The sequence below is a fragment of the Bufo bufo genome, chromosome 9, assembly GCF_905171765.1.
Source record: "Bufo bufo chromosome 9, aBufBuf1.1, whole genome shotgun sequence".
NCBI classification, from domain to species: domain Eukaryota; kingdom Metazoa; phylum Chordata; class Amphibia; order Anura; family Bufonidae; genus Bufo; species Bufo bufo.
In genome coordinates this window covers 226,393,632-226,465,720 of record NC_053397.1, presented here as the reverse complement: position 1 = coordinate 226,465,720, position 72,089 = coordinate 226,393,632, and the positions used below count along the sequence as shown (strand labels likewise).

At 48.3% G+C, this 72,089-nt stretch overlaps 1 protein-coding gene across 2 annotated transcripts; it reads right to left on the bottom strand.

Annotated features, from left to right (window-relative positions):
• Window positions 1-23,945: 23,945 nt before the first annotated feature.
• Window positions 23,946-62,465, bottom strand: PTCH2 (patched 2). 2 transcript variants are annotated; one of them, XM_040408166.1, is made up of 25 exons: window positions 62,437-62,465; window positions 55,809-55,912; window positions 50,586-50,778; window positions 40,576-40,765; window positions 40,372-40,441; window positions 40,190-40,281; window positions 34,381-34,576; window positions 32,437-32,558; window positions 32,204-32,351; window positions 31,754-31,885; window positions 31,519-31,674; window positions 31,329-31,421; window positions 31,108-31,233; window positions 30,581-30,699; window positions 29,953-30,358; window positions 29,561-29,873; window positions 29,223-29,365; window positions 28,953-29,133; window positions 28,540-28,820; window positions 28,313-28,450; window positions 28,080-28,222; window positions 26,767-26,866; window positions 26,404-26,679; window positions 25,448-25,894; window positions 23,946-25,324 (listed from the first exon to the last, which is right to left on the bottom strand). In XM_040408166.1, exons 4-24 carry the CDS (start codon window positions 40,719-40,721, stop codon window positions 25,448-25,450), a joined length of 3,828 nt encoding a protein of 1,275 aa, XP_040264100.1. In that variant the 5' UTR covers window positions 40,722-40,765; window positions 50,586-50,778; window positions 55,809-55,912; window positions 62,437-62,465; the 3' UTR covers window positions 23,946-25,324. The 2 variants fall into 2 exon arrangements, with proteins under 2 accessions (XP_040264100.1, XP_040264099.1); XM_040408165.1 differs by lacking the exons at window positions 55,809-55,912; window positions 62,437-62,465 and adding an exon at window positions 54,015-54,506.
• Between the last annotated feature and the right edge of the window lie 9,624 nt (window positions 62,466-72,089).

Below are 72,089 nucleotides of genomic sequence, written 5' to 3'. Positions count from 1 at the left end.
GGAGAATACAGTCTATTGCCCCCTGTTATCAGCCATTTCAGGGGAGAGGATGACTGTAGGACAGGAGAATACAGTCTATTGCTCCCTGTTATCAGCCATTTCAGGGGAGAGGATGACTGTAGGACAGGAGAATACAGTCAATTGCCCCCTGTTATCAGCCATTTCAGGGGAGAGGATGACTGTAGGACAGGAGAATACAGTCTATTGCCCCCTGTTATCAGCCATTTTTAGGGAGAGGATGACTGTAGGACAGGAGAATACAGTCTATTGCCCCCTGTTATCAGCCATTTCAGGGGAGAGGATGACTGTAGGACAGGAGAATACAGTCTATTGCTCCCTGTTATCAGCCATTTCAGGGGAGAGGATGACTGTAGGACAGGAGAATACAGTCTATTGCTCCCTGTTATCAGCCATTTCAGGGGAGAGGATGACTGTAGGACAGGAGAATACAGTCTATTGCTCCCTGTTATCAGCCATTTCAGGGGGAGAGGATGACTGTAGGACAGGAGAATACAGTCAATTGCCCCCTGTTATCAGCCATTTCAGGGGAGAGGATGACTGTAGGACAGGAGAATACAGTCTATTGCCCCCTGTTATCAGCCATTTTAGGGAGAGGATGACTGTAGGACAGGAGAATACAGTCTATTGCCCCCTGTTATCAGCCATTTCAGGGGAGAGGATGACTGTAGGACAGGAGAATACAGTCTATTGCCCCCTGTTATCAGCCATTTCAGGGGAGAGGATGACTGTAGGACAGGAGAATACAGTCTATTGCCCCCTGTTATCAGTCATTTCAGGAGGGAGGATGACTGTACGACAGGAGAATACAGTCTATTTCCCCCTGTTATCAGCCATTTCAGGGGAGAGGATGACTGTAGGACAGGAGAATACAGTCTATTGCCCCCTGTTATCAGCCATTTCAGGGGAGAGGATGACTGTAGGACAGGAGAATACAGTCTATTGCCCCCTGTTATCAGCCATTTCAGGGGAGAGGATGACTGTAGGACAGGAGAATACAGTCTATTGCCCCCTGTTATCAGCCATTTCAGGGGAGAGGATGACTGTAGGACAGGAATACAGTCTATTGCCCCCTGTTATCAGCCATTTCAGGGGGAGGATGACTGTAGGACAGGAGAATACAATCTATTGCCCCTGTTATCAGCCATTTCAGGGGGAGGATGACTGTAGGACAGGAGAATACAGTCTATTGCCCCCTGTTATCAGCCATTTCAGGGGAGAGGATGACTGTAGGACAGGAGAATACAATCTATTGCCCCCTGTTATCAGCCATTTCAGGGGAGAGGATGACTGTAGGACAGGAGAATACAGTCTATTGCCCCCTGTTATCAGCCATTTCAGGGGAGAGGATGACTGTAGCACAGGAGAATACAATCTATTGCCCCCTGTTATCAGCCATTTCAGGGGGAGGATGACTGTAGGACAGGAGAATACAGTCTATTGCTCCCTGTTATCAGCCATTTCAGGAGAGAGGATGACTGTAGGACAGGAGAATACAGTCTATTGCCCCCTGTTATCAGCCATTTCAGGGGAGAGGATGACTGTAGGACAGGAGAATACAATCTATTGCCCCCTGTTATCAGCCATTTCAGGGGAGAGGATGACTGTAGCACAGGAGAATACAATCTATTGCCCCCTGTTATCAGCCATTTCAGGGGGAGGATGACTGTAGGACAGGAGAATACAGTCTATTGCTCCCTGTTATCAGCCATTTCAGGGGAGAGGATGACTGTAGGACAGGAGAATACAGTCTATTGCCCCCTGTTATCAGCCATTTCAGGGGAGAGGATGACTGTAGGACAGGAGAATACAATCTATTGCCGCCTGTTATCAGCCATTTCAGGGGAGAGGATGACTGTAGGACAGGAGAATACAGTCTATTGCCCCCTGTTATCAGCCATTTCAGGGGAGAGGATGACTGTAGGACAGGAGAATACAATCTATTGCCCCCTGTTATCAGCCATTTCAGGGGAGAGGATGACTGTAGGACAGGAGAATACAGTCTATTGCTCCCTGTTATCAGCCATTTCAGGGGAGAGGACGACTGTAGGACAGGAGAATACAATCTATTGCTCCCTGTTATCAGCCATTTCAGGGGAGAGGATGACTGTAGGACAGGAGAATACAGTCTATTGCCCCCTGTTATCAGCCATTTCAGGGGGGAGGATGACTGTAGGACAGGAGAATACAGTCTATTGCCTCCTGTTATCACCCATTTCAGGGGAGAGGATGACTGTAGGACAGGAGAATACAGTCTATTGCCCCCTGTTATCAGCCATTTCAGGGGAGAGGATGACTGTAGGACAGGAGAATACAATCTATTGCCCCCTGTTATCAGCCATTTCAGGGGAGAGGATGACTGTAGGACAGGAGAATACAATCTATTGCCCCTGTTATCAGCCATTTCAGGGGAGAGGATGACTGTAGGACAGGAGAATACAGTCTATTGCCCCCTGTTATCAGCCATGTCAGGGGAGAGGATGACTGTAGGACAGGAGAATACAGTCTATTGCCCCCTGTTATCAGCCATGTCAGGGGAGAGGATGACTGTAGGACAGGAGAATACAATCTATTGCCCCCTGTTATCAGCCATTTCAGGGGAGAGGATGACTGTAGGACAGGAGAATACAGTCTATTGCCCCCTGTTATCAGCCATTTCAGGGGAGAGGATGACTGTAGTACAGGAGAATACAGTCTATTGCCCCCTGTTATCAGCCATTTCAGGGGGGAGGATGACTGTAGGACAGGAGAATACAGTCTATTGCCCCCTGTTATCAGCCATTTCAGGGGAGAGGATGACTGTAGGACAGGAGAATACAGTCTATTGCTCCCTGTTATCAGCCATTTCAGGGGAGAGGATGACTGTAGGACAGGAGAATACAATTCCTGGTTGCCATCAGTGAATAGCAATAATTATTGTTTACATCCAGAGGTTGAGTACACAGTTAGGGTTTTGTTGCAGTGTATCAGTGAAGACAATCCTCCACGGGTTTAAAGAAACATCGCAAAGCACTATCCTATCCTGTCCTGGACACCAGACTAAAGTCTCATTCACACGTCAGTGTTCTCCGCGGACAGTACACGTCCCAATTCATTTGAATGTGTGTATTTACGCATCAGTGTTTTAGCACGGTCCGTGTTTTTAGTACGGATGCATGTCCTATCTTGGTCTGTGTTCCCGGATCCCTCACATACATTATAGTCTATGGGGTCTGTGAAATCCATGGATGCAACACGGATAATTAAGAAGAGATGTTTTTAAAATGATTATTTTTCAGCTGCTCAGTGTCAGTAAAATACGGATGCAACGCGGACTGCGAAAAACGGCCACACAGACCCGACACGGATCCTTCACGGACAGCTTCATGGATACATCACTGACCACCTGCTCACGGATTTGAGCACGGACGTGTGAATGAGGCTTCAATCCCACACGGATGCAATGTAACAAGTCTTAGGTCTGTATTAGGTATCACCTGCAGTTCTATGTAACTGTATATTATGATTACTATTTAACAGCATTTGTCGATGCAGCAAGGCCCGGCAGACGAGGGGTTAATGGCTCAGCCATTGCTTTGAGTCTAGGGCCTCTTGGGTGGGCTGTGACCAGCGTTGAGTTTCTGCCCCCTGACTGGACCCTGGAGATTGAAGCGTCACTTTTCCTGGGTGGCCCCCACCTGTTTACTGAGGATCACCTTGGTCCCCATAATTAGCCTGGGCCAAGGACCCACACGGAGCTGTACAGTGTTAGGGACTACAATGGATTAACCTTTCCCCTTCCCCATATCCCCTGAGTTTAGGACTGTCACTGCACTGAAACCAGTATCGTAGTGGGAGAAGTGGATGACAACCAATATGGCCACCAGTACCTCTTACACATTGGTTGTGACCCAGATTTCCCAAGAACCTGAATGGAAACTTTAGATAACGAGCTGATGAAAGTGTCCATTTTCATAGTAAGGGCTCCTGCACACGGCCGTAGTTATGGTCCGAATGCAATCTGCATTTTTGGTGGATCGGATGCGGACCCATTCACCTCAATGGGGCCACAAGAGATGCGAAGAGCTCACCCGTAAGTCCGTTCTGCAGCCCTGAAAAAAAAATAAAAAATAGAACAGCTCCTATTCTTGTCCCTTTTTGCGGAAAATGATTGGACATTTCTCCAGGAGCAAAAAATAAATAATGGTGGCATCCACTCAGCCGGTTTCCTAGTTTTGCGAGTCTGCAATTCGTGGACTGCAAAACACTTATGGCCGTGTTCATGAGCCCTAAGGCAGAGTTGTATCAGGAGTCTCAGATAGTTGGCTGTCACCCAGCTTTCCCAGAAACAGATATAGCTGAGGGCACTTTCACACTAGCGTTAGAAGAATCTGGAAATCCGTATGCAAGCGGATGTCATTTGTTTCCGGATCCAGATGCAGATCCGTCTGAAAAATGCATTGAAATACCGTATCCGTCTCTCCGGTGTCATCCAGAAAAACGGATCAGGTATATATATTTTTTCACATTTTAAAAGGTCTGCGCATGCGCGGACCGGAAAACCGGATCCGTCAATGCTGCAATTTCCTGAACACTTGGTACCGGATCCGGCATTAATACATTTCAATAGAAATTAATGCTGGATCCGGCAAGTGTTCCGGAATTTTGGCCGGAGAAAATACAGCAGCATACTGCGGTATTTTCTCTGACAAAATACCGTAAAAAGGACGGAACGGAAGACATCCTGATGCATACTGAATGGATTGCATTAGGACAAAACTGAAGTGTTTTTTTCCGGTACTGAGCCCCTTGGATGGAACTCAATACCGGGAAACTTTAACGCTAGTGTGAAAGGGGCCTTAGTTAGGCATGGGCCAGAATGGCGTATTGTCTGTGCGTGCCCTGTCCGTGTGCAGAGCTGAATGCACGTGGACCCATTCAAGTCTATCATTCAAGTCACATCTCCAGACTCATTCATTCAGAGTCCGTACACTCAGGCCTCATGCAGATTGCGTATATGTCGTCGTTTTTGGAGGTGAACCAGGCCCAGAACACAACGAGTCTATTACTTCACTTTTCTCCCTAGAGAATATATAAGACTACTGGTAGGATTTAATGTACGAACCTCACAGTGCTGGACCAAGAGCTTACAATCTAGTCATGACTGGAAAGAATAAGAGGAAAACCAAAGATAGAAAGACTATATAGATCCCTACAGATTGGGCCCTGAAAACCTCTGTGCTGCTCTTTGTAAATGCTCCTTTTTTGTTACATAGTATACTTAAAGGGGTTCTGCACTCCTCTGGATAGATCATCAGTTTCTGATCGGCGGGGGTCCCGGGTTTCGGACCCCCGCCGATCAGAAGCTGATGATCTATCCAGAGGATAGATCATCAGTTTAAACAAAGTACAGATCCCCTTTAATACTATGGGAGGGCTAAACATCGACCTCTAGTGTTCATATATGGTACTGTCACATCGCTGATTGTGAGAATGTTTTTTTGTGTTTGTGTTCGAAGAAGTTTAAGAATTGTTTATAAATAATTTCTGTTTTACATAAAAGAAACAATGTTTCAGTTTTATTTTATTTTAAATTGATAACAAGAAACAAAGGGGGAGATTTATCAAAACTGCTGTAATTGGAAATTGGCCTAGGGTACTTTCACACGTTTAAGTTTTCCGGTATTGAGTTCCATCATAGGGGCTCAGTGGCGTCGCCGGGGGGGGAAGGGGGGGGGGGGTATAGGGGGCCACAGCCCCCCCTACATCACACTGTGCCCCCCCAACTAAAATGCCCCCCCCTAAGTGAGCCGCTGCAGTCGGGCACAGGGAGATGAGCCCTTCCATTGCGCTCATCTCCATAGTCATCTGCCTGTGCTGCGGCAGGGGAGGGAGAGGCGTGTCCCTTCCCCTTCCTCTGATAGGCTGCAGGCACTAGGCCGGCAGCCTATCAGAGGCCGGCGCAGGCGGCGCGATGACGTCATCGCGCCGCCTGAGCCATACAGCGCGGGACATAGGCCGGAAGAGGCCTGTATCGCATCGCTGACATGGAGGTAAGTATAAGTGTTTTTTTTTTTTTTTTTTTTTTTACAATAGTTTTACAGGCACATTAGGGGGGTTTATTACTGGCACATGATGGGGGGCTTATTACTGGCACATTAGGGGGGTTTATTACTGGCACATGATGGGGGGCTTATTACTGGCACATTGGGGGGCCTTATTACTGGCACATTGGGGGGCTTATTACTGGCACATTGGGGGGGTTTATTACTGGCACATGATGGGGGGCTTATTACTGGCACATGATGGGGGGCTTATTACTGGCACATTGGGGGGGCTTATTACTGGCACATTGGGGGGGCTTATTACTGGCAAATTGGGGGGGGGTTATTACTGGCACATGATGGGGGGCTTATTACTGGCACATTGGGGGGCTTATTACTGGCACATTGGGGGGGTTTATTACTGGCACATGATGGGGGGCTTATTACTGGCACATTGGGGGGCTTATTACTGGCACATTGGGGGGGATTATTACTGGCACATGATGAGGGGCCTTATTACTGGCACATGATGGGGGGCTTATTACTGGCACATTGGGGGGGATTATTACTGGCACATGATGAGGGGCCTTATTACTGGCACATGATGGGGGGCTTATTACTGGCACATGATGGGGGGCTTATTACTGGCACATGATGGGGGGCTTATTACTGGCACATTGGGGGGGCTTATTACTGGCACATTTGGGGGGGCTTATTACTGGCCCATTGGGGGCTTATTACTGGCCCATTGGGGGGCTTATTACTGGCACATTGGGGGGGCTTATTACTGGCACATGATGGGGGGCTTATTACTGGCACATGATGGGGGGCTTATTACTGGCACGTGATGGGGGGTTTATTACTGGCACATTATTGGGGGCACTTTTTACTGGCACATTATTGGGGGCACTTTTTACTGGCACATTATTGGTGGGCACTATAGGGGCATCTACTGAGGCCACAAAGAAGTATTTTATATGGGGGGCTCTGTACAGTAGCATTTTATACTGGGACACATTATGGTGGGTACTATGGAGAAGGGGGGAGAGGAGTACTAAGGAGTCATCTACGGGGGGCACTAAGAAGGGGTATTTTATACTTGCAAATTATGGGGGACACTGAGGGCATCTACTGGGGCACGATATATGGGGCATTTTATACTGGTAAATTATGGGGGGGCACTAGAAGGAAGGGGGAGAGGAGAACTATGGGGGCATTTACTGGGGGCACTATATAGGGGTATTTTATACTGGCACATTCTGGGGACATTAGCTCAACTGGGGGCATTACAAGGGGGTATTTTTTGCATTGTCACATTATAAGGCCGAATGCACACGGCCGTGTTCCGTGGCCGAGAGTGGTCTGTGGTATGCCGGGCTGAATTTCTGTTCAGAGCAGGAGCGCACGGCGTCATAGCAACCAATGACGCCGTGCGCTCCTGCTCTGAACGGGAATCCAGCCCGGCATACCACGGACCGCTCTTGGCCATGGCACATGGCCGTGTGCATTCAGCCTAAGGATAATTATTTCTACTGGGGGGGGGGACATTATGGTGGGCTTCATTACTCCCCCATGGTATGACCCCCTAGTAGCAGCACCAGCCTCTCCCTGCTCTGCTATCCCTCTGCCCCTTCTCCAAATCCTTATTATGAAATCTTTCTCATTAGGATAAAGCACAACATCAGCTCCGCCGAGCCCCCGGCCAAAGTGTGGAAGTGGCGTCCGAGATCCCCAAGGGTCAAGCCAAGTAATTGTAAGTTTTCATGTGGAGTATGTTTGTTATACACATATAGCATCCACTGTGCCCCACAATATACAGTATACCGCTACACTGTGCCCCACAATATACAGTATACCGCTACACTGTGCCACACAATGTACAGTATACCTCTACACTGTGCCCCACAATATACAGTATACCGCTACACTGTGCCCCACAATATACAGTATACCTCTACACTGTGCCCCACAATATACAGTATACCGCTACACTGTGCCACACAATATACAGTATACCGCTACACTGTGCCACACAATATACAGTATACCTCTACACTGTGCCCCACAATATACAGTATACCTCTACACTGTGCCCCACAATGTACAGTATACCTCTACACTGTGCCCCACAATAAACAGTATACCGCTACACTGTGCCACACAATATACAGTATACCTCTACACTGTGCCCCACAATATACAGTATACCGCTACACTGTGCCCCACAATGTACAGTATACCTCTACACTGTGCCCCACAATATACAGTATACCGCTACACTGTGCCACACAATGTACAGTATACCTCTACACTGTGCCCCACAATATACAGTATACCGCTACACTGTGCCACACAATATACAGTATACCTCTACACTGTGCCCCACAATATACAGTATACCGCTACACTGTGCCCCACAATGTACAGTATACCTCTACACTGTGCCCCACAATATACAGTATACCGCTACACTGTGCCACACAATATACAGTATACCGCTACACTGTGCCCCACAATATACAGTATACCTCTACACTGTGCCCCACAATATACAGTATACCTCTACACTGTGCCCCACAATGTACAGTATACCTCTACACTGTGCCACACAATATACAGTATACCGCTACACTGTGCCACACCATATACAGTATACCTCTACACTGTGCCCCACAATGTACAGTATACCTCTACACTGTGCCACACAATATACAGTATACCTCTACACTGTGCACCACAATATACAGTATACTGCTACACTGTGCCCCACAATATACAGTATACCGCTACACTGTGCCACACAATATACAGTATACCTCTACACTGTGCCCCACAATATACAGTATACCGCTACACTGTGCCACACAATATACAGTATACCTCTACACTGTGCCACACAATATACAGCATACCTCTACACTGTGCCACACAATATACAGCATACCTCTACACTGTGCCCCACAATATACAGCATACCTCTACACTGTGCCACACAATATACAGTATACCTCTACACTGTGCCACGCAATATACAGTATACCGCTACACTGTGCCACGCAATATACAGTATACCGCTACACTGTGCCACGCAATATACAGTATACCGCTACACTGTGCCCCGCAATATACAGTATACCGCTACACTGTGCCCCGCAATATACAGTATACCTCTACACTGTGCCCCGCAATATACAGTATAACTCTACACTGTGCCCCGCAATATACAGTATACCTCTACACTGTGCCCCACAATATACAGTATACCTCTACACTGTGCCCCACAATATACAGTATACCTCTACACTGTGCCACACAGTATACAGTATACCTCTACACTTTGCCACACAGTATACAGTACACCTCTACACTGTGCCACACAGTATACAGTATACCTCTACACTGTGCCACACAATATACAGTATACCTCTACACTGTGCCACACAATATACAGTATACCTCTACACTGTGCCACACAATATACAGTATACCTCTACACTGTGCCACACAATATACAGTTTACCTCTACACTGTGCCCCACAATATACAGTATACCTCTACACTGTGCCACACAATATACAGTATACCTCTACACTGTGCCACACAATATACAGTATACCTCTACACTGTGCCCCACAATATACAGTATACCTCTACACTGTGCCACACAATATACAGTATACCTCTACACTGTGTAGTCTGTTCTATAAGCACCATTGTTCTGTGGCGGCGGACAGAAAATAATCTGGAAGTGCCCCTCCCGAGACCAGGCTCTGGATCCGCCACTGGTCTGGACCGCTCACAGGAGTGTACATTTCATCTAAACTGTAATCGGTAACCTCTGACCTGCAGAGATCAGCGCTCGCTCGGTAACAACAGGCAGTGCCTGTAGGCTGTACCCTGGCCCTGTTACCGAAGCTAGTCGAGTGGTGTAAGGTTAAGGTAGTATTAGAGATGAGCGGCCGCTGAATCCTGATTTAAAGTTAAAGTTACTGCAGGATATGGATTACAGTTTAGAAATGTCAAATATACACTCCTGTGAGAGGCGGGGAGGTAGATCTGTGGATGACACTGTTATAGGGAGGGGGGGTCTGTGGATGACACTGTTATAGGGAGGGGGATCTGTGGATGACATTGTTATAGGGAGGGGAATCTGTGGATGACACTGTTATAGGGTGGGGGGGATCTGTAGATGACACTGTTATAGGGAGGGGGGGTCTGTGGATGACACTGTTATAGGGAGTGGGATTTGTGGATGACACTGCTATAGGGAGGGGGATCTGTGGATGACACTGCTATAGGGAGGGGGATCTGTGGGTGACACTGCAATAGGGAGGGGAATCTGTGGATGACACTGCAATAGGGAGGGGAATCTGTGGATGACACTGCTATAGGGAGGAAGATCTGTGGATGACACTGTTATAGGGAGGGGGATTTGTGGATGACACTGCTATAGGGAGGGGAATCTGTGGATGACATTGTTATGGAGGGGGAGATCTGTGGGTGACACTGCAATAGGGAGGGGAATCTGTGGGTGACACTGCAATAGGGAGGGGGATCTGTGGGTGACACTGCAATAGGGAGGGGAATCTGTGGATGACACTGCTATAGGGAGGAAGATCTGTGGATGACACTGTTATAGGGAGGGGGATTTGTGGATGACACTGCTATAGGGAGGGGAATCTGTGGATGACATTGTTATGGAGGGGGAGATCTGTGGGTGACACTGCAATAGGGAGGGGAATCTGTGGGTGACACTGCAATAGGGAGGGGGATCTGTGGGTGACACTGCAATAGGGAGGGGAATCTGTGGATGACACTGTTATAGGGAGGGGGATCTGTGGATGACATTGTTTTAGGGAGGGGGATCTGTGGATGACACTGTTATAGGGAGGGGGATCTGTGGATGACATTGTTATAGGGAGGGGGATCTGTGGATGACACTGTTATAGGGAGGGGGATCTGTGGATGACACTGTTATAGGGAGGGGGATCTGTGGATGACACTGTTATAGGGAGGGGGATCTGTGGATGACACTGTTATAGGGAGGGGGATCTGTGGATGACACTGTTATAGGGAGGGGGATCTGTGGATGACACTGTTATAGGGAGGGGGATCTGTTGATGACACTGTTATAGGGAGGGGGATCTGTTGATGACACTGTTATAGGGAGGGGGATCTGTTGATGACACTGTTATAGGGAGGGGGATCTGTTGATGACACTGTTATAGGGAGGGGGAAATGGGGATGACACTGTCATGGGGTGGATCTGTGGATGACACATATAGCATAAGATGCTATATACGGTATGTGTCCTCCACAGATCCCCCCCATATCAGTGTCATCCACAGATCCCCCTCCCTATAAAAGTGTCATCCACAGGCAACTAGGACATTTTGAAATCTGAGTGATTTTTATTATTTTTTTTAAACCACAGACAGCAGGACTTTTCTTCCCTGTTGCGGTTTTAGGTATTGGGTAAAGTATCGCAGCATTTCTAAGAGTACTTGTGTAAATGTATTGTTGTTATAGCTGCCCCCCCCCTACTTTTGTCCTGGCCCCCAGTGTGCCCCCCCCCAAAAAAATTTAAAAGCTAGAGACGCCACTGTAGGGGCTCAATACCTGAAAAAAACGCTTCAGTTTTGTCCCCATTTATTGTCAATGGGGACAAAACTGAACAGAACAGAGCGCTCAAAAATGCATTCTGTTCCGTTTAGTTGCGTTCCCAGACCGGAGAGCGAACCGCAACATGCTGTATTTTGCTTCCCGTCCTGGGAAACTGATCAAGACGGATCCTTCATGACCCCCAATGCAAGTCAAAGGGGACGGATCCGTTTTCTCTGCCACAATAGAAAACAGATCCGTCCCCCATTGACTTTCAACGGAGTTCATAACGGATGCAGACGGTTGTATTATCAGTAACAGAAGCGTTTTTCCTGAACCCTGCCGGATCCAGCAAACACGCTAGTGTGAAAGTAGCCTTAGTTGTCCATATTACAGTCCAGGGAATCACAGCGGCACAAATCTGACACTGACACACTGTAACAAACCCTCACCTGTTAGGACATGTTTGGAGTCTTTGAATGTAAATGAGCTTCCACTCACTAGAGATCTGAAAAATTATTTGGAATTAAAGGAAAAAAAGACTATTACAAAGGATTCAGCATTATTTTTATGTGCGGCTGAGATTAAGGGCCCATTCACACAACCGTATTTTTCTGTCCGCATCCATTCTGCAATTTTGCAGATTGGATGCGGACCCATTTATTTCAATAGGGCCACAAGAGACGCGGCTGTCTGCATCGCCACCTCCATTCCATGACCCCTCATAACAGAAGATGTCCTAGTCTTGTCTGAATAGGCATTTCTATCATAGGGAAGGACTTTCAGATCCACAAAATGCGGAACACACATGGCCGGTATCCGTTTTACCTATATTAATATCCGATTATATCCATATTAATCTGAGTTTATTGATTTATTCATATAGTAGATGTTAGATCCACAGATGGACTTTTCCTGGGTAATAAACCCTGTAGATTCCTCTATTCACCACTGGGAGGCGCCAGAGACGACACAACTTTTGCCAAAGATGAGACAGGACAGAGATTGCACTGGGGCCACCAATTACACGAACACCTATGGAGGGAAGAGGGCGAGCGGCTGCCAGACACCTCAGATACACTCATCCCGGGAGATCGGGGCCAGCAGGGGCCACATACCTCACAGCGTCAGCAGATGTGATCAAAAACCACTCTGGAACTCAGAGTCCAAGAGAACGTTATGTACAAAAGAGACATAAAACATTCTGCAACTTTATAATAGACTTGTGATTCAAGTTTTCAAGATTTCTGCTTGCTGTCAGTGAATAAGTACACTGCTGTTTATAGTCAGGCAGTAAACCTGTACTCATCTGAGGCACTGTCACAGTTGCATCCCGTCTCGAGAATCCCGGCAGCCGCTCACCTCTCTCACAGCTTGTTATAATGCCTAGTACGGATGAGCAAGGTTCATAACTTATGGTCCATGGTAGCGGAATCCATAATGGAATTCTTAGATAACTCCAACCTTGTACGCCAAACTTGAAAACAGAAGTTCGCTCAGCACTAATGCCTAGGATTAACTTTTAATAAAATAAAACCAGAGCAACTGGTTTTATTATTGCAACTTTCTGAAACAATTTGTGGTTCAATTCATTACTATTTTCAGGATCTCTGCCTACTGTCAGTGAATAAGTCGTTTTGGTCTTTTGACACACACACTGCATATGCAATGGAAAAGCTCATGGGTCATATGTCAAATGGATCCGCAGCCCCCCCTATCTTTTCCTGGGACAACCCTGAAGATCTGACCCTGTGATACAATGTACAGTAGTCAGTGGACGGCTTGTATAACAGTGTAAATTGGGCGTGTCCTCAAAATAACAACACACCGCCATTAATGTCTAAACCGCTGTCAACAAAAGTGAGGACACCCTTAAGTGACAATGGCCAAATTGTGCCCAAAATTGTCAGTATTCTGTGTGGCCACCATTATTTACCAGCACGGCCTTATCTCTCTTGGGCATGGAGATCACTGGATCTTTACAGGTTCCACTGGAATCCTCTTCCTCCTCCATGATGATATCACAGAGCTGGTGGATGTTAGAGACCTGGCGCTCCTCCACCTTCCATTTGAGGAGGCCCCACAGATTCTCCATAGGGTTTAGGTCTGGAGACATTCTTGGCCGATCCAGCACATTTACCCTCAGGTTCTTTACAAGGCAGTGGTCGTCTTGGAGGTGTTTGGGGACGTTATCATGTTGGATACTGCCCTGTGGCCCAGAAGGGAGGGGATCATGCTCTGCTTCAGTCTGTCACAGGACATGGCGGCATTCATGGTTCCCTCACTGAACTGGAGCTCCCCACAGCCGGCAGCACTCATGTAACCCCAAACCATAATACTGCCTCCTATGTACAAGAATATAACTACTATAATACTGCCTCCTATGTACAAGAATACAACTACTATAATACTGCCTCCTATGTACAAGAATACAACTACTATAATACTGCTCCTATGTACAAGAATATAACTAGTATAATACTGCTCCTATGTACAAGGATATAACTAGTATAATACTGCTCCTATGTACAAGAATACAACTACTATAATACTGCCTCCTATGTACAAGAATATAACTACTATAATACTGCTCCTATGTACAAGAATATAACTACTATAATACTGCCTCCTATGTACAAGAATATAACTACTATAATACTGCCTCCTATGTACAAGAATATAACTACTATGATACTGCTCCTATGTACAAGAATATAACTACTATAATACTGCCTCCTATGTACAAGAATACAACTACTATAATACTGCCTCCTATGTACAAGAATACAACTACTATAATACTGCCTCCTATGTACAAGAATACAACTACTATGATACTGCCTCCTATGTACAAGAATACAACTACTATAATACTGCCTCCTATGTACAATAATACAACTACTATAATACTGCCTCCTATGTACAAGAATATAACTACTATAATACTGCTCCTATGTACAAGAATATAACTACTATAATACTGCCTCCTATGTACAAGAATACAACTACTATAATACTGCCTCCTATGTACAAGAATACAACTACTATAATACTGCTCCTATGTACAAGAATATAACTAGTATAATACTGCTCCTATGTACAAGGATATAACTACTATAATACTGCCTCCTATGTACAAGAATATAACTACTATAATACTGCTCCTATGTACAAGAATACAACTACTATAATACTGCCTCCTATGTACAAGAATATAACTACTATAATACTGCTCCTATGTACAAGAATATAACTACTATAATACTGCCTCCTATGTACAAGAATATAACTACTATAATACTGCCTCCTATGTACAAGAATATAACTACTATAATACTGCCTCCTATGTACAAGAATACAACTACTATAATACTGCTCCTGTATACAAGAATATAACTACTATAATACTGCCTCCTATGTACAGGAATATAACTACTATAATACTGCCTCCTATGTACAAGAATATATCTACTATAATACTGCCTCCTATGTACAAGAATATAACTACTATAATACTGCCTCCTATGTACAGGAATATAACTACTATAATACTGCCTCCTATGTACAAGAATATAACTACTATAATACTGCCTCCTATGTACAAGAATACAACTACTATAATACTGCCTCCTATGTACAAGAATATAACTACTATAATACTGCCTCCTATGTACAAGAATACAACTACTATAATACTGCCTCCTATGTACAAGAATACAACTACTATAATACTGCCTCCTATGTACAAGAATACAACTACTATAATACTGCCTCCTATGTACAAGAATATAACTACTATAATACTGCCTCCTATGTACAAGAATACAACTACTATAATACTGCCTCCTATGTACAAGAATACAACTACTATAATACTGCCTCCTATGTACAAGAATATAACTACTACAATACTGCTCCTATGTACAAGAATACAACTACTACAATACTGCCTCCTATGTGCAAGAATATAACTACTATAATACTGCTCCTATGTGCAAGAATATAACTACTATAATACTGCTCCTATGTACAAGAATATAACTACTATAATACTGCCTCCTATGTACAAGAATACAACTACTATAATACTGCTCCTATGTACAAGAATATAACTACTACAATACTGCTCCTATGTACAAGAATATAACTACTATAATACTGCTCCTATGTACAAGAATATAACTACTATAATACTGCCTCCTATGTACAAGAATATAACTACTATAATACTGCCACCTATGTACAAGAATATAACTACTATAATACTGCTCCTATGTACAAGAATATAACTACTATAATACTGCTGCTATGTACAAGAATATAACTACTATAATACTGCCTCCTATGTACAAGAATATAACTACTATAATACTGCCTCCTATGTACAAGAATATAACTACTATAATACTGCCTCCTATGTACAGGAATATAACTGCTATAATACTGCCTCCTATGTACAAGAATATAACTACTATAATACTGCCTCCTATGTACAGGAATATAACTACTATAATACTGCTCCTATGTACAAGAATATAACTACTATAATACTGCCTCCTATGTACAGGAATATAACTGCTATAATACTGCCTCCTATGTACAAGAATATAACTACTATAATACTGCTCCTATGTACAAGAATATAACTACTATAATACTGCTCCTATGTACAAGAATATAACTACTATAATACTGCTCCTATGTACAAGAATACAACTACTATAATACTGCTCCTATGTACAAGGATACAACTGCTATAATACTGCTCCTATGTACAGGAATATAACTGCTATAATACTGCTCCTATGTACAGGAATATAACTGCTATAATACTGCCTCCTATGTACAAGAATATAACTGCTATAATACTGCCTCCTATGTACAAGAATATAACTACTATAATACTACCTCCTATGTACATGAATATAACTACTATAATACTGCTCCTATGTACAAGAATATAACTACTATAATACTGCCTCCTACGTACAAGAATATAACTACAATAATACTGCTCCTACGTACAAGAATATAACTACTATAATTCTGCTCCTACGTACAAGAATATAACTACTATAATACTGCCTCCTACGTACAGGAATATAACTGCTATAATACTGCCTCCTACGTACAGGAATATAACTGCTATAATACTGCCTCCTATGTACAAGAATATAACTACTATAATACTGCCTCCTATGTACAGGAATATAACTACTATAATACTGCTCCTATGTACAAGAATATAACTACTATAATACTGCCTCCTATGTACAGTAATATAACTGCTATAATACTGCCTCCTATGTACAAGAATATAACTACTATAATACTGCTCCTATGTACAAGAATATAACTACTATGGGGGGCGGAGTCTGACTGCTGGCCTGAACAGACGCATGTAAGAGAAGCTCCTCTACATGCATTCCAGCATCCTGGTTTATATTGCACCATAACTCATCAAATTATGGGGAAAGTTGGCAGATACCTCCCTAAAGATAAGACCGACTCTCCGAAGCCGGACAGAGGTTCATCAGATATGGAGAAATACTTGCAAAAGAAGACCTCCGGTGCTGTGTGTGAGGCAGCTAAGATGGCTCCACATGAACCAGACGACTGGTCACAGGAAGCTGAAAGTGCCACTAGAGATCTAGAGGAAGGGCTGCAACCGGCAGGCATAGCCCCTATATCACAGAAATTTCTCCAACAGGCTCTCTCAGCAGCTATTGCCCCAGTACTAAATGAGCTCCAGGAGATAAAAGTAGATATCAAGCAAATAGGGCACCGAGTGGAGACGCTGGAGGGGAATCAAGCAGCCATAATTTCCTTTGCACGCACGCTAGGAGATAATACAGCAGCTTGCATGGATTCCCTGGATAATGCCTTCTCACTCATCGAGGACCAGGAGAACCGCAGCAGGCGGAAAAATATTCGGCTGCGCGGTCTCCCAGAGCAGTTCCAGCACGAGGATTTACCTGAAGCAGCGGCGGCCATCTTTGCCAGTCTCCTGGGAGCAGAGAGCACGGAAGGAATTGAAATAGAGCGCATCCATCGGTCACTCAGACCAAAGCCAAAAGAGGGTGAAAACCCTAGGGATGTCATCTGTGGCCTGCTGAAATACACAGATACAGCTGCCATACTGAGAGCGGCCAGAGAAAAGAAAAACCTCACTCATGAGGGCGCTACGATCCTGCTGTTTCAGGACTTGGCGCCAACGACGCTAAACAAAAGGAGAGCCCTCCGACCCCTGACGGACCATCTGAGGCACATCAAGATCCCATATAAATGGTTATTTCCTTTTGGTCTTACGTTTGCGGTCGGGGGCAGAAGATGCACCATCCGGGTTCCAGGAGACCTAGCCGCAGCTTGGGAGCTACTCCAGACCGATCCGTTAGACATTCCGTCCTGGCTGCCATCGTCTGAGGTCGGAGTCCCATTGCCGGACCTGCCAGGAGTACAGAGATGGTCCAAAGCAATGCCAAGAAGGAAGATTGGCCCTAGATCCAGGGACACATGAATAATGTGACTTAAGTGCTTGCCTTAAATTCACACTTGTTTAAGCCGTGAGTAATATATTGAGCTGAGGCGAATATATATATCTGTTTTATCAGTCCTACAAGTATTACTATGTTCTGTATATTTGCTGACAGGATGAGGTGATGTGTGTTAACCAGATATATATGATCCGGTCACGCTCCTGTCTCGCTCCGGTTATACATGTCCCCATATATGTGGTCAAAATGTATACAAGCTTGTATAATGAGTTATGTCATCCAGATTCTTAATTGTACTGCACCAGGTTAGCTGGATCTGCTGGTTACCTATGTTCTGTACAAGATCTGTAGGTCCCCCCCATATATCTTACATCAGGGGTAAACTAGCGCAGTCCTGGTGTCAGCGCATTAGCTGGGTGGACGGCATACTGACTGTGTGCTCCTTGTTAGGAGTTGTCAGATGTACCCACTCCAAGTTCTGTTATGTGGCCATGTTCCTAAGTTCTGTAAGGAATAATGGCCGGGTTCAGTTATACTCAGTTATGTACAGTTTTCAATCTCTTGTGCACAATATATTGGGCTGCTGTAGGAGGGTTATGCACACATAAATGATGTCGCTGATTAAATGTACATCCTTTAACGTAAGGGGGTTCAATACTCCGCAAAAAAGATCACAAGTCATTCGTTTGCTACGGAAGTACCGCACAGACATATGCTTTTTTCAAGAGCTGCACTTCAGAACCACGAATGTCCCCACACTGCAGAAGGGATACTTTAATAATTGGTTCCTGAGCACTTTTGACAAAGCCAAAAGAGGGGTTGGTATTGCCATAGCAAAACGTATACCTTTTAAGATGACAGCCACCCAGACAGATGCTGAAGGTAGATTCATCTTGGTGAAAGGGCTAATAGGCACCCAACCTGTAACCTTAGCGAGTTTATATAGTCCCAACAGAGGTCAGAAAGAATGGATCTCTAAGACAATGCAGGTACTTAAGGCTTTTGCTGAGGGGATCTGTATTGTAGGTGGAGACCTTAATGTGGCTCTGAATCCCAGTATTGATACCTCGGACGGATCCACTCAGCAAACACAGAGGACCTTGGGCTGCATTAATGCTCATATTGCTGATGCTAACTTAACTGATGCCTGGCGTCTGACGCATCCCGCAGACAGGGATTACACCTTTTACTCTGCTGCACATAATGTCTACAAAAGACTAGATTATCTTCTGATATCAAATTCTTGCATAGACATGGTGGAGCAGACGGTGATCGACCCTATCACTATTTCTGATCATGCCCCTGTATCGATGGTTATACATATTGCCAGTCTACCCTCCCAGTGTAGGCAGTGGAGACTGAATGAAACCTTACTGGATAGAAGAGAGGCAGTAGAGGCCTTATCAAAGAAGCTGTCATGGTATTTTGCAGAAAACCTAACTCCAGAGGTTTCCCAGACTATAGTGTGGGAGGCGCATAAATCTGTCATGAGAGGAGAACTCATAGCCCTGGGGTGTAAAATTAAAAGGGAGAGACAGCAAACACTTCATTCCTTACTCAAGCAGATTGCAGATCTTGAAGCCACTCATAAGAGGTCTAAAGCTCTGAAAATACAGCAAGAACTCCTCCTCCTGAGAACGAAACTGAAGGACCATCTAAACATTTGTCACGCCAAAGCGTATCAATATGCGCAGTTTCGGTTTTTTTCTCATGGGGACAGAGGTTCGAAGCTGATGTCATCGCTTATAAAACAACGGAAAGATTCTATGTTTATCCCCAGCATAAAAGCTTCGGATGGCAAATTACTACATAGAACTATAGACATAGCAAAGGAATTTAAAAATTTCTATCAGGAGCTCTATGGGTTAGATAAAAGCTCTATTAGCACAGACCCAATAGCAAATTCTATGATAGAGGATTTTCTGTCTAACTTAAATTTGCCTCAACTTAGTAGTGAAGAGGGGTCCTCACTGATTGCTCCGGTAACAGAGGAAGAAGTAGGGAAAGTGCTGAAATCAATGCCCTTGGGAAAATGCCCAGGACCGGACGGAATTCCGGTAGGATATTACAAGAAATTTGCGGATATTTTATGTCCTCATCTCACAAATTGGTGCAACTCTCTCCTTACAGGTGGGCATCTTCCTGCTCAATCTTTAGAAGCTAATGTGACTATCCTGCCTAAACCTGGGAAAGACCACACGCTCTGCGGGAGTTACAGGCCCATATCTCTTCTGAACGTCGACGTAAAGGTTTGGGCCAAAATCTTGGCTACCAGACTTAGTTCCTTCCTTCCCAAACTGATCCACCCTGACCAAGCTGGTTTTGTACCAGGAAGGGAGGGGAACCATAACTCCTGCAGAGTCGTCACGGCAATCCAGTGGGCTAAGAAGCATAGTACTCCACTAATCCTTTTAAGTGTAGATGCGGAGAAGGCCTTCGACCGGGTTAAATGGAGCTTCATGGAGAGAACATTGCAGAGGTTTGGTATCCCTGATCAATTTCAGAAAGCCATTATGACTCTCTACACCAATCCGAGTGCTAAAATCAGAGTAAACGGCACCCTTTCACCTTCCTTTCCCATCTATAATGGCACCCGGCAAGGTTGTCCATTATCTCCTGCGCTATATATTTTAGTGATGGAGACCCTTCTCCAAGCCATTAGAGACCACCCTGGTATAAGAGGGGTTAGGGCCAAGAAAGACACAATTGAATATATTAACGTCGCCTATGCAGACGACCTCTTGGTGATGGTGTCCAACCCGGTCGAGGCCTTCCCGCATCTCCTCTCCTTATTTGAACTGTTCGGTGCAGTCTCTAATTACAAGGTAAATTACACTAAGTCGGAGGTTATGAATATTACAGCATCATCAAAAAGTGTATCTTCCCTCAAAGCTACAACACCTTTTATTTGGCAGACTTCTCACATCACCTACCTGGGAATTAATATCCCGTCTAAACTGGAAAACATTTTCCAGCTGAATTATACCCCCCTTTTGTCCGATATACAAAGATTATTAGGATCTCTCCGCATCCCTTACACCTCCTGGATGGGGAGGAAGAATCTGCTGAAGGCCTATGTGTTACCTAAGATATTATATGTCATGCAGATGCTGCCTGTCTTCCTTCCCTCCTCCTTTTTCACGCAGATCCGGAGATTATTTTCTACATATCTGTGGGGGGGGAGGGGAGCCAGGATAGCATATAATAGATTGATTCTGAGGAAGACTCAGGGTGGGTTTGCACTGCCGGATGTTCAGTTATACTATAGGGCGATCCACCTTAGACGCTGGATGCAATTACATGCTTCTAACTGCTCAACGTTGGGTGGTGCCTTGGAGTTACTCCAACTCTCTCAACCACAAAGAGCAGCATTGTGGGGTCTGACTACCACATCTCTGCATAACCATACACTACTTAAAGGCACAAGTATGGTGATTAAGCAACTTAACAAAGATCGCGGATTGTTGGGTGCCCCCTCACTAGTCATGCCAGCAGAATTGGCCCCCTTTGCAGCAAGACCTACATTAGCAAGCACTTCCCCAGCGTGGAGTTCCCTGAGGGAGTTCACTATCAAAGAGTTTTTGGATGCTGCTCTAGGCAGTTTACCAGCTGACCATCCCATTCACCTAGCCATGCAGTCCTCTAACTTTCTGAGCTTGGCTGACTTTAAGGCAGTTAGTAAGACTCTAATAGATAAACAGATTCTTAAACAGGATCAAACATGGTTCGAGAAAATCCTGTCCTCCAGCTCGCCACACAGTAGATTGATCTCCCTATTCTATTTAGGCCTAAACGTACCCAAAGCTAATGACACTCCTCTGTTCCTGAAAACCTGGGAGTCAGAATTAAATAGGTCCTTCACTGAGACGGAGGTTCTTAGATTATATGCACACTCACACGGCTTCTCCAGGTGCGTCAAGGTACAAGAGCACTCTTTTAAAGTACTCACCCAATGGTATATGACACCGAAACAGTTGTTCCTCAGGGGTTTGAGTCCCAGTGATCAATGCTGGAGATGTAAAGATGGTGTGGGTACACTTTCACATATCTTTTGGTCCTGTCCGCTGATACAGCCGTTTTGGGCGACGGTATCTAAGGCCATTAACTCTATTATACACAAGAAGATAACTTTGTCTCCTGAGTTGGTCCTTCTATGGTTACCCACCAAAGATCTTTCCCCTTCTAAGAATAGCTTAGCCACTCAACTGATTCAAGCGGCAAGGTTGATCATTCCACAAAGGTGGCTGAGTGTAGATCCCCCCACTTTAACCCATTGGATGAATAAGGTAGATCATATACAGCGCCTGGAGGAACTAGCCAGCTGGGAGAGTAGATCTCATGAGAAGCATGCTAAAATGTGGAACCCTTGGTTGCGTTATCGCTTGTCACAAACATCAGCTACTCAATAAAGGTCACCTGACCCTTACGATCTGAACTACTTCATTTTACCTCCAACACCAGATTGCCTTATACTTTTACAAGATGTGCTTAGAGATTTACGTTACGGTTATGAATATTCTTTGTGAGGCCGTTGCCTTGCTGTTCACCAATTAGATAAATTGTCCCTGTAAACCATGTGACCGACACAAGTACACACTAATGTATGTCCAAGGCGTGTCCCCACAAGGATCAACTAGGGCCTATCATATGAATGTTATGCTGTATTATCTTTGCCTCATGCTATATCTCTGGTCTGTTTAATTGCATTATTAATACTGCCTAGACATGTTTGGGGGATGTGCCTATCCACCCTGGTGAAGCAACGGTACATTCTTTTTGCCTTATCACTATGATGCAAGGTCACTGGTGTAACAACTTTTTGCTACTTTTCAATAAAAAGAAAATTGTCAAGAATATAACTACTATAATACTGCTCCTATGTACAAGAATATAACTACTATAATACTGCTCCTATATACAAGAATATAACTACTATAATACTGCTCCTATGTACAAGAATATAACTACTATAATACTGCTCCTATATACAAGAATATAACTACTATAATACTGCTCCTATATACAAGAATATAACTACTATAATACTGCCTCCTATGTACAAGAATATAACTACTATAATACTGCTCCTATGTACAAGGATATAACTGCTATAATACTGCTCCTATGTACAGGAATATAACTGCTATAATACTGCTCCTATGTACAGGAATATAACTGCTATAATACTGCCTCCTATGTACAAGAATATAACTACTATAATACTGCTCCTATGTACAGGAATATAACTACTATAATACTGCTCCTATGTACAAGGATATAACTGCTATAATACTGCTCCTATGTACAGGAATATAACTACTATAATACTGCTCCTATGTACAGGAATATAACTACTATAATACTGCTCCTATGTACAAGAATATAACTACTATAATACTGCTCCTATGTACAAGAATATAACTACTATAATACTGCTCCTATGTACAAGAATATAACTACTATAATACTGCTCCTATGTACAAGAATATAACTACTATAATACTGCCTCCTATGTACAAGAATATAACTACTATAATACTGCTCCTATGTACAAGAATATAACTACTATAATACTGCTCCTGTGTACAAGAATATAACTACTATAATACTGCCTCCTATGTACAAGAATATAACTGCTATAATACTGCCTCCTATGTACAAGAATATAACTGCTATAATACTGCTCCTTATGGATAATTTCACACATTACAGACGATAGAACAAACACTGAGAAGAAAGACTCGGAGCCGGTGATTATAATCATAGATAATATATATTTTACTCTTTAAAAATAGACTTCGGTCGGCGACTACGACTTCTGTACAATCTACAAAAATAAACCTTTGTTTCCATTTAATATAAATAATTTAGATTTGGCGCAGCGACACCTTGTACCGAGCTTCAGTCCACAGAACAGACACAAACACTTAGACCGACCCTTCCCGTCACTGCTGCAGGAATCCGCAGGGAGACGCGCTGTTGGTGCTGCGTCGCCCTGCAGCTTCCGGTAGTGACACGAGGGTTAATATTTATATATATATATATTTGTTAGAGAAGCTGCCGATTCACATCTTATATACACCACGCTAATAATAATAATAATAATTATTATATTAATTAACACCAGAATACTAATCACTCGCAGTCCCTGAAGCGGGACCAATATAACGATGTCCTATACAGGACAGGCCACTTATATAGAATCCTATATCTTTATATAGAGCCATTCATTCACAGCAGATACAAAGTGGGGCTTAACCACTTCAGTGCTGGACAACATTCTGGCAGTGAAGGCGTTAATACAGAGGTTAATTAGTCATGTAGTAATTGAGAATCTGCAGTGCTACACGTTCTGGGGGGAACTACAGTGGATACTGCTGGAGGTAGGGGGTCATGGTCACCGTGCCGGACTCTCTGCGCCCATTTTGAGGGCCTGGGGAATAAAAATAAGGCCTTTTGGAGCTTGCGACATAATTGAGGCATTTTGTACCTCCTACCTCTTTCTGGCCCCTCAGTAATTAACAGAGGTCACATTGGCCGCGTTAAAGCTCCTAAATATATTTTCATTCACCTTTGAGACATTGACCAATTGCAGTGATACAATGTATCAGCGCGGGAGGAGTTGCATAGATGCCAGAAGATACAATGGGGGTCATTTACCAAAATTTAAAGTTCTCCGGCAGCGCAGGGGCTATTGAAGATTGGGGTAAAATGCCGGTCTATGACAGAAGACCCCCTAAGTATCTGTAAATGAGGTCATCTATAACGACCGCTCCGCGTGAACATTGGAACATTGAGAGCAGAGGAATCAGAACTTTTTTTTCGGGGAAGGAAAGTGCCTCATTATTTTTTGTTGTTGTCTTTCTCCCGAAGTGAAGGAAAACTGCACAAAAAAAAAAAATGCCTCCAGCAAAAAAGGAGTTAACAGATAGCAGCAAAACTGGCGAGTCTGATTTGCAGGAGACAGAGGGGCGACTAGGGGGGAGGCGGGGGAGGTTTGGGGTCTTGCTCCTCCCTGGCCTCTACAGTACATTGTCAGCTTATTAAATAGACATTTCCACGTATAATATACGGCGCGCTCGCAGTCTCTACTTATGGATTTAATCTTATTAGATCATTAGTATCTCTTGTTCTTCTCTGCGGGGGTCGGGGCTCCTGTACAAGTTCAGCGTCTCAGATCGGACACCACTGTAAAAGAATAAAAGGAAAGTGTTAAAACTGCGAAGCTCTAGCGGTAATATGCACAGAGATGACTGCAGTACCCTTGAGCACCACTTGATGGCAGCGCTTCTCCTGCCTCCATATACTGACCTAGCGTACAGCAGAGGAGTGCTCTGCGCTTCGGTTCTGCTCCACATCCTCCAGCTCAAACACCTCCAGGTGGCGGTTTTTGCCCCTGGCCCATTTGGGCCTGTGTTCCGCACAGTCCGTATCACTGTCCTCATAACCCTCGTGGCTGTAAGCCCTCACTGCTCCGGGCAAGCTTGGATGCACTGCGACTGTCACGGAAGCCGTAGCAGTCACGGTGGTGATGGAGCCGCTGGGGCCTGTCACCTTTGTACAGTAGGCTGGTGGTGTAGTTCTGTGGCCCTGAGGCCTACTACTGTACCGAGGCCTGGAATTGGGGGGCTGTTTAGTCCATGCAGACCCCTGGTGACACTTTCTCCAGTCTTTAGGCTCCTGAGAGTCCTTTATATTCTGTGCTGGAGGAGTCTTGTCTGCATTGTCTCCTTGGCTCCCCTTGCAAGGCTTTACCAGCTGTAACAGAAAAACAACAGGGATTTACTCCTCCGACCCCATTTACCACCCGCGACAAAATCATAAAGAGTCATAGCAGGAAATGGTAATCAGTAGTAGGTAGTTCACCAGAGCCTGGCCACTAGGTGGCGCCGTTCTACTGCAGCCGGGGATGCATCACTGTGTATTTTATGAAAGTCGTGATTTACAAAGAGCGGCATTTTACGTTTCCTCTCTGCATTGCTGGAGGATTCTTCTAATGATGAGGCGCCATAAATTAGGCACATCTCTGCTAGTCCGTGCACCTGGAGTGAGAACTATTACAAGCCCCGGACTGCAAATCTAAAAGGTGGTAGATCTGTCGGTCCTGAAATTCTCTCACGTGATGAGGACGGTGCAAAAACATCATTATGTTGCACGGGTTTAAAAAAAAAACAAACAAACACAATTTGGGGTATTGCACATTTTTTACACCAAAAAGTGTATTGGACGACTTAGTAAATGACCGCCTCAGTCTCTAGATAACTCACCATGATTTTGGGGTAAGAGGGGCTCTTGCTGGCTTCCAGCAGGATGTGGGATGGCTTTGGGGGGATGATATATGGGCTTCGCTCATAGAGATGGGGATCATCCTCCTCCACCCCTGAGGTGGCGGTGGTCTCAGAGTAATATTCCGAGGAGTCCTCGGGGTCACTGAAGCCCCCTCGCTCTCCAGCTTTGTGCTGCATGTAGAAGGTGTGGTGGTTGAGATGTGGCGGCTCTGGGGTGGGTGTCGGGAGGCGGTTACTATTGTCCGCAGGAGTCACCTATAAGAGAAATACAAGCGGCATAAGCTTGACATTCCGATACGTGTAAAAATGTCACATTTGTGTCAACCTGATCACATGACTCACTTCAGCCGGGGGTCCGATAAGCGACAGCAGCACAGGGAGCAGGACCAGCCCGTTCAGCAGCCCCAGGATGGTGAGAATAGTGAGCACAGCGAAAAAATACCTGCAGAGAAGAGAGGAGACGATCAGGAGGATCCGCAGGAATTAGGAACTACAACTCCCAGCATGTTGTACTGGCTACTCAATCCTAGGGATTCCTCTCCTGTCAGTGGGGGTGCCCCTGCTTCCTGCACTCTCCCTCCCCCCTATCCATTCTAACCCACAGGGAGGGGGAAGGGCGAGTGTCACACACAGTGTGAGAGCGCAGGATCCATGCAAAGACGAGCGTCCTTGGCACAGAATAAAACTGGAGGCTTGACGTGAGCAGAACTGGGTCACCTGTCCCCATGCCAAGAACAAGGACTGTCCGGCCCTCAATGGAGGCTTAAATAAAACCCTGGAGGTCCTCATGGTGGAGCGTGTCGCCAGCACCGCATGACCCCCTTCTAGGCATGTGGTGGAGGAAGGGTTAAGGGGCCTCTGTTCCAAGATGTGAATCAGCAGAGTTCTTAGAAGTGGATGTGATGTTTATGTTGGGTGCAGTAGTTTAGGAGGGGGGGGGGGGGGGCAGATCTGTGAACGGCTTCAGCTGTTTATCCCACACTGTGCGCAGGCCGTCTGTTTACATGAGGGATCGCTCTGCTATTTCCTGATCCGTCAGGACTTGCTCCGTCTCCCTCCTCCCTGCTCTTCTAAACAAGACCTCCCAGGTCGGCCCAGGCTTTTGGATGAGATTCAGACCCAGCGTCTTTGAGGCACACAGGCTGTAATCTTGCGCCAGCTCAGCCCCCCCCCCCCCAAAATCCAAACTACGTCAAACCGCGTAGTTCAAATATTTAATTTAACCACTTCATGACTGCTGAACATTCAATACATGAATGAGCTGCAAAAATGCAGACACCCCGAGGTCTCCAGGGTCGCACACGGAGGCTTTCCTCCTCTTTTAGTAAATAGAGATGGACAAGACTGCATTCTCAGGACGAAATCGTCAAGACCCATTATGATGGATAGGACAGCTGCAGAAAGTTCAGCAACAAATCCAGCCCATGAGAATTCACTCTAAGAAACTTTAAAAGTTTTTTTTTTTGTGTAAAATTAAATAAAAAAGTTTTTTTTTTTTCCAGGGACAGCGCCACCTTGGTCTATAGGCCGTGTCTAGTATTGCAGCTCAGTCTCACTCCTTTGAATGAGGTTAAGATGTTATACCAGACGCAGTGTGTGACTGAGGCCTAAAGGACACTAATGACCCCACAGGACACAGAACACACAAGCTGTACCTTAGAATAAAGTCAAACTCGGATCCCGCCAGCATCAGCACCCCAAGAAGAGTGGATATGGCTCCATCCAGAACGGGGGCAAACATGTGTTCTAGGGCAATTACAGAGCGCTGGTTCCGGTCACCAATGGCCGTGAGAAATCCCTGCAGGAACATAAAAACAGAATTAATTCCTGGAAATACTTGTTAAAACAAGGTTACAAGGTACCGCAAATGGTTAAACGATGGACTTACCAAAGCCACATGAACAGTGAACTCTACTCCAATCCCAACAGAGGCGATGAGGATCACCACAGGGATGGCGCTCAGCTTGATACCGATCAACCCCATAATGCCAAACAGCTCCACCGTCATCATGGCCAAGATGAAAACCTAGCGCACAAACAGGAGCAGGTTAGTACCGAGGTGCTGGAGCCTCGCGCCTCCTTCTGACTGATCGTTAGCATTTTAGGGGCTCTTACAATGATTCCAGCTGTCCACGGATTGAGCAGGAGAAGGGCGCACACCAGAAATGTACAGGCCAGAACGATGCTGATGGCCAGGAGGAACCAGTGACGCAGGCCAATGTACTGCTCCCAGAAGAGGAAGGGGTAGCCACTGGGGTAGCTGTACACCCCCTGCTCAGCAAACTCCTTGCAGACTGAGCGCACGCTCTCAATGGCTTCAATAAAATCCGATGTCTGGCGCAGACCGTTCAGGTAGAAGGGAAACTGGGCAAATTCTATGGGTTCTGCAGCTGGGACTGGGAGGAAAGAGGGACAAGCATATGTTAATCTATCTCACAGAGCAGAGACACTGAGGAAAGAGGCGCCGCATGCCTCTCGCCTCAGCGATGCTGCCGGTTCCTAGTGCATAGACCAGAATATAAACTCACTTCTCAGATTCTCCCCAGTGGTGTCATATCGATCGTGGATCCATTCCGGAGGCTGAGGGTAGAAATTGGCCTGTGAGGCAGCATAGCCCAGGGGATCGTTGCTCACCCACACGGTCAGGTAGATATAAAACACATCCTGAGCAATCAGGCCATTCTCATCCACTAGTCGGCGACTAATCAGCTGTGCGGAAGAAGAACATACAAAGGGTTATGATGACATGAACTCACAAGTCTCGGACATTCTCAGCCCTCATCAGGATAAGGATCTACCTGGTCGACATTAAAGGGATCCTTCTTGCTCCCCGTCTGGATGAGGAGCTTATAAGCCAGGATGCCGTCCTCTGTACCGTTCCTGTAATTATCCTGCGTGATGCGACCAGAATGCCAGTCCTTGTCAAAAGAATCCTGGAGGCCTGAAAATGTATTTGGTTATAAATCTTCTGTATTTACAATGTAGCTAATAAAAAGACCCCCTGAATACAAAGTGATGACCCTGATCACAGGACATCTCCAGGTGGCATGGTCGGAATACCATGCACCCTCCTGGGAGGTCTCATGGTCTCGCATTTCTAACGCACAAGGTACTAGTACATCGATTCGGTCCTCACCTCTCAGCCAGTCCTGGAAATAATGCAGCCACATTTTGGGCAAGTCTCTTCCCTTCTCTCGGACAACGAACTTGACTGAGCCGAAGGACTCGTGGAGCTGGCACAAAGAGCTCTGAGCCTTGGGGTAGTCGAAGCCTCCCTTTGTAACGATGAACATGTTGTAGAAGGAGAAATATTTGAACTGAGCGGAGATGAAGTTGTACTCCTTGGTCTCTCGAGGAACGATGTCCGTCAGGTAGAGTCCGTCATGAACCATGGTGGTTCCATACAAGCCGAGGCCTAAAAGAGCCATGAAGAGAGCGACCACGATCCCCTGAGAAAGGAAAGCTGCAGGTCTCAGTACAAGAAGATCCGATCCCGACCCTGAATTATCTCTCAGCCACGGAACTCACCTTCATCTCCGGCTTCAGCAGTAAAGGGGCGTACTTCTCACGGGCAAAGTCCGCCAGGCTCCACTTCAGGAAGGGAAGAGGGACGCACTCACGCCTGCCTTTGGTTTCATTCACCTGAGACAACAAATCCCGGGTGGAGCTGGAGGGGCTGAAGACCTGAGACCCCAAGGGGTCCACAGTGGGGACAATGACAGAGGGCGAGGTGGAGATTTGGGAGGTTGGTGGTAAGATGGTGACCACGTGGTGCCCAGATGAATCACACTGGGTGAAGGCCTGGACGGTGGTGGTGATGTGGGTGCTGGTAGTGATGGTGGGGTTCCCATAAGATGAGGGATGGTAGGTGTGATTGTCATTGGCATCGGGCATTTCTTGAGGTTGAATCTGGATCACTCTGGAGGAGCAGGGGCTGCAAACAAGAAGCAGGGGTTAGATTCACCCGCATCACCATGAGCTGAATCGCCAGATCACGCTTTCAGCACCTTTTTGCATTGACTCTTTTATCATTTGTGTGATGCACGTCTTTATATCAGACACAATAAAGATGGTTTTGGATTACGTGTGTGGTGTCTGTAATTCGGTTCTGTAGAACGCCAGATCCGTAACATCAGGGAGCTTCCATATTAATTACCTGTAGAAGCAGCAGAGAATATCCAGCCTCTGATCCTCTCTACGCTGTAGATCCAAGCTCAAAATGGCGGGAAATATTAGCAAAACCATCGCAAAATTGAATACGACCACAATAGCAGCCTGAAATGAAGAAAATGGGAGTTATTGTCAGTGAGGGGCAGACTCCTCGGAGGAGAGCGTCTCATCACTTATGTAAGGTCTCTTCAGTTCACATTCCATACTTGAGGTTGTATATAATTAGATGGAAACATCCTGTGGTCTCCAGTCCACCCTTATCTCACAGACCACCCAGAAAGCTGAGCGGATGATCCAGCCTCTCCCCCGATAGCCCCCAGGGAAGTGACATCTTAATGTAGCCGAGGCCTTTGTACTGATGTCACCTTTCACCTGAGCAGCCCGGACAATTCCCATTAGAGACCTCTGATGCGGTGTCTCCTTTCACTACCCTCCAGGGTGCAGAGACGGACAGACCCTCTCCTGGACATAAAGGAGCCGCCATGTGTTACTGTGTACGGTGGGTAGGATTACCTGCAGCGAGAACGCCCGCAGAGCTGGGATCGGAACCAAAGCCGCCATGAAAAAAGCAATCATATTATTGATAGAAGTCAGCGCCACACTCGTACCCGTGCGTCTCAGGCATTCGCCCGTCCTTTCCTGCCACAATGAAAAAGAAAAGGTCCATATGAGGAAGTGTCATGGGGGGTCTATACAGTGGAGGCTACTTCATCAAGGTAAAAGTGGCAACTCACCTTTAAAGGGGTACTCAGGCCGGTCTCTGTGAAGGCGTGTGCCAGCAGGAACATGTCGTCCACACCTATACCCAGTGCCAGAAATGGCAGGACCTTCAGAAGAAGAGACAAGTTGTGTAAGATTGTGAGCTCAGTGGGCCAGGCATGGGCTCAGGCCTTCAGAAGAAGTGGTTTAGTCTTGAGCCGTTACCTGGGTTGTTGCAGCATTGAAGGAGATGCCAAGAAGGGAGCAAAGTCCCAGCCCTGATGCCACAGAGAGGGCCACAAGAAGGACTCCAGCCAGGCCCACAGCTCCTTGAGACTTGGAACAATCCCAGCGCAGCATGGTGACACAGGCATAGGCCAGCTGTGGGGGAGAAGATTTACTGCACCAGGTTCCCTATGGACAAATATCAATGGCTTTGCATGTGAGCATCAATCCGTACCATTAGCAGGTATCCGCCGGCCACGCGGATGGCACTGACATCGGAGAAAGACTTCATGATATCATTCAGGGTGGTGGTGGAGAAGGCGTGGATGTCCTGCGATGCGTTCTGCGGGACCGACTGCTGTGCTTGCTGTGAACAGACAACATATGGTTATCAATAACCGTCCACCCATCAGATGGCAGGACCCGAGTGCCAGTCTATAGGGGGCATACTACAGATGACTGGAATGTCTTCCCTCCTTGTTATCTTATCCTTCCCACCAAACAAATCCCCCCCCTCTAAAGAAAAGACTGATGACTGCAGATGCTGGGGGAGGGGGTTATAGGTTGGCTGAGGTCACCTGGCAGCTCCTCTCGGTCAACCCACCCCCATTCGTTGACCCCTCAGTGAATATGACCTGCTGTATCCCATCCATGATCACAAGTTCATTAGGTAGAAGTCACAAACCTCCACAAACTTTCGCTGCCATGACTCCAAGATGGCAGCTGCCTTCTCCTCATTCCAGTTGATGTCATGGATTTCATAGTCGTCTTTGAAGTGTTCGTACAGCTGCCCCGGACTCATCAGGAGGTACATGGTCTGCAGAGCTTCAGCACTAGGAGAAGGAGAAGCAATGTCAGCGCCGAGGGCGGCCGAGCTGCGGACATAGACAGGCCCAGGACACAGGAGAAGCTCCTCACCTCTTCAGTTCTCCGAGGCTTCCTTTCAACATCCCGCCCAAAATCAGCTCCTTCTGCCAGAACATAAACTTCTTGGAAAAGCCGTGGCAGCCATTCTGAAGTGTAGCCACAATGTCTGGGATCTGCGATGGAGTATATGTGTTATATACTTACATAGCACAGTGGAGAAGCAAGGGGAGACACAGGAGATCATGCGGAGCTGCGCTGCTGGCTATGGAGGGACATGGAGGACAGCCATCACTGCATGGTAGCTATGGAGGGACAGCCATCACTGCATGGTAGCTATGGAGGGACAGCCATCACTGCATGGTAGCTATGGAGGGACAGCCATCACTGCATGGTAGCTATGGAGGACAGCCATCACTGCATGGTAGCTATGGAGGACAGCCATCACTGCATGGTAGCTATGGAGGGACAGCCATCACTGCATGGTAGCTATGGAGGGACAGCCATCACTGCATGGTAGCTATGGAGGGACAGCCATCACTGCATGGTAGCTATGGAGGACAGCCATCACTGCATGGTAGCTATGGAGGGACAGCCATCACTGCATGGTAGCTATGGAGGGACAGCCATCACTGCATGGTAGCTATGGAGGGACAGCCATCACTGCATGGTAGCTATGGAGGACAGCCATCACTGCATGGTAGCTATGGAGGGACAGCCATCACTGCATGGTAGCTATGGAGGACAGCCATCACTGCATGGTAGCTATGGAGGACACCCATCACTGCATGGTAGCTATGGAGGGACAGCCATCACTGCATGGTAGCTATGGAGGACAGCCATCACTGCATGGTAGCTATGGAGGGAGAGCCATCACTGCATGGTAGCTATGGAGGAGAGCCATCACTGCATGGTAGCTATGGAGGAGAGCCATCACTGCATGGTAGCTATGGAGGGACAGCCATCACTGCATGGTAGCTATGGAGGGACAGCCATCACTGCATGGTAGCTATGGAGGACATCCATCACTGCATGGTAGCTATGGAGGACAGCCATCACTGCATGGTAGCTATGGAGGACATCCATCACTGCATGGTAGCTATGGAGGACAGCCATCACTGCATGGTAGCTATGGAGGACAGCCATCACTGCATGGTAGCTATGGAGGACAGCCATCACTGCATGGTAGCTATGGAGGACAGCCATCACTGCATGGTAGCTATGGAGGGACAGCCATCACTGCATGGTAGCTATGGAGGACAGCCATCACTGCATGGTGGCTATGGAGGGACATGGAGGAGAGCCATCACTGCATGGTAGCTATGGAGGGACAGCCATCACTGCATGGTAGCTATGGAGGGACAGCCATCACTGCATGGTAGCTATGGAGGACATCCATCACTGCATGGTAGCTATGGAGGACAGCCATCACTGCATGGTAGCTATGGAGGACAGCCATCACTGCATGGTAGCTATGGAGGACAGCCATCACTGCATGGTAGCTATGGAGGGACAGCCATCACTGCATGGTAGCTATGGAGGACAGCCATCACTGCATGGTAGATATGGAGGGACAGCCATCACTGCATGGTAGCTATGGAGGAGAGCCATCACTGCATGGTAGCTATGGAGGAGAGCCATCACTGCATGGTAGCTATGGAGGACAGCCATCACTGCATGGTAGCTATGGAGGACAGCCATCACTGCATGGTAGCTATGGAGGGTCATGGAGGACAGCCATCACTGCATGGTAGCTATGGAGGACAGCCATCACTGCATGGTAGCTATGGAGGAGAGCCATCACTGCATGGTAGCTATGGAGGACAGCCATCACTGCATGGTAGCTATGGAGGACAGCCATCACTGCATGGTAGCTATGGAGGACAGCCATCACTGCATGGTAGCTATGGAGGACAGCCATCACTGCATGGTAGCTATGGAGGACAGCCATCACTGCATGGTAGCTATGGAGGACAGCCACCACTGCATGGTACTCACCTCCTGTGACTCCTTGTTGGGGGAACTGTCTGGACACTCGGAGTCTGTGGGGTCGAGGCAGGGCCGCTCCATATATGCCTGTCCCACCTCGGCCTTGTCCAGCATCTCTTTGAAGCCATCCAGGCTGGTGAATTGGCTGAGCTCCTCCATCAGTTGGAGAGGGTCCAAGTTTGTCCACTGAATGTCTCTCCTTCCCCTGAAACAAAAAGGGCATGAAACAGATTATTACATATAGAAAAATGGAGAATTCCTACCACTGATAATGAAACCACATATGCTGCAGCGCTGCACAATCAGGGGAGGCTTTATTGTATTGTGCAATGGGGCCCAGCAAACTGACAGTCATGGTGCACATGATAAAGATGAGATGCCAAAGATATATTTCCCCCAACCTGTGGCACTACAGCTCCCATCATGCCTTGACATTGTGCGTCCGTGGGAGAACACCGCCCTAGACCCTGCTGCCGGGGCCCTCCTGTATGAGGTCTATATTAGAGCGCAGCCGCTCTCGGCCTTGCGGACCATTCACATTCCTTCTTAAGGGCTTGAGGGAAACTAAGGTGAAAATAATTGATATTAAATCTCTCTTTGTCATTTGAATGGTCTGACGGCCGCCTTCTCCCCTTCTGCTTCTAAGATCTGAGCTGCATCCCCCCTTACCCAACGAGGCGTGCCAGATGCTAAGGGGGGAAAAAGAGCATGTATTATCCTGTTACACAGGGGAACAAAGCTGCGCGCTCCCATGTCATCAGCGCATAGCGCAAGTCAGGGCAATTATCAGAAACGTGGTAACATCTTGATAGACCGGGAGCCCCTGCAAGGAATGCTGGGAAGGGGCGAATCTACGAGGGCAGGAGGAGAGCCCAGAATACGAGGAGCGGATAAGACAATATCCAAGGGCTTGGAGATTAAACCGGTCATGAAAACGATGGTATTTTCCTGTGTCATCCTGTCCGTCTCCCACCAGTCTTATTACACCGCGAGATGCGAGTGGCGGAGGTGCTCGATTACCGCCGGTGAATGGAAACAAGAACGCTTCCATCTCCTAACAGCAAACAGAGATCTTACAGTTAAAGTGCAATCTACATTAGGAGGTTGTAGTTGTCCAATTGGATGATGTTTTGGTGAATGAATAATAGGTTTGACGCTGCCGATGGGTCGCACTATGGATCACGTCTCGCCTGGATACTGCTCATGGCTGCCAAGAAAACACCGTAAAGATGGGAAAATTAATTCTTGAAAGTGGAAGAGACGCCTTGGTATGGATCGTCTTGGATTATGGAGGAGGAATGCATTGGCGGGAGAACCTGACCGCTATGGCTGCTGCACCCTCTCCGAGGCTTGAAATCCGGCAACTGATGGGTTAACATCAAGCAAAGAAAATTCCCACATGAAAAGGGGGCACCTACTTGGATCTGTGGGCCCCCCAAACAACTGGCTTATACAGGCTAGGAGTCCTCGCATCCCCTCTTTGGATGCTGGGAAATTCACCATTTTACCCCTCCAAAGGATGTGATGACCCCACGTAACAAGTTCTGTGTTTTCTCAAGCCCCCAGATAAAGGGAGGTGAATGAGGGGGGAGAGAAGGGAGAGGGGGAGGAGGCGGAGAGGTAGGTGGAGGGGGGCAGCTCTATTTTACTGCCGCTCCGTGGTCCAATACTCCAGGGCCAGGAGAAGAAAGACCCGGGCCCTCCAATCATCAGGCCGCGAGGAACCAGAGCGCAAGATTGTATCGCAGCACGAGAAGAAGGATACAAAGTCCTCCGCCTCCAGCGCGGGGACATTAGCGGAGAAGGGGACACAAGACACAGAGAATCGCTGCGGAGGGCGAGGGAGGGGCAGTGCAATAATTCATTAAATCTGCCCAGAACGAGGCGGATTCTCCCAGATTCCCACATACCAAGCGGCTGGCAGTTGCTTCCACAGTGAAGTCCCTTTATCCGGCCTTTTTTTGCTTCACTGAAGCCGACTCAGGGCTTTTGTTTTGCGCGCACATTACTGCTCCTTTGTTCTGCAGCCTCTCTGCGCCGTATAGAAAAGAGGGACCCCGAAGCTGAACTGAAGCGGAAGAGGCGCGGGCCGAAACCGCCGAGAGAAGCGGAGCGCACCGACGAATATCTGGTGTAATCCGGACGCTGCTCTGTCACATGAGATCTAAGGGGGCGCTCTGTCACATGAGATCTAAGGGGGCGCTCTGTCACATGTGATATAAGGGGGCGCTCTGTCACATGAGATCTAAGGGGGCGCTCTGTCACATGAGATCTAAGGGGGCGCTCTGTCACATGTGATATAAGGGGGCGCTCTGTCACATGAGATATAAGGGGGCGCTCTGTCACATGAGATCTAAGGGGGCGCTCTGTCACATGAGATCTAAGGGGGCGCTCTGTCACATGAGATATAAGGGGGCGCTCTGTCACATGAGATCTAAGGGGGCGCTCTGTCACATGAGATCTAAGGGGGCGCTCTGTCACATGAGATCTAAGGGGGCGCTCTGTCACATGAGATCTAAGGGGGCGCTCTGTCACATGAGATCTAAGGGGGCGCTCTGTCACATGAGATCTAAGGGGGCGCTCTGTCACATGAGATCTAAGGGGGCGCTCTGTCACATGAGATCTAAGGGGGCGCTCTGTCACATGAGATCTAAGGGGGCGCTCTGTCACATGAGATCTAAGGGGGCGCTCTGTCACATGAGATCTAAGGGGGCGCTCTGTCACATGAGATCTAAGGGGGCGCTCTGTCACATGAGATCTAAGGGGGCGCTCTGTCACATGAGATCTAAGGGGGCGCTCTGTCACATGAGATCTAAGGGGGCGCTCTGTCACATGAGATCTAAGGGGGCGCTCTGTCACATGAGATCTAAGGGGGCGCTCTGTCACATGAGATCTAAGGGGGCGCTCTGTCACATGAGATCTAAGGGGGCGCTCTGTCACATGAGATCTAAGGGGGCGCTCTGTCACATGAGATCTAAGGGGGCGCTCTGTCACATGAGATCTAAGGGGGCGCTCTGTCACATGAGATCTAAGGGGGAGCTCTGTCACATGAGATCTAAGGGGGCGCTCTGTCACATGAGATCTAAGGGGGCGCTCTGTCACATGAGATATAAGGGGGCGCTCTGTCACATGAGATATAAGGGGGCGCTCTGTCACATGAGATCTAAGGGGGCGCTCTGTCACATGAGATATAAGGGGGCGCTTTGTCACATGAGATATAAGGGGGCGCTCTGTCACATGAGATATAAGGGGGCGCTCTGTCACATGAGATAAGGGGGCGCTCGGTCACATGAGATATAAGGGGGCGCTCTGTCACATGAGATCTAAGGGGGCGCTCTGTCACATGAGATCTAAGGGGGCGCTCTGTCACATGAGATATAAGGGGGCGCTCTGTCACATGAGATATAAGGGGGCGCTCTGTCACATGAGATATAAGGGGGCGCTTTGTCACATGAGATATAAGGGGGCGCTCTGTCACATGAGATATAAGGGGGCGCTTTGTCACATGAGATATAAGGGGGCGCTCTGTCACATGAGATATAAGGGGGCGCTCTGTCACATGAGATATAAGGGGGCGCTCTGTCACATGAGATAAGGGGGCGCTCTGTCACATGAGATAAGGGGGCGCTCGGTCACATGAGATATAAGGGGGCGCTCTGTCACATGAGATAAGGGGGCGCTCTGTCACATGAGATATAAGGGGGCGCTCTGTCACATGAGATCTAAGGGGGCGCTCTGTCACCCCTCTCACTCTGTCTGAGTTCACTCCTCTCTCCATATTTCACTCTCTCTTGCTCTCTCTCAGTCTCTCTATATCCATCTAGCGCCTCTCTCTTGTTCCCATACCTCTCTTCATCTTGCTGTCTTTCTCACTCTGTCACCTCTCTCTCTGTGTCTTGTCTGCTCTCTATTTCTCTGTCTCCCTCTCACTCGCCCCTCTCTGTTTGATGTCTCTTTCCCCCAGTCTCGCTCTCTCTCTTTGTTCTCCTCTCACCCTCTCCCTCACTCTCCTTGTGCCTTGCTGGCTGTCTCTTTCCCCATCCCTCTCTCCCAGTCTCACTCTCTCTCTTCGTCCTGCTCTTGCTCTGTCTCCCTCACTCCCCCTTCTCTCTGTACCTCTCTGGCTGTCTCTTTCCCCGTCCCTCTCTCTCTCTTCGTCCTGCTCTCGCTCTGCCTCCCTCACTCCCTCTTCTCTCTGGCTGTCTCTTTCCCCGTCCCTCTCTCTCTCTTCGGCCCGCTCTCTCTCCCTCACTCCCCCTTCTCTCTGGCTGTCTCTTTCCCCGTCCCTCTCTCCCTCTTCGGCCCGCTCTGTCTCCCTCACTCCCCCTTCTCTCTGTACCTCTCTGGCTGTCTCTTTCCCCGTCCCACTCTCTCTCTTCGTCCTGCTCTCGCTCTGTCTCCCTCACTCCCCCTTCTCTCTGTACCTCTCTGGCTGTCTCTTTCCCCGTCCCTCTCTCTCTCTTCAGCCCGCTCTCTCTCCCTCACTCCCCCTTCTCTCTGTACCTCTCTGGCTGTCTCTTTCCCTGTCCCTCTCTCCCTCTCTCTCCCTTCGGCCCGCTCTGTCTCCCTCACTCCCCCTTCTCTCTGGCTGTCTCTTTCCCTGTCCCTCACTCTCTCTTCGGCCCGCTCTCGCTCTGTCTCCCTCACTCCCCCTTCTCTCTGTACCTCTCTGGCTGTCTCTTTCCCCGTCCCTCTCTCTCCCTTCGGCCCGCTCTGTCTCCCTCACTCCCCCTTCTCTCTGGCTGTCTCTTTCCCTGTCCCTCTCTCTCTCTTCGTCCTGCTCTCGCTCTGTCTCCCTCACTCCCCCTTCTCTCTGTACCTCTCTGGCTGTCTCTTTCCCCGTCCCTCTCTCTCCCTTCGGCCCGCTCTGTCTCCCTCACTCCCCCTTCTCTCTGGCTGTCTCTTTCCCTGTCCCTCTCTCTCTCTTCGTCCTGCTCTCGCTCTGTCTCCCTCACTCCCCCTTCTCTCTGTACCTCTCTGGCTGTCTCTTTCCCCGTCCCTCTCTCTCTCTTCGGCCCGCTCTCGCTCTGTCTCCCTCACTCCCCCTTCTCTCTGTACCTCTCTGGCTGTCTCTTTCCCCGTCCCTCTCTCTCTCCCTCACTCCCCCTTCTCTCTGGCTGTCTCTTTCCCCGTCCCTCTCTCGCTCTGTCTCCCTCACTCAGTCGCCCCTCTCTTTTACGCTCTTTTATTCCACCAGCGGTCTGGATAATGGCAGCATTTCAATTTGTTTGGCGACTGAAGCCATTTGCAGCGCCATTAGCATGAGAATGCTCCTGTTACCATTTGCTGACAAAGCAGCCGCTCCGCTTGGGCCCCATATAGATAAACACACTTGTAAACACAAAGAATAGTCGCCATTGTCCCCGCTTCCATCTTCTGCCCCCCACCCTTCCCACTCGCACCCCCCCACCCACCAGACCCTCGGCCGCTCTCCCCGCTCCCTCAGCCTTAATAGACACATAATTGCCAGAGTGAGATGGAGGGGGGCGAGCCGGGGGGACGTGGAGTCCTGCGGGGGCGACACCGGCTCAGTCAAGGTTGCCACAATGTGTAAATCTCAGGCCGGATTCTGGAAGGATGACCCTCTCCTGCGCCTCCATGATAGCGCTCCATTATCCGCCTGTCATGTTTGTTTAAAAGGCGGCTCAGAAGACCACCATCCACTTAATATAATCGCCCACCAACTGGGCACAAAAACGGATCTCACTCCAAGACCCCCCTAACATTTCACCCCACAAATGCCCATAGGTGATAACTATGCAGAGATTATTAGAGGCGGGTGCTTACGGATCATATCCGCCATCATGAATTTACTTACGGTAAATAGGCGGAGCCTCCCTGCAGCTGAGACCCTTCCCAAAAACAGTCCAAGGGAGTGATGATGACACAAGGGAAAAGCTTCTCAATCATCTGCGAGACAGGGAAGACAAAGATCAGCCCCTTATATAATATTCACTCATCTGTACACTGTGACGACCCCGCAGTTCTGCTCACACTCACCCGCTCAATCATCCCATTCTCGATGATTGGGACGCCGGACTTGTAGCAAATCTTGTTTAGATCCCACGACCTGCAAAGAGAAGAAAACGGTCAGAGACGATGCGGGGCCTAGGGCACGGGATGCGTGACAAAGCCTTCCCACAGATACTGCGCCAAGAGGTTCTGCAGCACCAGACAATAGCACATCATGGCGGCTGCACTTACTTTCCATACATTGAGACCTGCACTTTGCTGGCGGCCAGCGCAGCGCTGAGGTGCAGGAGGAGAGCCTGTTGGGTCAGGATATTTTCGCCTTCCTCCTTCGGGGTCTGGATGAGCATTTGTGAGGTGTAGATGGACTCCTCGCCCATCTTCTCTTTCGTGTAGCTGAGCTCCTGGCTCACGCGGCTGCCGGCTGCAGGAGCAGAGGAAGGAAGCGTGTTAATACCTAGCACGTTATACAAGGCACAACATTCCGCGCGCGCATAGCCTCAGATACACCACATAAAAAGCCCAAACCCCTCATGTGAGGTGCTGGCGCGGCATGGGTTAACGGGCCATGCCATAACGAGCTCTCAGTCTGTGGGAACTGTACAGCCGGGGTATTCACCGCGCCGCTTGCGAACTCTGCGAGCAAGAAAGAAAGTTTCTTGTCATTAGTGTTAATTTGAAGGAGCGCTGGTCCATCCGGGCTTCAAAGCCCATTCAGCGAGGCCGAGGAATTTCCACTCCCTAATTAACCAGGGAACAGACATGAAAAGAGGCGGCGATGGGACCGAGGAGACGAACTTCAAACAGGGAGAAGCGTGCATGGGGGGCCCCGAGGACGAGAGGCAACCTTGTCCCCTATAGCTCCTCTCATACAATCACCTGTGGCGGCACTGGGCGGACAGCGGCCATAAATACCGTTTATTAGGAGGAAGCCTTGAAATTACAGGGGGCCCATGTTTTATGTTGTCTCCTGTCCTGTCTTCCTTCATCCATCTGGACCACCCATAGTGGAGGTTCACCTCTCATCTGGTCACCATGTGATGCAGACACATTGCTCGCTGCAGACGCGCGCTCCCACGCAAACGAAAACTCTTCCCTACTGGTCGGCCAGCAGGACAAATGGAAAGAGCCTTAATTGTCCAAATCTGAGGCTAGGGAAAGGTCAGGACCCGAGGAAGACGGATAGAAGGGACCTCTAGGAATAAAAGTCCAGACAACAAGTGGTGCTAAGCAGGGGCTGGACTGGGAACTATAAGTGGCCCCGGAAAAAAATCCTAAAAGTGGCCCCATGTTGTAGGCAGGTGCAAATTGACAGAAGGCAGGGCAACACAAATACCATAGCGCACTAGAAGCATAGCCCCAAAACCTGCCCCTCTGGGGTGGCCATCAATAGATGCCATTCTCGTCCCCCTCCTCCAGTTCTCTCCGGTTGATATATGGAGCAGGGGGCTCTGGAGGACATGTGGGTTGTGGCAGAGAGGAGATTCCCTGTAAGGTCTACGGCCAATCCACCCTGGTGCTAAGGGTCTGCAGGGGCCCACCAGCTCATCCCAGCAGTATCTAAAGCATCCCAGTGGTTGTACTGGGGCCCTCTGCTGGTGCACGAATCATCTGGTCCCATAAGGTGTTGCTCTTTAGCTCTATCTTTTTTGCTCGGCCGCAGAACGGATTTATGGATGCGGACAGCACATTGTGTGCTGTCCGCATCTTTTGCCGCCCCATTGAAATGAATGGGTCCGCACCTGTTCCGCAAAATTGCGGAACGGATGCGGAGCCAAAAATACGGTCGTGTGAATGTACCCTTAATGTGGTTGGAGAAGCTGCAGGAGGATGGGGTTAACCCGGTGCCCCTAATAAAAGGGCCACACACAATACGCCACTATACTGAAATAAAGCTGCATTTATTACCCACAATCCCCTGGTGTTATTCGGCCGCCGAGGCCTGACATGAGGCTCCTGTGGCCCCTTAACCCTTCAGGGAAGCGGTTCTGCAGCGAGACATTTGCCTCGCCCTGGTTGACTGCCACTCTGGAATGGCCAAAATTTCCTGACACAGGAATCGGAGCCGCACGCGTGCGCTGTATATTGTGTTAGCAGAGCTCCTGGCTACACGTCAATTCATGCAGCGCGTCTTGAAACGGGCAGGCGAGCGTCTTATGTGCGCACATTCTGCCACTTTTTGGTAATTCTGTGTTTTTTTCACACTCGGAATTTGCTGCTTCATTAACTCCTCTGTCTGCGGGGCCCCCGAGCCGAGAAAAAAATATAACAAATATGTTCTTTTTCGAACACGACCAAGTATTCACGATATTTTTCTGCTTAGTCTGAATCTCGTAGCTGCGTTAAATCTGTCAGTCGCGGTTGACTTGCAAAACAAACAGCGGCATTCCCGGGCTGGAGGCCGGTAAAGGGTTAATGCTTCTTTTTCCATCGTCTCCTGCACCCAGTCATGTTTAAACAGGAAATATTCCCACCCTATGGTTAACTTTCCTCTCGGTTACAGATGTGATAACAAGCGCTCAACAACCACACACACGGAGTCTTTCCGCGGCGCTCAGACACGCTGCCAGCGCACACACCACCTTGGCACGGGCCGCACAAGTAAAATAAAAAAATAATGGCAGCGCCCCAGCGCGGGGAGCCATCGCAACTGGGAGTGAGCAAGCAACCGTGGTCCCGACCGATTCCACCCCAGCCCATCACATGGTAAACCTCGCCAAACTCGTCCGTCTCTTCGTTAAAGACCGCTTTCTGGATCTCACTGCACCCCACCCTTCGTGAGAATGGAATGGGGCGAGAAATGGGGGCGAGGTGACCCTGTGCTACAATGTTACATATGGATACTGTGTATAACAGTTACAAGACTCTCCCCTTCCCCGGGGGCTCCCTTTATCCCCCTGACGCCACCAGCAGCCCCCCACAAGGTTATCTGCATAAGTGTTGCAGGGACAAGCAAGGTCTAAGTGTTTTTGGGTGGATTATGTGGATTAAGGAGCGCGTGAAAGGCACCATGTTGCTTAAGAGGATGCGTCTCACCGAGGGTATTCTACCTGCTCCAGGCGACACAATGACCCAAAACTCTGCCGCTTCCATTATGGCGCTGCCGTCCAATCGACATAATCCTGCTCACCATAAAAAGAAACGAGAAGGAGACGTACGAAATGGTTTTCCCAAACGCCTTCAATAAAATGGAGCAGTCAATCTTTGTGACGAGAACATGAGATTATGTTCCTTCCTAGAGACAGCGCCATTGTTGCGCACAGGCCATGTCTGGTATTGCAGTATTCAAGTGAACAGGGATGAGCTGCAATACCAGACACAACCAGGGACATGAGGGGAGCTGTTTATGTGTGAACGGTTGCTATGATACAGGCTAGGATACCGGCCGCCATTATTGTGTGCTCGAAGATTGTGATTTTTCTTGCAAGCACTTCTGACTTATTTTATGTGAAGCTACGCCCACTGCGCCAAATTTATGAAACTGAAATGCCCCTACGTTTACAATGTCCTCCTAGACACGAGGTGCACCGGAGCTCGTTACGGCCACATCGGACTATGAACGTAGCGATAATTCAGTGCAGCGAACCCGTAAAGAGTGGCGCAAAGAATCATCGTCCACGCCAGACGCTTGCCTACTTCTTCCCGCATGTACTGAGGCCCCTAATGTCAGACCGTCGCCGATTCTAGGCATTTCAGGAGACAAATGAAGAAACTGGAAAAGTTTGGAGAAGTTTTGGGACGTCAAGGCGTGCTGGCAGCAAAGAATCTCAGGGCCGCGCTGTAACCGCCGCTCGAACGCGTTCTTCTCTTCCCACACCCAATATAAATGCTGCCGTAGCACTGAGGATGGAGCCAAGCGCTGCAACCCATAAATACCAAGACCACATGCACCGTCCTCCCGAAGCCGCACAGGCTCTTTATCCTCCGACTGGGCCTTTTGTCCTCCTGTAGATACAAGGAATGGAGGGGGAGAGGGGGGAAAAGACCCCCTGCAAGACCCCGCACTCATTTGTCCCAAGTTTCTGCTGAAACTCCTGTAACGTCCGGGAGAAAGAAGAAGTGACCGCCGGGTGAATGCTGAGGCTTACAGTAAACATGGGGGAGAAACTGGTTCTATATATAGGTACTAGTTATACCGTATACCGGCGGTACCATCAGTCCTCTATATACTAGTTATAGCATATACCAGGGGTACTATCAGTCCTCTATATACTAGTTATAGCATATACCGGGGGTACCATCAGTCCTCTATATACTAGTTATAGCATATACCGGGGGTACTATCAGTCCTCTATATACTAGTTATAGCATATACCGGGGGTACTATCAGTCCTCTATATACTAGTTATACCATATACCGGGGGTACCATCAGTCCTCTATATACTAGTTATAGCATATACCGGGGGTACCATCAGTCCTCTATATACTAGTTATAGCATATACCGGGGGTACCATCAGTCCTCTATATACTAGTTATACCATATACCGGGGGTACTATCAGTCCTCTATATACTAGTTATACCATATACCGGAGGTACTATCAGTCCTCTATATACCAGTTATACTGTACCAATCAGTCCTCTATATACCAGTTATACTGTACCAATCAGTCCTCTATATACCAGTTATACTGTACCACCAGTCATCTATTTACCAGTTATACTGTACCATCAGTCCTCTATATACCAGTTATACTGTACCATCAGTCCTCTATATACCAGTTATACTGTACTATCAGTCCTTTATATACCAGTTATACCGTATACCGGGGGTACAAACAGTCCTCTATATACCAGTTATACCGTACCAATCAGTCCTCTATATACTAGTTATACCGTACCATCAGTCCTCTATATACTAGTTATAGCATATACCGGGGGTACCATCAGTCCTCTATATACTAGTTATAGCATATACCGGGGGTACTATCAGTCCTCTATATACTAGTTATAGCATATACCGGGGGTACTATCAGTCCTCTATATACTAGTTATACCATATACCGGGGGTACCATCAGTCCTCTATATACTAGTTATAGCATATACCGGGGGTACCATCAGTCCTCTATATACTAGTTATAGCATATACCGGGGGTACCATCAGTCCTCTATATACTAGTTATACCATATACCGGGGGTACTATCAGTCCTCTATATACTAGTTATACCATATACCGGAGGTACTATCAGTCCTCTATATACTAGTTATACCATATACCGGGGGTACCATCAGTCCTCTATATACTAGTTATACCATATACCGGGGGTACTATCAGTCCTCTATATACTAGTTATACCATATACCGGAGGTACTATCAGTCCTCTATATACCAGTTATACTGTACCAATCAGTCCTCTATATACCAGTTATACTGTACCAATCAGTCCTCTATATACCAGTTATACTGTACCATCAGTCATCTATATACCAGTTATACTGTACCACCAGTCATCTATTTACCAGTTATACTGTACCATCAGTCATCTATATACCAGTTATACTGTACCACCAGTCCTCTATATACCAGTTATACTGTACCATCAGTCCTCTATATACCAGTTATACTGTACTATCAGTCCTTTATATACCAGTTATACCGTATACCGGGGGTACAAACAGTCCTCTATATACCAGTTATACCGTACCAATCAGTCCTCTATATACTAGTTATACCGTACCATCAGTCCTCTATATACTAGTTATACTGTACCACCAGTCCTCTATATACCAGTTATACTGTACCACCAGTCCTCTATATACCAGTTATACTGTACCATCAGTCCTCTATATACCAGTTATACTGTACTATCAGTCCTTTATATACCAGTTATACCGTATACCGGGGGTACAAACAGTCCTCTATATACTAGTTATACCGTACATTACACTACATTTATATTAGATGTATTTCTGTCTCCAGTATCAGTGAGATTTCATACACCGCCGCAGCCGCCATACTCTATAATTATAGGTCACTGCCGGCCAGGCTTCGGCCGCACAGGTCTTGGGTGTATCACAGCTTCCTCCCAGCCGCTTGGCAGAGACCAGAGCCTGAAACCAACAGCGACTGAGCCACGAGGCATGGCCGACCTCACACCCACGGCAACCAATCACATCACTGCTTTCATGTCCTCTCACAGCAACCAATCACATCACTGCTTTCATCTCCTCTCACAGCACCCAATCACATCACTGCTATCATCTCCTCTCACAGCACCCAATCACATCACTGCTTTCACATTCTCTCATAACAGCCAATGAGACTAGAGAAGAAATTCTCATTGGTTGCTATTGGAAGCCCCTCTGATAGAAGAATGAGAGCAGTGATCTGATTGGTTGCTATGGGCAACACCTACACTTTTCTTCTGCACTTCTTTTCACTTCTTTTTGGAGACTCAAACAAAGCTTTATTAGTTTTTACAAAGTGACACAGTGCAGTCCTAATCCCTTCGTTCACCTCCAGATTTGCGTGGTCGCCTGTGGGCGGATGTGACAGGATCCTGTCGCCGCACACGTCTCAGTGCTGTCACCTCGGACACGTGTTTACACTTTGTCCGGCCTAATCTACAATCTGTTCTTTATTTCAGCAACTAATTCACTTGAAATTGAAGTTTATGCGTCCCAGATACCCCTTAGAATATCTGCGTCCCCGGGGCCATGGGCCTCCTGGAACAGAGAAGATAAAAGCAGAGACCCTACATGACTCAGTATTCGCACAGCGGCGCCATCTTCACGTCATTACGGTGCATTCACACGACCGGAAGGGTTTTGCGGTTCGCAAATTGCGGACAAGAATAGGACACGCTCCATATTTTTTGAGGGGCCGCGGAACGGAACAGCGGATGCGGACAGCACACGGTGTGCTGTCCACATCTTTTGCGGCCCCATTGAAATGAATGGGTCTGCACCCGTTCTGCAAAATTGCGGAACGGATGCGGATCCATTTATACGGTCGTGTGAATGTACCCTCAGCGGGAGGACGAATCAGCTTCATTACCGTCTTTATTCTACACTGAGGCGTCCACCCAGCAATGACTGCAACATGGCTCCCGCCAACACCGCGATACAACCGTCTATAAAACGGAAAGGAAACTTCTGGAATCTACAGTCCATCTTTATGTCTGATTACATCAGAGGCTGAAGAGCTTGCACTTCAATATATACACACGCCATCATCCGCCACACACTGCATATAGAACATTCAGAAAGTCTTCACACACGTTTGTCACATTTTGTTATGTTGCTCCTTATCCTAAAATAAAAATAATCGTGTTCCCATCAATCTGCTCTGAACGACATAAGTCTTCAGCCCCTTTACTCGGGACATAAGTCTTCAGCCCCTTTACTCGGAACATAAGTCTTCAGCCCCTTTACTCGGGACATAAGTCTTCAGCCCCTTTACTCGGGACATAAGTCTCCAGCCCCTTTACTCCGGACATAAGTCTTCAGCCCCTTTACTCGGGACATAAGTCTTCAGCCCCTTTACTCGGGACATAAGTCTCCAGCCCCTTTACTCGGAACATAAGTCTTCAGCCCCTTTACTCGGGACATAAGTCTTCAGCCCCTTTACTCCGGACATAAAGGGTAAAGGGGCTGAAGACTTATGTCCTGAGTAAAGGGGCTGAAGACTTATGTCAATGTGAGGTTTTAGTTTTAGTTTTTCAATAAATTAGTAAAGATTTCTCACTTTCTTATTCTGGGGAACTGACAGCACAAGGAGCGATAGAGCAGAATGTGAGGACTTTCAGAACGCATTAGATGATATATACATACACACACACGCAGGATCATCCGCTGCACACTATATATACACACACACGCAGGATCATCCGCTGCACACTATATATACACACACACACAGGATCATCCGCTGCACACTATATATACACACACACACGCAGGATCATCCGCTGCACACTATATATACACACACACACAGGATCATCCGCTGCACACTATATATACACACACACACGCAGGATCATCCGCTGCACACTATATATACACACACATGCGCAGGATCATCCGCTGCACACTATATATACACACACGCAGGATCATCCGCTGCACACTATATATACATACACACACACGCAGGATCATCCGCTGCACACTATATATACACACACACGCAGGATCATCCGCTGCACACTATATATACACACACACACACAGGATCATCCGCTGCACACTATATATACACACACACACAGGATCATCCGCTGCACACTATATATACACACACACACGCAGGATCATCCGCTGCACACTATATATACACACACATGCGCAGGATCATCCGCTGCACACTATATATACACACACGCAGGATCATCCGCTGCACACTATATATACATACACACACACGCAGGATCATCCGCTGCACACTATATATACACACACACGCAGGATCATCCGCTGCACACTATATATACACACACACACGCAGGATCATCCGCTGCACACTATATATACACACACACACAGGATCATCCGCTGCACACTATATATACACACACACACAGGATCATCCGCTGCACACTATATATACACACACACACGCAGGATCATCCGCTGCACACTATATATACACACACATGCGCAGGATCATCCGCTGCACACTATATATACACACACGCAGGATCATCCGCTGCACACTATATATATATATATATACACACACACGCAGGATCATCCGCTGCACACTATATACACACACACGCAGGATCATCCGCTGCACACTATATATACACACACACACAGGATCATCCGCTGCACACTATATATACACACACACACAGGATCATCCGCTGCACACTATATATACACACACACACGCAGGATCATCCGCTGCACACTATATATACACACACACGCAGGATCATCCGCTGCACACTATATATACACACACACGCAGGATCATCCGCTGCACACTATATATACACACACACGCAGGATCATCCGCTGCACACTATATATATATATACACACACACACACGCAGGATCATCCGCTGCACACTATATATATATATACACACACACACACGCAGGATCATCCGCTGCACACTATATATACACACACGCAGGATCATCCGCTGCACACTATATATACACACGCACGTAATTCGTTGCACGTATGGACAGATGCACAGATACTGGTGTCCGCAGGCCTATAAAGCATCCATCATGTGGGTTATTTTTAACGTATAGAGAGCGGTATATGTTTAACAGGCCTCCCCTCCCCCTCTCCTTACAAGACACAGCTGCTCACCATCTACTCAGTTCCAGCAACAAGCCTTTTGTGGTCCCCCTATTAGGTCCTAGACCACCCACTACCTATGGTGACCACCCAGGCATTCCCCGCAGCTCCCCTCCTCCCCGCTCTTCCTGCTTACACAGCGCAGCCTATAGGACGCCAGGTCTCTAATGCTCAGTTTGTTTTCTCTGTCTGTCGATGGAGTGTTGCCTCCTTCTGCAGCCTTCCTGCTTGTGAAAAAATATCACACAGCATTCCACCCTCCTCCGTGCCCCCCGAACCCCAGGACAGTGCAAGGAACCAATCCAGGGGTGCAGAGCATAACCTCCGGGAGACCCCGCTCATCATAAACCACAATTCAATAAGGAAGATCAAAGACACAACCAAGGAAGTAAGGACTACTCCACCCATCATGGCAGGAATTGCTGAACCAGAACATATCCACATTAATCTAGCATGCACACCACAACCAAGAGGTTCTGCAGCAGCTGGGGGCTGAGGATGGCAGGGGCCGGAGGAGTGAGTGTCTCCTGTTTACCGAGGCTTCTCCTCCGGCAGATGTGCGAGCATTACACAGCGCGCTCTGTGCTGCCAGGAACACTGGGGCCCCTGTGCTGGCCATTTACGAGTACCAGGGCGCAGAAACCACAGGAAATGCAGCAGCAGACCCCCAGCTCCGCGCCATGAATGACGCCGTCAATACCTGATCCAGAATGATCAATAACAGGATGCGCTAAAGCTCCCAGTGTAGATCTGAACCTGGAAAAGCTGGGTGACAACCAACCTAGCCACTATTCCAGCGCCTGTTGGGTTGTCACTCAGCACATTCAGGAGTCTCAGGAAGCTGGGTGACAACTCCAAGGGATGCAATGGTAGTCCTATCAGTTGTCAGCCAGCTGAACACTTCTGGAAGCATGGGATGGGTCATTATGGGACTTGTAGTTCAGCAGCAAGCACAATGTACATCAATGGAGGCCGCACTCACCTTCCACCCATAGACGTTCGATGTCGGTCTCGATGGAGGCCACTCGTAGGCCCACGGCCAGCGCTCCGAACACCAGCAGGCCGATGAACAGCACCTTCCCGCAGTGTCGCTGGATGGAGCATCCTAAGGAGAAGAGCAGGGACTGGAACTGAGCGCGGAGCCAGAGCGGAGCCTTCTGACCGACGGCTTTACCCTAAAAAAAAAGAAAAGACAGGTGAAGGCGTGATAGCGGGCAACCCCGGACTACAACTCTCAGCATCATAGCTGGAGTCTAGTTCCCGTCACACAATCCCTCCTTTCTTGTCATACCCGGGTCAATACACCCTGTGGACTACCACCCCCTCCATGCAACAAGCCGATGCCATGGCGAGGCGCGTTGCGTGCTGCGCCGGCGGAGAATATTAGGAGCAGATGTGGCTGCCCGGGAGCCGCGCCGTCCATGTCTCATGCAGTGACCTCTAATTCCTAGCAGGTTGTTGTGAGTTTTATGGGACGACTCTTTATAGTTGCTGCTCATGAGCTTTCAAGGTCATAAACGACTCTTCTGACAATGTGAAAACCCAGGCGACGTATTAAATGGCCCACCTGGCCTGGCGTGCCCGCGCCCAGCGTCTGACAGGTGGGTGCCAACCAGGAAGAAAGGAAACCAAACAGCGATCAGGAAGGGCACTCAGCACATCCCATGGCTCTTGTGGCCTTGTCCCGGTGCCAGCCCCTGTGGCCGAAAAACTGAGCCAACCACAGAGGAGACACCAGGGCAGGCGGGCATCCTGTGGCAGGGAAAAGGAGGTCTCTGCCCACACAGGTGGTCCTGCTTACACAATGGCCGCAATGTTTCCTCCCTCTGACAAATGTCAGCTCACAGGACCGAGGAAGAAGAGGAGCTGGTCCAAAAACGATAAGGAGACCCCACAGAGCGACAGACGCTGGACCCCTATTAGGCCCTTTTATGCCACAGCACTGGGCATTCATTGGCACCACAAATGCCAGGAAACGTCACATTTCCTGGATAAATAAAGAGGCAGCACAGAAGACACAGCGTACACCGTCTGCTCTGCCCATGCCAGGCCGCGATCCCCCAGCAACCCGCAGACTGTCAGCTTGGTCTATGCCAGGCAGCACTACTTCACCACACCGCAGGCTGTCAGCCCTGGCACATGCCAGGCAGCGATCCCTCACCATGGCACAGACTGTCAGCTTGGTCTATGCCAGGTAAAGATATCTCACCACACTGTGGACAGTCAGCTCTGTCCCTGCCAAGCAGCAGTACCTCACCACGCTGCGGACTGTCCGCTTGGCCTATTCCACGCAACGCTATCTTACCAAGCCATGGACTATCAGCTCTGCCCATGCCAGGTTAAGATCCCTCACCACACTGCGGACTATCAGCTCTACCCATGCCAGGTTAAGATCCCTCACCACACTGCAGACTGTCAGCTCTACCCATGCCAGGCAGCAGTACCTCACCACGCTGCAGACTGTCAGCTCTACCCATGCCAGGCAGCAGTACCTCACCACGCTGCGGACTGTCAGCTCTACCCATGCCAGGCAGCTGTACCTCACCACGCTGCAGACTGTCAGCTCTACCCATGCCAGGCAGCTGTACCTCACCACGCTGCAGACTATCAGCTCTACCCATGCCAGGCAGCTGTACCTAACCACGCTGAGGACTGTCAGCTCTACCCATGCCAGGCAGCAGTACCTCACCACACTGCGGACTATCAGCTCTACCCATGCCAGGCAGCAGTACCTCACCATGCTGCGGACTGTCAGCTCTACCCATGCCAGGCAGCAGTACCTCACCACACTGCGGACTGTCAGCTCTACCCATGCCAGGCAGCAGTACCTCACCACACTGCAGATTGTCAGCTCTACCCATGCCAGGCAGCAGTACCTCACCAGGCTGCGGACTGTCAGCTCTACCCATGCCAGGCAGCAGTACCTCCCCAGGCTGCGGACTGTCAGCTCTACCCATGCCAGGCAGCAGTACCTCACCAGGCTGCGGACTGTCAGCTCTACCCATGCCAGGCAGCAGTACCTCACCAGGCTGCGGACTGTCAGCTCTACCCATGCCAGGCAGCAGTACCTCACCACGCTGCGGACTGTCAGCTCTACCCATGCCAGGCAGCAGTACCTCACCACGCTGCGGACTGTCAGCTCTACCCATGCCAGGCAGCTGTACCTCACCACGCTGCAGACTGTCAGCTCTACCCATGCCAGGCAGCAGTACCTCACCACACTGCAGACTGTCAGCTCTACCCATGCCAGGCAGCTGTACCTCACCACGCTGCAGACTGTCAGCTCTACCCATGCCAGGCAGCTGTACCTCACCACGCTGCAGACTATCAGCTCTACCCATGCCAGGCAGCAGTACCTCACCACGCTGCAGACTGTCAGCTCTACCCATGCCAGGCAGCAGTACCTCACCATGCTGCGGACTGTCAGCTCTACCCATGCCAGGCAGCAGTACCTCACCACACTGCAGACTGTCAGCTCTACCCATGCCAGGCAGCAGTACCTCACCATGCTGCGGACTGTCAGCTCTACCCATGCCAGGCAGCAGTACCTCACCACGCTGCAGACTATCAGCTCTACCCATGCCAGGCAGCAGTACCTCACCACGCTGCAGACTGTCAGCTCTACCCATGCCAGGCAGCAGTACCTCACCATGCTGCGGACTGTCAGCTCTACCCATGCCAGGCAGCAGTACCTCACCACACTGCAGACTGTCAGCTCTACCCATGCCAGGCAGCAGTACCTCACCATGCTGCGGACTGTCAGCTCTACCCATGCCAGGCAGCAGTACCTCACCACGCTGCGGACTGTCAGCTCTACCCATGCCAGGCAGCAGTACCTCACCACGGGTCTCACGCTAGAGACATGCGGGGGCTTCGGGATATTATGACTCTGAGCCCCAGGGGGTCCACGTGTTTTACAGAAAAAGGGAATTTGAACCCTTTAATGGCTGGACTCTAATGAGCGGTGTAGCGATATACATGGTACATACGTGTGAGATCCCTGGCCTCAGAAGGAAGCACAGTAACAATGAGCTCTCCGTGTGCTGGAATGCGGGGACCCCACGTCCCACCCACAGCTTAAATGGAAACAAACCTAAAACCCTTCCAAAAACTTGAACAATGTGTAGAAAAGCGGAGCCCGGCAAGGAATGACCCCCAGCCTGGCAAGGAATGACCCCCAGCCCGGCAAGTGAAGGTTATATATGGAGAAGTGCACTCAATGTGCAGCAGGGACCTGAGTGCAAGCTCTGCAGGTTAGCAAGTCTAAACCTGAGCCAGCTCAATGCATAATGAAAAATATTTCATGATGTATGGAGGCGCTGGCATCCCCAGCTACGGCCCCTATGGGTAAGAGCCCCCTGACAACCCCCTAATGACAGATGATGACACACGAGCAGCTCTGACAACTTACCTTAGATATCTGTTTAAGTGCAAAAGCAGCGTGACAATAACTGGGTCTCCGCAGCAGATCAGATCCCGGGGCCGGGTAGGAGGTCTTGTGGCCCGGAGGTAAATCTGTGAAGCCTCTTTCCCCCGTGTTGGGGGGAACAGAGGCCATTGGTATCCTATAGCGAGCAGTGGGGGGATCACAAGTAGCAAAGATTCAAGGGCTTGTCCTGCGGATCCGCCACAAATCACCGACTCAGGAGATCGATCAACACAAAATAATCCATGCACAAGGGAGCAGCATCCGTCGGGACAGGGAATACGAGGGGGTTTCCATCTAGGTGGGCAATTCCTTAGGTCCTGAGGTCTTCTCCTTCATGCTTTCCAGCTCTGATGCAATGCAAATCACACAGCCAACACAATCAGCAGGGAGACTGGCAGGATGGAGTCCCTGGCAGTGAGGAAGATGATGGCCCAGCTCTGCCCTGTGTGATCCGGTGTCCGGCCTCTCAGCATCTGTGCTTAAGGCTACTCTACTGAGCCTGTAAAGAGCGAGAGGAAGGGAAGCAGAGGGGAGGGGGGCTCGTGGAAATGTGTGCAGCTTCTCATTGGCCAGGGTGGAGGCAAATTACTCTCTAAACAACTCGTATTATTAGCTGCTAAGCAACAGCTCCCCAAAGTGAGGAGGGAGCGAGGAGACCACCCAGGCAGCGCCCTCTCAAATCAATGAGGGGACAGGAGGGGAGGGAGGGGGCTTCAACATAGAAGCCGCACAACTTTTACAGGAATTCTGCTCCACAGACCTCCAAATGCTACAAATTTCTTACCACCCTGCTCTGTCCAAACAGCCTGAACCCACCCTTCCCACATCGCCCCTCATCTCTTATTTAGTGGTGCAAACAGACAGACTGCACAGAGACAGCTGCAACCGCCTATTGTACGGCAGAGACAAAAACACACAGCCCCTCCGCCATGCAGAACACCCAGACTTCAGGGGCGCCCCCAAAATCTGCACAAGAAGAGGAAATGAAAAATCCTTAAAATAAAAAATAAATAAATAAATATATACACAGATAGACGGATATAATGTATCATTCCAGGGTGATCCCGATTGATACATTTTGCATTTATTGGAGGGAAGGAAACATTTCTTGATTTTTTGGGGGAAGCGCGCGCCCGTCCTGCGCTCGGCCTTCCCTGATTTCAGCTGATTTTTTCAGACAGATGTTTATAGAACAAGATTGCAGAGCTGAAATGGATTATTTATGTAAGGGATGTGTGTATTTCTAGAAAAGCCGGGGCCCCTCTCTCCCTCCCAGCCGCTAAATGATCCATTTCACACGCATCACATCACTGCACAAACATTGTGTCAGAAAATACAGCCCCAAAAATGCCGGCGCTTCCTCGGCCATCTTGCAGCAATTAGAGAAGAACTGAGATGAATTGTTCCGTCTCCCGGTGTCTCTGGATTTCCATCCGTCCCATGTGCGGCAGGTATCGGAACTATTCTGGGACAGCGGCGATCCCCGCTCAGTCACCAAGGCAGAAGGACCTGCCACGAATGTTATGGAGGAGGCATCAGATGGCGGTCTGGATCGTGACTTCCACATGCGATCGCTGCCTCCCTATCGCTGCCTCCCTACACGCCTTATGTGTGAAGTTATTCTATATAAGAAATGCACTTTAAAGATTGTGCAGCTGCAAATGGTCTATATATTGTGTTCTCTGTATCCATCCAATACACAAAGATCTTCTAGGGGAGGAACCACATTAATAACAGGAGATATTTCTATTAACACCTACAGGAAACAAGTCTCACCTATGCCTCCAGCAGTGCCCGGCGCAGTACTGCCTGTGGCCAGCAGAGGGGGCGTTAGGTCAATGTTGGCCATGTGCGCCCTCTACTTCCAGAATGCTGAGGTCCTGCAATGGAATATGACAGAATGTAATACAGGACAAGGCCGGACTACTACTCCCAGCAAACAACCACCACCAACATTCCTGCAAATGTCACAGAATGGAACACACATGACCACTATAGACATATTGTTATATTTCTTGGTGATTTGAAGATGAATACAGTGTATCTAATTCTGTCCTGTGTGATACTACCTGCTGAGCCGTGTATCTAATCCTGTGCTGTGTGATACTGCCTGCTGAGCCGTGTATCTAATCCTACAGTGTGTGATACTGTCTGCTGAGCTGTGTATCTAATCCTGTCCTGTGTGATACTGTCTGCTGAGCTGTGTATCTAATCCTATCCTGTGTGATACTGCCTGCTGAGCTGTGTATCTAATCCTCTCCTGTGTGATACTGTCTGCTGAGCTGTGTATCTAATCCTCTCCTGTGTGATACTGTCTGCTGAGCTGTGTATCTAATTCTGTCCTGTGTGATACTACCTGCTGAGCTGTGTATCTAATCATGTCCTGTGTGATACTGTCTGCTGAGCTGTGTATCTAATCCTATCCTGTGTGATACTGTTCGCTGAGCTGTGTATCTAATCCTATCCTGTGTGATACTGTCTCCTGAGCTGTGTATCTAATCCTATCCTGTGTGATACTGTCTCCTGAGCTGTGTATCTAATCCTATCCTGTGTGATACTGTCTGCTGAGCTGTGTATCTAATCCTCTCCTGTGTGATACTGTCTGCTGAGCTGTGTATCTAATCCTATCCTGTGTGATACTGTCTGCTGAGCTGTGTATCTAATCCTATCCTGTGTGATACTCCCTGCTGAGCTGTGTATCTAATCCTATCCTGTGTGATACTGTCTGCTGAGCTGTGTATCTAATCCTATCCTGTGTGATACTGTCTGCTGAGCTGTGTATCTAATCCTGTCCTGTGTGATACTGTCTGCTGAGCTGTGTATCTAATCCTATCCTGTGTGATACTATCTGCTGAGCTGTGTATCTAATCCTATCCTGTGTGATACTGTCTGCTGAGCTGTGTATCTAATCCTGTCCTGTGTGATACTGTCTGCTGAGCTGTGTATCTAATTCTGTCCTGTGTGATACTGTCTGCTGAGCTGTGTATCTAATCCTATCCTGTATGATACTGTTCGCTGAGCTGTGTATCTAATCCTATCCTGTGTGATACTGTCTGCTGAGCTGTGTATCTAATCCTATCCTGTGTGATACTGTCTGCTGAGCTGTGTATCTAATCCTATCCTGTGTGATACTGTCTGCTGAGCTGTGTATCTAATCCTATCCTGTGCGATACAGTCTGCTGAGCTGTGTATCTAATCCTGTCCTGTGTGATACTGTCTCCTGAGCTGTGTATCTAATCCTATCCTGTGTGATACTGTCTGCTGAGCTGTGTATCTAATCCTCTCCTGTGTGATACTGTCTGCTGAGCTGTGTATCTAATCCTATCCTGTGTGATACTGTCTGCTGAGCTGTGTATCTAATCCTATCCTGTGTGATACTCCCTGCTGAGCTGTGTATCTAATCCTATCCTGTGTGATACTGTCTGCTGAGCTGTGTATCTAATCCTATCCTGTGTGATACTGTCTGCTGAGCTGTGTATCTAATCCTGTCCTGTGTGATACTGTCTGCTGAGCTGTGTATCTAATCCTATCCTGTGTGATACTGTCTGCTGAGCTGTGTATCTAATCCTGTCCTGTGTGATACTGTCTGCTGAGCTGTGTATCTAATTCTGTCCTGTGTGATACAGTCTGCTGAGATGTGTATCTAATCCTGTGTGATACAGCCTGCTGAGCTGTGTATCTAATCCTATCCTGTATGATACTGTTCGCTGAGCTGTGTATCTAATCCTATCCTGTGTGATACTGTCTGCTGAGCTGTGTATCTAATCCTATCCTGTGTGATACTGTCTCCTGAGCTGTGTATCTAATCCTATCCTGTGTGATACTGTCTGCTGAGCTGTGTATCTAATTCTGTCCTGTGTGATACTGTCTGCTGAGCTGTGTATCTAATCCTATCCTGTATGATACTGTTCGCTGAGCTGTGTATCTAATCCTATCCTGTGTGATACTGTCTGCTGAGCTGTGTATCTAATCCTATCCTGTGTGATACTGTCTCCTGAGCTGTGTATCTAATCCTATCCTGTGTGATACTGTCTCCTGAGCTGTGTATCTAATCCTATCCTGTGTGATACTGTCTGCTGAGCTGTGTATCTAATCCTATCCTGTGTGATACTCCCTGCTGAGCTGTGTATCTAATCCTGTCCTGTGTGATACTGTCTGCTGAGCTGTGTATCTAATCCTATCCTGTGTGATACTGTTCGCTAAGCTGTGTATCTAATCCTATTATGTGTGATACTGCCTGCTGAGCTGTGTATCTAATCCTATCCTGTGTGATACTGTCTGCTGAGCTGTGTATCTAATCCTGTCCTGTGTGATACCATCTGCTGAGCTGTGTATCTAATCCTGTCCTGTGTGATACTGTTCACTGAGCCGTGTATCTAATCCTATCCTGTGTGATACTGTCTGCTGAGCTGTGTATCTAATCCTATCCTGTGTGATACTGTCTGCAGAGCTGTGTATCTAATCCTATCCTGTGTGATACTGCCTGCTGAGCTGTGTATCTAATCCTATCCTGTGTGATACTGTTCGCTGAGCTGTGTATCTAATCCTGTGATACTGTCTGCTGAGCTGTGTATCTAATCCTGTCATGTGTGATACTGTCTGCTGAGCTGTGTATCTAATCCTATCCTGTGTGATACTGTCTGCTGAGCTGTGTATCTAATCCTGTCATGTGTGATACTGACTGCTGAGCTGTGTATCTAATCCTATCCTGTGTGATACTGTCTGCTGAGCTGTGTATCTAATCCTATCCTGTGTGATACTGTCTGCTGAGCTGTGTATCTAATCCTGTCATGTGTGATACTGACTGCTGAGCTGTGTATCTAATCCTATCCTGTGTGATACTGTCTGCTGAGCTGTGTATCTAATCCTATCCTGTGTGATACTGTCTGCTGAGCTGTGTATCTAATCCTATCCTGTGTGATACTGTCTGCTGAGCTGTGTATCTAATCCTATCCTGTGTGATACTGTCTGCAGAGCTATGTATCTAATCCTGTACTGTGTGATACTGTCTGCTGAGCTGTGTATCTAATCCTGTCATGTGTGATACTGACTGCTGAGCTGTGTATCTAATCCTATCCTGTGTGATACAGTCTGCTGAGCTGTGTATCTAATCCTATCCTGTGTGATACTGTCTGCTGAGCTGTGTATCTAATCCTATCCTGTGTGATACTGTCTGCTGAGCTGTGTATCTAATCCTATCCTGTGTGATACTGTCTGCTGAGCTGTGTATCTAATCCTACCCTGTGTGATACTGTCTGCTGAGCTGTGTATCTAATCCTATCCTGTGTGATACTGTCTGCAGAGCTGTGTATCTAATCCTATCCTGTGTGATACTGTCTGCAGAGCTGTGTATCTAATCCTATCCTGTGTGATACTGTCTGCCGAGCTGTGTATCTAATCCTATCCTGTGTGATACTGTCTGCTGAGCTGTGTATCTAATCCTGTGATACTGTCTGCTGAGCTGTGTATCTAATCCTATCATGTGTGATACTGCCTCCTGAGCCGTGTATCTAACCCTGTCCTGTGTGATACTGTTCGCTGAGCTGTGTATCTAATCCTATCCTGTGTGATACTGTCCGCTGAACTGTGTATCTAATCCTGTCATGTGTGATACTGCCTGCTGAGCCGTGTATCTAATCCTATCCTGTGTGATACTGCCTCCTGAGCCGTGTATCTAACCCTGTCCTGTGTGATACTGTTCGCTGAGCTGTGTATCTAATCCTATCCTGTGTGATACTGTCCGCTGAACTGTGTATCTAATCCTGTCATGTGTGATACTGCCTTCCGAGCCGTGTATCTAATCCTATCCTGTGTGATACTGTCTGCTGAGCTGTGTATCTAATCCTCTCCTGTGTGATACTGTCTGCTGAGCCGTGTATCTAATCCTATCCTGTGTGGTACTGTCTGCTGAGCCGTGTATCTAATCCTATCTTGTGTAATACTGACTGCTGAGCTGTGTATCTAATCCTATCGTGTGATACTGTCTGCTGAGCTGTGTATCTAATCCTATCCTGTGTGATACTGTCTGCTGAGTTGTGTATCTAATCCTATCCTGTGTGGTACTGTCTGCTGAGCCGTGTATCTAATCCTATCTTGTGTAATACTGACTGCTGAGCTGTGTATCTAATCCTATCGTGTGATACTGTCTGCTGAGCTGTGTATCTAATCCTATCCTGTGTAATACTGACTGCTGAGCTGTGTATCTAATCCTATCGTGTGATACTGTCTGCTGAGCTGTGTATCTAATCCTATCCTGTGTGATACTGTCTGCTGAGTTGTGTATCTAATCCTATCCTGTGTGGTACTGTCTGCTGAGCCGTGTATCTAATCCTATCTTGTGTAATACTGACTGCTGAGCTGTGTATCTAATCCTATCGTGTGATACTGTCTGCTGAGCTGTGTATCTAATCCTATCCTGTGTGATACTGTCTGCTGAGTTGTGTATCTAATCCTATCCTGTGTGATACTGTCTGCTGAGCTGTGTATCTAATCCTGTCATGTGTGATACTGTCTGCTGAGCTGTGTATCTAATCCTGTACTGTGTGATACTGTCTGCTGAGCTGTGTATCTAATCCTATCCTGTGTGATACTGTCTGCTGAGCTGTGTATCTAATCCTATCCTGTGTGATACTGTCTGCTGAGCTGTGTATCTAATCCTACTATGTGTGATACTATCTGCTGAGCTGTGTATCTAATCCTATCCTGTGTGATACTGTCTGCTGAGCTGTGTATCTAATCCTACTATGTGTGATACTGTCTGCTGAGCTGTGTATCTAATCCTACTATGTGTGATACTGTCTGCTGAGCTGTGTATATAATCCTATCCTGTGTGATACTGTCTGCTGAGCTGTGTATCTAATCCTGTACTGTGTGATACTGTCTGCTGAGCTGTGTATCTAATCCTACTATGTGTGATACTGTCTGCTGAGCTGTGTATCTAATCCTATCCTGTGTGATACCGTCTGCTGAGCTGTGTATCTAATCCTATTCTGTGTGATACTGTCTGCTGAGCTGTGTATCTAATCCCATCCTGTGTGATACAGTCTGCTGAGCTGTGTATCTAATCCTATCCTGTGTGATATTGTCTGCTGAGCTGTGTATCTAATCCTACTATGTGTGATACTGTCTGCTGAGCTGTGTATCTAATCCTATCCTGTGTGATACTGTCTGCTGAGCTGTGTATATAATCCTGTACTGTGTGATACTGTCTGCTGAGCTGTGTATCTAATCCTATCCTGTGTGATACCGTCTGCTGAGCTGTGTATCTAATCCTATTCTGTGTGATACTGTCTGCTGAGCTGTGTATCTAATCCTATCCTGTGTGATACCGTCTGCTGAGCTGTGTATCTAATCCTGTCCTGTGTGATACTGTCTGCTGAGCTGTGTATCTAATCCTATCCTGTGTGATACTGTCTGCTGAGCTGTGTATCTAATCCTGTACTGTGTGATACTGTCTGCTGAGCTGTGTATCTAATCCTCTCCTGTGTGATACTGTCTGCTGAGCTGTGTATAGTATCACACAGGATAGGATTAGATACACGGCTCAGTAGACAGTATCACACACTGTAGGATTAGATACACAGCTCAGCAGACAGTATCACACAAGATAGGATTAGATACACAGCTCATCAGACAGTATCACACAAGATAGGATTAGATACACAGCTCAGCAGTCAGTATCACACAGGATAGGATTAGATACACAGCTCAGCAGACAGTATCACACAGGATAGGATTAGATACACAGCTCAGCAGACAGTATCACACAGTATAGGATTAGATACACAGCTCAGCAGACAGTATCAAACAGGATAGGATTAGATACACAGCTCAGCAGACTGTATCACACAGGATAGGATTAGATACACAGCTCAGCAGACAGTATAACACAGGATAGGATTAGATACACAGCTCAGCAGACAGTATCACACAGGACATGATTAGATACACAGCTCAGCAGACAGTATCACACAGGATAGGATTAGATACACAGCTCAGCAGACAGTATCACACAGGATAGGATTAGATACACAGCTCAGCAGACAGTATCACATAGGATAGGATTAGATACACAGCTCAGCAGACAGTATCGCACAGGATAGGATTAGATACACAGCTCAGCAGACAGTATCACACAGGATAGGATTAGATACACAGCTCAGCAGACAGTATCACACAGGATAGGATTAGATACACAGTTCAGCAGACAGTATCACATAGGATAGGATTAGATACACAGCTCAGCAGATAGTATCACACATAGTAGGATTAGATACACAGCTCAGCAGACAGTATCACACAGGATAGGATTAGATACACAGCTCAGCAGACAGTATCACACATAGTAGGATTAGATACACAGCCCTTGCACACTCATCCTCCATGACACTTGTTCCGCACTCACCTCTTCTGCCTCCAGAGATGACGGTATCTAGGACCCGAGGCTCGGGCGGCAGTGAGGGATGATGGGATAGGTAGTTCAGCTTTACCTCTTCGTGTTTGGGATAGCGCCCACAGAACTACAACAACCTTACCAGCCTCCGCCCAGGCCACACCCCCGCGTAGAGGACAGCCAATAGAAAAGAGTCCCGCCCAAGGAAAGTAAGCAATAAGCAAAGTGATAGCGTAAGTGACAGTCCGAACAGCCAATCATCGAGTTCTGCAGCTTTTGGCGGGGATTGCCTCAGAGGGAGACGTTATGGCGACAGCTGACGGGCGGAGCTGGTGATGGGAGTACAGCTGTATATCAGGGCAGGGGCCCCTGTGTGAGGAGGCTCCAGCCCGGAGCTCTATGGTAACGTCACAAAGTTCACCTCAGCGTCCATATGCCGCACTGCGGCTGCGTGTTCTTAGGGAGTGTTCACACCAGCACTTGAAGCAGCATTTGTCCTTTATACATTCTCCCCTATGCTCATCACTGGTATCTGCATCAAAAACCTGTGTGTGAATAGACCCTGAGGGTGACAGAATCAGGCTCCGGATCACAAGGTTTTTTCCCGTTTTTGAAGCGTTTTTTAGGCCTCCAGATGGTACTTTATGGCTGTACTGCAACAAAAAGCTTATCCCTGGTGTTTTTTAAATTTAGAGTTTTTTGTTCTATATTCTCTGTCAGAAATGAAAAATGTCAGGAAACAAAGCAGAAAAAACCTACTAATGCAGAAAAAACCTACTAAGCAGCAGGAAAAACACACGGTGGTGGCGCAAGTCATCCGCAAAAAAATGTGATGGACGCCGTATAGACGCAGCTCCGGGAACATTCTGCCAACTAGGCACAAAAACCGCGTTAGGCCTTGTAAGGAATATTCTTATCTTTCCCTTCTATTGTACCCCAGGTACAAGATAGAATCCTTCAGGCCTCATGCGCAGAAGGTATTTTTGGACCACATCCGACCCGTGTTTTTTCAGTTCAGTGGTGTGGTAGAAGCCGCGGAGAGCTGACCGCGTGCTGTCTACATCCGTAAGTCCGTTCCACGGCCCCGCAAAAATATACATGTCCTGTTCTTGTCCATATAACGCACGAGGATTGGACCGCTCTATAGAAGCCCCAAAATGTGCAACGCACACGGCCGGTATCCGTGTTTTGCAGATACGCAAATTGTGAACCACAACAGCAGTGTGCATGAGCCCCTACCAGTCATTTTACTGCATTTTATTCCACAGAGGCGCAGTTTGCTGACACATGGGAACGAAGCCTCTCCTGTGTATAATGGCGAAAAGTGTGCAGTGTATCTAATCCTATCCTATGTGATACTGCCTCCTGAGCTGTGTATCTAATCCTATCCTGTGTGATACTGTCTGCTGAGCTGTGTATCTAATCCTATCCTGTGTGATACTGTCTGCTGAGCTGTGTATCTAATCCTATCCTGTGTGATACAGTCTGCTGAGCTGTGTATCTAATCCTATCCTGAGTGATACTGTCTGCTGAGCTGTGTATCTAATCCTATCCTGTGTGATACTGTCTGCTGAGCCGTGTATCTAATCCTATCCTGTGTGATACTGTCTGCTGAGCCGTGTATCTAATCCTATCCTGTGTGATACTGTCTGCTGAGCCGTGTATCTAATCCTATCCTGTGTGATACTGCCTCCTGAGCTGTGTATCTAATCCTATCCTGTGTGATACTGTCTGCTGATCTGTGTATCTAATCCTCTCCTGTATGATACTGTCTGCTGAGCTGTGTATCTAATCCTATCCTGTGTGATACTATCTGCTGAGCTGCTGTATCTAATCCTGTCATGTGTGATACTGTCTGCTGAGCTGTGTATCTAATCCTCTGACTGTGATACTCAACTGTGTATCTAATCCTATCCTGTGTGATACTGTCTGCTGAGCTGTGTATCTAATCCTGTCCTGTGTGATACTGTCTGCTGAGCTGTGTATCTAATCCTGTCCTGTGTGATACTGTCTGCTGAGCTGTGTATCTAATCCTATCCTGTGTGATACTGTCTGCTGAGCTGTGTATCTAATCCTATCCTGTGTGATACTGTCTGCTGAGCTGTGTATCTAATCCTCTCCTGTGTGATACAGCCTGCTGAGCTGTGTATCTAATCCTATCCTGTGTGATACTGTCTGCTGAGCTGTGTATCTAATCCTATCCTGTGTGATACTGTCTGCTGAGCTGTGTATCTAATCCTCTCCTGTGTGATACTGTCTGCTGAGCTGTGTATCTATTCCTATCCTGTGTGATACTGTCTGCTGAGCTGTGTATCTAATCTTATCCTGTGTGATACTGTCTGCTGAGCTGTGTATCTAATCCTATCCTGTGTGATACTGTCTGCTGAGCTGTGTATCTAATCCTATCCTGTGTGATACTGTCTGCTGATCTGTGTATCTAATCCTATCCTGTGTGATACTGTCTTCTGAGCTGTGTATCTAAGCCCATAATATTGATACTGTCACTTGAGATGCAGTATCTAAGCCTGTGATGTGTGGTACAGTCTCAGAGACCTGGGGGTGGTATTTTCAGACGTCTGTATATGAATGAGTTGTGCGGTTCTGACCCAGGGACATGGAAGGAAAGCCCAGGTCAGGGCCCGGATCCGGTGATGTCGCTGTTATTTTCGGAGCCGTCCGTGTAGCATCCGGGGAACGGCTCCTATTTTTATTCGGAGGATCAAGTGGCGTCAGTGGTTACAGTCTGCTAACCTCAGCGTGTTCCCCGCCACCCACAGAGCTGCTGAGCGCACATCTCATATCCTGCCGGGGGAGCGGTACTGTGCGTCGGGGGAGCGGTACTGTGCACCTGAAGAGCGGTACTGTGTGTCGGAGGAGCGGTACTGTCCACTGTGTGCTGGAGGAGCTGTACTGTGTGCTGGAGGAGCTGTACTGCGCTGCGGAGGAGCGGTACTGTCCACTGTGTTCCGGGGGAGCTGTACTGTGTGCTGGAGGAGCGATACTGTCCACTGTGTTCCGGGGAGCTGTACTGTGTGCTGGAGGAGCGGTACTGTCCACTGTGTGATGGAGGAGCGGTACTGTGTGCTGGAGGAGCGGTACTGTGTGCTGGAGGAGCGGTACTGTGTGCTGGAGGAGCGGTACTGTCCACTGTGTTCCGGGGGAGCGGTACTGTGTTCCGGGGGAGCGGTACTGTGTTCCGGGGGAGCGGTACTGTGTTCCGGGGGAGCGGTACTGTGTTCCGGGGGAGCGGTACTGTGTTCCGGGGGAGCGGTACTGTGTGCTGGAGGAGCGGTACTGTGTGCTGGAGGAGCAGTACTGTGTTCTGGGGGAGCGGTACTGTGTTCTGGGGGAGCGGTACTGTGTTCCGCGGGGGAGCGGTACTGTGTGCTGGAGGAGCGGTACTGTGTGCTGGAGGAGCGGTACTGTGTGCTGGAGGAGCGGTAATGGGAAACAGATAGGCGGAGGACGTATAAGTCATTGGGAACCATTAAAGGGGTTGTCCAGTTTAATAACCCATAGTCATACACTGGGGGTTAATATTAGGGTCCTATTCAGGGACGCCACCTCATGGTCAGAGTGGAGAATGATCATAAAGTGGGTCTCTTGCTCCAGAGTACCGGTGCAGTGCCTCGCGCACACGGCTGTGATATAGCCTCCTGTTCTGGGCCCCTCCTGCTCCATCACTTGCCGACTCATTCTCCGCACAGGACCCCAGATACTGATGCCTCTCCGGGGGTGAAGGGAAGAGCTCACGTCCAGATTTAAGCCTCATTCACACGTCAGTGTTTTACGGACGGCACACGTCACCATTCATTTGAATGCGTGTATTCACACATCAGTGTTTTAGCACGGTCCGTGTTTTCAGCACGGATGCATGTCCTATCTTAGTCCGTGTTCTCGGATCCCTCACGCTCATTATAGTCAATGAGTCTGTGAAAACCACGGATCATTAAGAAGAGATGCTTTGAAAATTATTTTTCAGCTGTTGAGTGTTAGTGAAACACGGATGCAACACGGACAGCAAAAAACGGACCCAACACGGATCTGTCACGGTAGAAAACACGGATTGAACACGGTCAGTGTTACCACTGATCCAAAACTGACACGGACATCTGCATGAGGCATAAGGTGAAGACTGCAGGACGCGCACAGGGTTAAAGGGCCGGTGCAGACGAGAAACCTCTGTGATGAAATGCTCTGCAGATTTCTGACTGGTGATTTACTCAGAACACGTCCGCAAAATGGGTCTGCATCCGTTCCGCAATTTTACGGAACGGGTGCAGACCCATTCATTTTCAATGGGGGCCGGAATGTGCTGTCCGCATCCGCATTTGCGGATCCGCACTTCCGCATCCGTGCTTCCGTTTCCGCAAAAAAATAGAACATGTCCTATTCTTGTCTGCAATTGCGGACAAGATTAGGATTTTTCTATTATAGTGCTGGCAATTTGCGGATCCACTGAACACTTACGGACGTGTGAATGGACCCTTATAGCATCAGAAATTGTATGAAAAAAAATGTGGGCATGCCATAATACCCAAATACCTGTCCAGATCAGGAGCTGAGGCTTTGTGACTGTGTGTCAGTGTAGCCGCTCCTGTATTGCGGGGTGCTGGGCTCTGATCTGGGGGTGCAGCAGCTCAGGCCAGGTTTGGAGATCGCCCCCATCTGGCACAGCCTGCCGGAGCGTGTGGGGCTGGTGGAGGGATGACAGGAACCCTAACAAACTGAGGGAGGTCTTCATCCCCGGCCTGCCAGCTCCTATGTAAACAGGCGGGATGACCCGCCGCTGCAGAACTCTTCCACATGGCCCCGAACGCTGCAGGCCTCACATGGGGCCCCTCTGGGTAGACTGCACCCAACCATGGAGTAGGGGAGGGGGCATTTATTTACACAGACACAGATCCAAAATGATAGAAAGACAAATATACCAAAGACACCAGGAGAGGAACAGCTTATTTACAGAAGGGGGCGGACTTAACCCCCTCACGTCCACGGCACAGGCGCTTACGTGACATAAACTGTCCAGAAAAGGTAGAATAAAACATAATGGGGGGAACATCCAGAGGGCACCCCGAAAATATCACCAAATGTGTAGAAACGAGTGAGCAGAAACCATCATCAAATCCTTCACATGTGAACACGAGCATGAAAATCAAGATATAGGATTAGATACACAGCTCAGCAGGGTGTATCACACAGGATAGGATTAGATACACAGCTCAGCAGGGTGTATCACACAGGATAGGATTAGATACACAGCTCAGCAGACAGTATCACACAGGATAGGATTAGATACACAGCTCAGCAGGGTGTATCACACAGGATAGGATTAGATACACAGCTCAGCAGACAGTATCACACAGGATAGGATTAGATACACAGCTCAGCAGGGTGTATCACAGGATAGGATTAGATACACAGCTCAGCAGGGTGTATCACAGGATAGGATTAGATACACAGGACAGGATTAGATACACAGCTCAGCAGACAGTATCACACAGGATAGGATTAGATACACAGCTCAGCAGACAGTATCACACAGGACAGGATTAGATACACAGCTCAGCAGACAGTATCACACAGGATAGGATTAGATACACAGCTCAGCAGACAGTATCACACAGGATAGGATTAGATACACAGCTCAGCAGACAGTATCACACAGGATAGGATTAGATACACAGCTCAGCAGGGTGTATCACACAGGATAGGATTAGATACACAGCTCAGCAGACAGTATCACACAGGATAGGATTAGATACACAGCTCAGCAGGGTGTATCACAGGATAGGATTAGATACACAGCTCAGCAGGGTGTATCACACAGGAGAGGATTAGATACACAGCTCAGCAGACGGTATCACACAGGATAGGATTAGATACACAGCTCAGCAGGGTGTATCACAGGATAGGATTAGATACACAGCTCAGCAGGGTGTATCACAGGATAGGATTAGATACACAGGACAGGATTAGATACACAGCTCAGCAGACAGTATCACACAGGATAGGATTAGATACACAGCTCAGCAGACAGTATCACACAGGACAGGATTAGATACACAGCTCAGCAGACAGTATCACACAGGATAGGATTAGATACACAGCTCAGCAGACAGTATCACACAGGATAGGATTAGATACACAGCTCAGCAGACAGTATCACACAGGATAGGATTAGATACACAGCTCAGCAGTCAGTATCACACAGGATAGGATTAGATACACAGCTCAGCAGACAGTATCACACAGGATAGGATTAGATACACAGCTCAGCAGACGGTATCACATCTGATAGGATTAGATACACAACTCAGCAGATGGTATCACAGGGGGTAAGATTAGATACACAACTCAGCAGACGGTATCACAGAGGGTAGGATTAGATACACAGCTCAGCAGACGGTATCACAGAGGGTAGGATTAGATACACAGCTCAGCAGACAGTATCACAGAGGGTAGGATTAGATACACAGCTCGGCAGACGGTATCACACAGGATAGGATTAGATACACAGCTCGGCAGACGGTATCACACAGGATAGGATTAGATACACATCTCAGCAGACAGTATCACACAGGAGAGGATTAGATACACAGCTCGGCAGACGGTATCACACCGGATGGGATTAGATACAGAAGCTCAGCAGACAGTATCACACATTAGACATCTCTGGCAGGCTGTTCTGGATCTGGCATTGCCTGACGCCCGCGGCCCTATATAATGGGAACTGGCAGAGAATCGGCCCTGCCAATTCCCGGTATATTTGGCGGGTTGCAGCCGGATCTCCGCCGCTCCCATGATAGTGAATGTGGCCGGACGGTGATGCCAGAATGCAGAGAGATCCAGCAGGCTGTTCCGCCTCAGACACACCGCTCAGGCCGGGGTCACATCGCCGTATTGTTTTCCAGTGTTCTGATCCATCATCTGAGATCCGATATTTTACACAGAAAAATAAACAACTTTGTGCAGGACTTTTATATATTTTCTTCCATCTAAAATAGCGGATCTCGGATGAAATGGCTAAAACTGACGTAAAATGTGCATAACTAAGCATAACGGACGCTTAAAATACAGACTCCGTTTTTTTTTTTTTTTCTGTTCTTCTGATGGATCAGAAGACTGGAAAACGAAACAGTGATGTGATGTGGCCCCGGCCTCAGCAGTGTCTGTGCCGGTGATGTGGCCCCGGCCTCAGCAGTGTCTGTGCCGGTGATGTGGCCCCGGCCTCAGCAGTGTCTGTGCCGGTGATGTGGTCCCGGCCTCTGCAGTGTCTGTGCCGGTGATGTGGCCCCGGCCTCAGCAGTGTCTGTGCCGGTGATGTGGCCCCGGCCTCAGCAGTGTCTGTGCCGGTGATGTGGCCCCGGCCTCAGCAGTGTCTGTGCCGGTGATGTGGCCCCGGCCTCAGCAGTGTCTGTGCCGGTGATGTGGCCCCGGCCTCAGCAGTGTCTGTGCCGGTGATGTGGCCCCGGCCTCAGCAGTGTCTGTGCCGGTGATGTGGCCCCGGCCTCAGCAGTGTCTGTGCCGGTGATGTGGCCCCGGCCTCAGCAGTGTCTGTGCCGGTGATGTGGCCCCGGCCTCAGCAGTGTCTGTGCCGGTGATGTGGCCCCGGCCTCAGCAGTGTCTGTGCCGGTGATGTGGCCCCGGCCTCAGCAGTGTCTGTGCCGGTGATGTGGCCCCGGCCTCAGCAGTGTCTGTGCCGGTGATGTGGCCCCGGCCTCAGCAGTGTCTGTGCCGGTGATGTGGCCCCGGCCTCAGCAGTGTCTGTGCCGGTGATGTGGCCCCGGCCTCAGCAGTGTCTGTGCCGGTGATGTGGCCCCGGCCTCAGCAGTGTCTGTGCCGGTGAAGTGGCCCCGGCCTCAGCAGTGTCTGTGCCGGTGATGTGGCCTCAGCAGTGTCTGTGCCGGTGATGTGGCCCCGGCCTCAGCAGTGTCTGTGCCGGTGATGTGGCCCCGGCCTCAGCAGTGTCTGTGCCGGTGATGTGGCCCCGGCCTCAGCAGTGTCTGTGCCGGTGATGTGGCCCCGGCCTCAGCAGTGTCTGTGCCGGTGATGTGGCCCCGGCCTCAGCAGTGTCTGTGCCGGTGATGTGGCCTCAGCAGTGTCTGTGCCGGTGATGTGGCCCCGGCCTCAGCAGTGTCTGTGCCGGTGATGTGGCCCCGGCCTCAGCAGTGTCTGTGCCGGTGATGTGGCCTCGGCCTCAGCAGTGTCTGTGCCGGTGATGTGGCCCCGGCCTCAGTGATAATTGACCCCACATTCGTACTGGATCTGGTCATCGCTCTACTGCTTCACTTTTCATCATCATTTCATTACATTTAATTGTAATTATATATTTTTTGTAATCTTGCTTTATACTCCAGTCCAGAGGAGTCATTTGTAGCTCTGGGGCCCCAACCCACCTGTTTGATTTATATTACACCTCTGCTCATGTTTGGAAGAGACATTATGGGCCCCTCAGGCTCCTGGACCCAGATGCAGCTGCACTTTCTGCACCCTCTATAGTCACGTCCCTGCTCCAGTCACATCCAGAGCTGCGTTTTCCATTCTGCTGGTTGCATATTAGATCTCTGGTTAAGTCTCACTGCTGCCACCTTTTGGTTCCCAGCATGCTCTGCTGTAAAATGAAGCATTCACTCCAGGCGCTGTACATAACGCTCCATGAGCCGATCGGTACAGTCCTCACACATCGCATCACTGAACGATTTATCAGCATCGATTTGAATGCAGCTCCGGGTGTGACTAGTGTGTAAAATGTGGTGGAATACAGGATTATCTAATTTATGCTTTGTGTAAAATTGCTGGAGTTCCTTACAGTAACTGAGTATATGGTGACCAGCATCACTGTGCCTGCCCGGGCCCCTCTGCCTGTAGCGGGTAACCCCCCAAACCGTCCGTCAACGTGTCCGAATCTGGCGGTCAGGAGGTCACTGGTAGCCATAATTAAAGGTTACAAGGTTCAACCTCTGCAGTGACCACCGGGTCCGGCTGCCCGAGGGGGTATTGTGGGCGACCGCAGAAATAAAGGCAGGCAATCTAAAATGGAGTAAATAGTGGGGAGCAGGGACGGAGATGGGACCCCCAGCAGTGAACGCGTATTAATCAGAATCCCGCAGCAATGGACGGATCGCTTGTTTCATCCTTTTTATGGGTAAGGCCCCTTTCACACGGGCGAGAATTCCGCGCAGGTGCAATGTGTGACGTGCATTGCACCCGCACTGAATCCTGACCCATTAATTTCTATGGGGCTGTGCACACGAGCAGTGATTTTCACGCATCACTTGTGCGTTGTGTGAAAATCTCAGTATGTTGTATATTCTGCGTTTTTCACGCAATGCAGGCCCAATAGAAGTGAATGGGGCTGCGTGATAATCCGCAAGCAAGTGCAGATGCGGTGTGATTTTCACGGATGGTTGCTAAGAGATGATGAGATGAGCCCCGGGAGCCCATTAAAGTCCATTTACTGTATTATTTTCCATTAGATGAGCTGCAGGCTGGACGAGTGGAGGGACAGGGGGCCGTGAGGTCGGGCCATTTTCTATATTCTAGCTTCTACACCTGGGGCGTCCATTCCTCCTGACCCCAGTCCCTACAATCATGCGGAATTGGCGCTGGATTTCACCCCCTGCATTGCTTTATACGGTGGTTCTGTGTTTGTCATATTTTTA

Coding starts and splice junctions, on each gene's coding strand:
- PTCH2 (XM_040408165.1), bottom strand. CDS start 54,161: ATGGCCTCTGTTCCCCCCAACACGGGGGAAAGAGGCTTCACAGATTTA. Junction 50,779..54,014: donor CACTTAAACAGATATCTAAG/GTAAGTTGTCAG, acceptor CTTTTTTTTTAG/GGTAAAGCCGTCGGTCAGAA. Junction 31,422..31,518: donor TCAATGCTGCAACAACCCAG/GTAACGGCTCAA, acceptor CTTCTTCTGAAG/GTCCTGCCATTTCTGGCACT.